Below are 72,089 nucleotides of genomic sequence, written 5' to 3' on the forward strand. Positions count from 1 at the left end.
TGAAGTAAAGGGGAGCAGGGAAATAGGCAGTAGTTGGAAGGAGATACGCATCAAGAGAGGGTTTTTTTAAGATGGAAAAATTATAGTATATTTACATGCCAATGGGAATAATCAAGTAGAGAGGAAAATTTTGAGGTAAGAGAATTATTGACGTGTTGTCTTTTAGTTGGTGAGATGGTATGAGATCTAGTGCACAAGGGGATTGATTGGCCTCACCTAGAAGTGCACATAGTGTGCGAAGGCAGAGGGGTTAGGTGGGAATGTTGGTAAGTAGGTAGATACAGTGATGGGAGATGGTGGGAGTTCTTTTTTGACTGCCTCCATTTTTTTTTAATTCATTTTTATTGAGATATATTCACATACCATGGAGTCATACAAAGCATACATTCAGTTCACAGTACCATTATATAGTTGTACATTCATCACCAAAATTAATTTTTGAACATTTTCATTACCACACAAACAAAAATAATAAGAATAATAATTACAGTGAAAAAGAACAATTAAAGTAAAAAAGAACACTGGGTGCCTTTTTATTTTTTTGCCCCCATTTTTCTACTCATTCATCCATACACTGGACAAAGGGGAGTGTGGTCCATATGGCTTTCCCAGTCACATTGTCACTCCTCATAAGCTACATTTTTATACAATCATCTTCAAGATTCAAGGGTTCTGGGTTGTATTTTGATAGTTTCAGGTATTTACTGCTAGCTATTCCAATTCATTAGAACCTAAAAAGGGTTGTCTATATTGTGCGTAAGAGTGCCCACCAGAGTGACCTCTCGGCTCCTTTTGGAATCTCTCAGCCACTGATGATTACTTCCATTTTCTCAGTGAAATAAGAAGCAACGTCCTCAGTTGAGAATGAGGAGTGGGAAGAGGTGGTGAGGTTTGAGGAGAGGGAGAGTGAGTCATCTAGAGAAAAGTTGTACAATTGTAAGGCCATGCATAGGCCCCTAGGAGATTACTGATCATTAATCGAGACCAGAGTTTCTCACCCTCGGCGTGATTGATATTTTGTACTGGGTAATTCTTTGTTGTGTGGTGCTTTCCTGTACATTGGGGAAGTAAAATTACCCCTTAGTTTAGAACCACTGATTTTGACCGTGAACAGTCAGCATGGCTGTGTGTGTTCTCTTGCCTCGTTCATTAGCACAGGTGTCAGCTTGGAGTGGGCTGAGAGCTGAATTTTATCAAGGTTGTGATTTGCCAAGTAAGTAGGACAAAGTAAGAGTAGGAAAGGGATCTGAGCACTTTTTGAAAGGGAATGATTATAATGATTGACCATGGAATTTAATCTGGGTAAAGAGGGGAGAGAGAACGTCAAGGGGTGAGGGACAGAGAAAGATGAAAGGATCAATGGACTAGAGATCTGCTCGGGCTGAAGGGCTGCTAAAGTCTGAACTCTGCATAGGAAGAGCTTTAAAAATGGGAGATGGTGGTCAGAGGGTGAGATGATTGCAATTGAGAATACTGAGGAGTTCAGTTATTGGTAACGACAAGGTCTAGGGGTTGACCCTGGAAGCCAGTAGGTGAGTTAATGTAGAGGACAAGACAAGAAGTCTTAACAAGGGGTTTTACAGTCACATCTTTGGTTTCATGTTTAACCATGTTTCCTGACAGTGCCCTGGATTTCTCTTTGTCTGGAAGCCGTTTCTTTTAACTTTTTTATGTTGAAGTAATTTCATGCTTACAGGATAGTTGCAAAAATAATACAAAACCAATACAGAGAACTCAATTATAACCCCTACCCAGATACCCATATGTACCAACTTTCAATATTTCGCCACATTTGTTATGTCATTCTATGTCTATCTGTCTGTCTATCTAGCTGTCTATCTATCTACCTACCTACTTTTCTAAACATTTGAGAATAGGTCATGCCTCTTGAACACTGAAGTACTTTGATGTATATTTCCTAAGAACAATGATATTCATCTATGTACCCATCTTAAATGCAGTTATCAAGTTCAAGAAATTTAACATTGATATAAAGTTTTCAGTCTATATTCCAATTTTTTCAGTTGTCTCAATAATATCCTTGTTTTGGTTTGCTAAAGTTGACAAAATGCAATATACCAGAAATGGGTTGGGTTTTATAATGGAGATTTATTAGCTTACAAGTTTACAGTTCTTAGGCTGTGAAAATGTACAACTCAAGATGTCAGCAAGATGATCCGTGGACTCTGAAGACAGGCTGCAAGCATCTGGGTCACCTCTGGCCACTGTCTGCTGATCCTTCTCTCCCAGGTTTCATTGCTTTCCGCTTTTGACCTCAGTGGCTTCCTTTCAGCTTCTCTGGGGATTTTTCTGTGAGCGTCTCTTCATTTCATCTTTTAGCTTCTCTGGGCCTTCTCTGAGCTCTCTGGGCTTTTTCTCTGTGTCCTTTATCCTCTTCTAAAGGACTCCAGTAATGAGATTAAGGTCCACATCGAATGGGGTGGGTCACAACTCAATGGTAAGAACCTATTCAAAGGATCCCACCTGCAGCAGGTCTTCCCCCACAAGAATGATTAAAAGAACATGGCCTTTTCTGGGTATATAACAACTTCAAACTACCACAGTCCTTTTGGGCATTTTCTCTTCTATTATTAGACCCAGTCCAGAATCATCTACTGCATTTAATTGTTATTCTCTCTCCCTCTTTTTTTCTAAATTGTGGTAACATATATACAACTTAAAATTTCCCATCTCAAACACTCCCAAGCATATAATTCAATGGGATTAATCACTCTCCCAATGTGTGCTACCCTTACCACCTCCCATTAACAAAACTTTTCCATAACCCCAAACCAAAACCATACACCCCATATGCATTAACTCCTCATTCCTCCCTGCCCCATCCCCACCCCTGGTAACCTATATTCTATTTTCTGTCTCTATGAATGTGCATATTCCAGTTCTTTCATATAAGTGGAGTCATACATTATCTGTCCTTTTGTGTCTGACTTATTTCACTCAACATGAGGTTTTCAAGTTCATCTATGTAGTAGCATGTATCAGAACTTCATTTTTTTTTTATGGCTGAACAAAATTACATTGTATAATATTACATACTACATATTACATTGTACAATATTGCATACTACAGATTACATTGTAAAAATACATTTACATTACATATGTAAAATTACATATTACATTCAGTTTTTCATTCTTCTGCTGATGGACATTTGGGTTGCTTCCACCTTTTGGCTATTGTGAACAATGCTGCTATGAACAATATACAAATATCTGATAGAATCCTTGCTTTCAGTTCTTTTGGGTATATACCAAGAAGTGGGATTGCTAGATCATATAATAATTCTATTTTCAACTTTCTGAGGAACCACCAAACTATTTTCTACAACAGCTGCACCATTTTACATTCCTACCAGCAATGTACTAGGGTTCCTTTTTCTCTGCCTTCTTGCCAGCACTAACATTACATTTTTTTAATAATAGCCATTCTAGTGGGTGTGAGGTGGTATCTCATTGTGGTTTTGGTTGATCAACATCTCTCCCACCCAGTCTGCTCCTTCTATTGAGTTTCAGAGCTTAGAGAATGGCAGCCCCATCTACCTGGTCATGTAGGTGAGAAACCTTTCTGTTGTCTTGACTCTGTCCTCTCCTCCACCTCTCGCATTTCATCACTCAGAGTCCTGCTCATTCGACCTCTGTGATACCTTCTGAACCCTCACCCCACTCCAATCCTCACTGTAGCTCAGGCCCTCATCCTTTCTTACTGGAATGCACCAGCTTTCTTTCTGGTCTCCTTGTCTTTAGTATTATCCCATCAAATCTACCTCTAGGCTGCCATCAGTGAGATCTTTGCAGAAAGCAATTATGCCTCTGTCACCTCCCTGCAAACACCTTAAACCCTTCGGCGGTTGTCATTACCCTCAGGATCTAAGAAAGCATTTCGTGACCTATAAACTTCTCAGCCTCATTTTTTGCCAGCCCTGCCTGGAATGCTATGCTCCAGTCCTACCCAATTTCTTACCATTCTCTGTATAAATGATCCCATTTCATGCATCTGTACCCTTGCACATGATGTTCTTTCTGCTAGAGTGCCCTCCACCTCTGGGTTATGGTGAGCTCCCACCCATCTTCCCAGAACCCACCCACGGCTGGTTCCAGATTCTGTGCTGTGTTCTGTGGTTCCGATGTTGCCTTATATGTACTGTCATTGTGCTGTTAATCCCAATGTGTGTGTGGTAAGCATCTGCTTACTCACGTGACTTCAGGAGGGGAGAGTCCTTGTCTTGGCTTCCTTTATGTCACAAATGCCTGGCACATAGCAGGTTCTTCTATGAATCATTTTTAATGGAGGCATAATTTTCCTCATTATGAATAGATGAGCCATATTTTATGTAATGTATCCCAAATATGAAATGTGTTGCTTGTTTTACTTTGTTTGAAGAACTAATATCTATTTTTCAAAATGGAAAAAGCGTTTGTCTTTTTTATTATTATTTTAAGAGCATACAGGCTTCTTGTGAAAAAAAAAAAAACGGCAATGCAGGGAGGCAGAAAAATGAAAAGAAAATCATGCATAATCCCACCATTCAAAGATGGCCATTGTTATCATGCTGATACATATCCTTCCAGACTGTTTTTACACATATATATATACCCATGGTTTTCTATACATTTTTAAACCAAAATTGGGGCATACTGTAAATGTGGTTTTATAACCAGCCTTCTTCACTTAACAGTATATTATGAATGTTCCATATCATTAAATATTCATATATCATCATATTTAATAATTGGATAGTATTTCATTGAATGGATGTGAACATTTATTTAACCAGTCCTCTCTCTTTAGAGATTTTGGTTGGTACCAAGATGCCATGAATCTCCTTATAGATACATCTTTGTACACTTATCTGATTACTCATTTAAAATATACTGCTTGAAGTTGAATTGTTGGGTTGGGGATTTGCACATTTTTAAAGCTTTGGCCAAGTTGTTCTCCAGGAGGATTATACCAGTGTCACAACCTGAGATAGTGCCAGTCTCCCCACTTCCTGCCGCTTTTGGGAATTACCATTGTTTCATCCTTGTCAACCAGGGGTGGGTGGAGGAACATCTATGCTTCTGTTCCCTGTGAGATAGTTTTAGGCAGCCTTGAGGCCAGTGTCTCCACAGATAATCACAAAGTAGCTGCTCAATAAGCACTTCATGAATACGTGGAGATAACATGGCAGACAGGATAAGAACTGGGCTGGGTCAGATGAGGTGTTCAGCAGTGTTCAAGTCTTGGTTCCATCACCTAATGTCTGTATGATCGCAGACAAGTCCCTTGGCTTTGTTAAATCTTGGCTTCCTCAGTTGTGAAGTGGAGATCATAATTTGTACTTCATGATTATTGTGAGATTGTGAGGTTAATGAAGATGCGATGTTTAAAAATATTGCTTAGAGCATTTTAAAAGTAATACTTATGTACATTAAATTATTCAAACAGTATCATAGGTTATAATATCAAAAGTCTCCTTCTCAGAAAGTTGGAGGTTAAAAGATGGGAATGTATAAAACAGTTAATCTTGTGGTGGACAATGTCCATGATTAACTGTGCAAATATTAGAAATCTCTCTCATCAACTAGAACAAATGTATGACACTATAACTAGAAGTTAATAAGAGAGGGGCATATAGGAAAAAATATACCTATTGCAAACGATATATTACAGTTAGTAGTATTTTAACATTCTTTCTTCAACAGTAACAAATGTACTGTACCAATATTATGAGTCAGTAATGGAAGGGAGGTGGTGGTTAGGGGTATAGGAAGATTTGAGTTTCCTTCTTTTGTCTCTATTTCTTTTCTGGAGTAATGAAAATGTTCTAAAAATTGAAAAAAAAAAATTAATTCTGGTGAGGGATGCACAGCTGTATGATGGTACCGTGGGCAATTGATTGCACACTTTGGATCTTTGGATAATTGCATGGTATGTGAACAATCTCAAAAAAAAAAAAAAAAAAAAAAAAAAAGCTCCTTCTCACTCCACTCCACTCTGGCTCACATTCCCAGGCCAGAAGTAATACAGGTTACTCATCTCTTTTGTGTCCTTCGAGAGATACCTCTTTCTCCCCCACCCTCCACCTCTGTCTCTTCCCCTGCCCCCCACACACACAGTACAAAAAAATTCTGCACATATTTTGTTCTACATCTGCTTTTCCAAGTAATCTGCTGTTTTAGAGATTGGTCCACATAAACCCCTTCTTTTTAATGCACTGTGATTTATTTAACCTCTACCCTATCAGCAGACATTTAGTGCTTAAGAGAATAAACTCTGGAATCAGACTGAGTTTGTGTACTGGCTCCACAACTTACTTGTGAAGCCTTGAGCAATTGACCTTGGTTCTCCATGACTTGGTTTTCTTATCAATAAAATGGGATGATATAGACCTACCTGGAAAGGTGGTTGTGAGCAATCTCTTTAACAGATTGCTTGATATGCATCACATTTAATGTTTACTCAACAGTAAATGTTTTTCTTTCTCTTAAAAAAAGGGGGGGGGGTTGAAATTCTAACAGTATTTGGCACATAATCACTCAATAAAGTGATTTATTTTTGTTTCCAGTAATTTGTTATTTAAAAAAAATGCTGCAGTGATTATCCTTGCACCCATGTGAAAGTATATCTGGAGAATAAATCCCTAGAAATGTAATACTGGTGTCAAGGGGTGTGTGGTTTTTAAATTTTGAAGTCCAGAGAGGCTGTTCCAGTTTACCCACCTATGGAAAATACGAGAGAATGATTATTTGCATTCACATTCTTAAACCAACCCAACGTGTTGTCCAACTTCTTTTTTTAACTTTGCCAATGCAATAAGAGGAAAACAGTATCTCTTTGTTGTTTAATGTATATTGTTAAAAATTGTAATAAATGTTGAGGAGTTAATTTACCTTTAGCCATGAAAATGGAGATTCTTGGCACCTTGAGGGAGGGTTCACTGACAGGCATAACTGAGTGCATAAGTGAATTTAGGGCTGTAAATGGATTTTTATTTTTCTTAAGATTCTCCAAGAGTTCTAGAACCCTCCACCCAAAAAAAAATAACCAATATACTCATCATATGGTGGACGGTAAACCTCAATATGAATAAATGAATGGAGGCTGGACTTCCACTCAAAGTGTAGAAAGATGAAAATGTGTCTTTTCTACCCTAAATACAGAAAGAAGTAAGATAAACTACAAAATAATTATTTTCCTTGAACTCATCAGAGAGGTAGGGTCACAGTGCCAACTGAGCAGCCTAAAATCCAAGGAAATTCAGGCCCTTCCAAGGAGAGAATGTGAATAATAAGCTGAGGCCATCTTAGTGGGTAAGAAGAACTCATCTTTTATTTTATTTATTTATTTATTGCCTCTGAATGTTTTATTGTATGTTATTACCTATCTTTCTTATTTAAGCTCCTCCCAGTTGATATTCTCTTACTTGCAGCCCTTCAGGTCATATTTTTAACGAAGCACTAAAACCTGAGTGTGGACTGGCAGACAGTGCAGAGTCCCTGGGGCCACACCCCTAGGGGTGTTAGCACTGTTGTCTGTGGAGCCCTCCAGAGACCTCTGCCAGGGACTCAAGAGAAAGACTGGGGGCAGGGGGTGGTCCTGGAGCCCCCCTTGGTGGTGAGGCCTGGAGGAAGGAGTGGCTGCAGCTAAGGAAAAGGCTCAAAACCCCACCCAGACCCTTCTCTCCCAAGAAACAAAAACCTTAGCAGCCTGGGGAGGGGGAGAGGCAGGAAATTCTGCTGCCTCCGGGGCTCAGGTGAAGACCCTATGCAGAAGGGGAAGTAAAATTAAAAAAAAACAACAACAAAAAAAACCCTTTACCTCTGTGGGAGGGGCTGGAAACAGTCCTTGGACCCAGGATCCTACTCAACAGCGGTTTTCAAGGGGGCTGAGGGGGGGTGATTTTGCCCTCCGGGTGACATTGGCAGTGTCTAAAAACATTTTTAGTTGTCACAACTGGGGGAAGGGAGTGTGCTTTGGGCATCTAGTAAAGACCAGAGATGCTGCTAAACATCCTGTAATGTACAGGGTAGCTCAGCTCCCTACAACAAAGAATTATCTGGCTCAAAATGTCAATTATACAATAACAACTAAAAGAATTAAATATCTAGGAATAAATTGAATGCAGGACATAAAGGATTTGTACATGGAAAACTATAAAACATTGCTGAAAGGAATCAAAGATCTTAATAAATGGAAGGACATTCCATGTTCATGGATTGGAAGACTAAATATTGTTAAGATGTCAGTTCTACTCAAAGTGATTTACAGATTCAACTCATTCCCAATCAAAATTCCAACAGCCTTCTTTGCAGAAATGGAAAAGCCAATCATCAAATTTACACAGAAGGTTAAGGGTCCCCAAATTGCCAAAACGATCTTGAAAAGAGAACGAAGTTGAGGATTCCCACACTTCTCAAGTTTAAAACTTATTACAAAACTGCAGTAATTGACAGTGTGGTACTGGCACAAGAACAGATATACAGACCAATAGAATCAAATTGAGAGTGAGGAAATAAACCCTCAAATGTATGGCCAATTGATTTTTGACAAGGGTGCCAAGTCCTCTTAATTGAGAAACAATACTCTCTTCATTAAATGGTGCTGGGAAAACTGGATCTCCATAAGCAAAAGAAAGACAGTGGCTCCCACTTCAAACCATATACAAAAAATGACTCAAAATGTATCATCAACCTAAATTTAAGAGCTAAAACTATAAAACTCCTAGAAGAAAACATAGGGAAGCATCTTCAGGACCTTGTGTTAGGCAGTGGTTTCTTTGACTCTATACCAAAAGCACTAGCAAAAAAAAAAAAAAAAAGAAAAAACTAGACAAATTAAACTTCATGAAAATTAAAAACTTTTGTGCATCAAAAGACTTCATCATGAAAGTAAAAAGACAAACTATACAATGGGAGAAAATATTTGGAAACCACATAGCTGATAAGGGTTTATCATCCAGTATATTTGAGAACTACTACAATTCAACAACAAAAGGACAAACAACAGCAATTTAAAAATGGGCAAGAGGCTTGAATTGAATTGACATTTCTCTAAAGGGGATATACAAATGGCCAGTAAGCATATGAAAAGATGCTCAACATCAGTAAGCCATTAGGGAGGTGCACATCAAAGCCACTATCAGAAACCATTTCACACGCAGTAGAGTGGCTTGGGAATATAACAAGTGTTGGAGAGGATGGGGAGAAATAGGAACATTGTTCACTGTTAGTGGGAATGTAAAATGGTGCAGCTGCTGTGGAAAACAGTTTGACGGTTCCCAAAAAGTTAAACATAGAATTACCATGTGACCTGGAAATCTCACTTCTAGGCATATGACCAAAAGAATTGAAGGCAGGGATTCAAACAGATATTTGCACACTTGTTCAGATACTTACACACTTGTTCATAGTGCTATTATTCACAATTGCCAAAAGATGAAAGCAACCCAAGTGCGTCACCAGATGGAATGGGTAAATAAAATGGGGTCTATACATACAAGGAAATATTATTCAGCCTTGAAAGAGAATGAAGTTCTGATACAAGCTACAACTTGGATGAAATCTTGAAGACATCACGTTGACTGAAATAACAGCAAAGGAAAAACATTGTATGATCTCATGGTTATGAAATAATTAGAAAATGCAAATTCACAGAGTCAGAAACTAGAATGCAGGTTACCAGGGTCTGGAGTTGGGGTAGGAAATGGGGAGTTAATGCTTAATTGGTACAGAGTTACTGTTTGGGGGATGGATGAATTTTGGTAATGGATGGTGGTGATGGTAGCACAACATTGAGAATGTAATTAACACCATTAAATTGTATCTTTGGAAGTGGTTAAAATGGGAGATTTTAGTTTTTATCTCTGTTACCAGCATAAAAATTTTTAAAAACCATAGAACTGTACAATACAAACAGTGATCCCTAACGTAAACTATGGACTGCAGTAAATAGTATAATTTAATAATATTGATTCATCAATTGTAATAATAGTACCAGCCTAATGGAAAATGTCAGTAATAGGGAAAACTGTGTATGTGTGTGTGGGGGGGGAAGAGGTATATGAGAATGCTGTACTTTCTGAATGACTTTTCTATAAACCTACAACTTCTAAAATTAAAAAAATATATATGTATTTATATTTTATGTCAATAGTGCTGATGTTGAGAAACCCTGCAATACAGGTCTCCAGCCGCTGGAGGAGAAGCAGGAATTTCTTCCCCACACCAGAAGGATCATAGATACAAGACCCAGTTGGCTGCCAGGGGAAGGAAGGGCAGAATCACAAAAGGGTCCCACCCCTGAAATCCAGGCACACAGACCCCGCCCAAGACAGGGGCTGGACCAGGACAAAAATACCCTCCTGACCCCTACCCCCACACCCCACCCCCGGGGTAGCAAGCACCAAGTAACAAGCAGCACCAGCTTCCCTTGGGGGAGGGGAGGGATGAGGAGGTGGGGCATGGAGAGATCCCCTCTGTAACACTGGTGTACAAGGAAGGTCAAAAGCTGAGGGTGGTACAGGAACATTGAGAAAACCCTGCATCACGTAGCACCCACGCTAAGCACAAGGTAATCCTGGAGGACTATGAAGCCCGTGGTACACGAAGGTAACCATGGCAACAATAAAACCCAAACCCAACTCAATGGCTGATCAGAATGATTCTACACACACACACCACCAATGGTCTAGCAGAAGAACAGGGGGTCCATTTTCAGGAATAAATAATGTTTATTTCAAGCTCTGCTGTTCTACACAAGATGCCCAACACTTAAAAAAAAATGTGGTGCACAAAAAACAAGGAAAAACAAAACCCACTGTCAAAAAACAAAGTAATCAACAGAATTAGCCTCATAGATGAGTCAGATATTAAAAGCTCTAGTGGAAAACGTAGACAACATACATGAACAATAGGGGATTTCAGCAGAGAGATGAAAGCTATAAAAATCAACTGGAAATGCTAGACATAAAAAACAGTACTAGAAATGGAGAGTGAGTTCAGTGGGCTCATCAATAGACTCAACACATCTGAGAAAAGAATGAATGAATAAAAGAAAACCACTATTTGCTATGAATCTTTGGACAAAGTCTTTTAATCCCTTAGAGCAAAGGTTTCTCCTCAAACTGAAAGGAATAATTCTTGTCTCTGAGTAGAGGTATCTTTAAAGTTCTACAGAGATGGAAATGACAGCCCTTAGAAGCTTCTTCTAATCCCACGGTTGCCCCCTGTTTTGTTGTGGGTTTTTTTTTTTCTCCAAAATGGAAAATAACTTGATTTTTTGAATGATATGTACTTAATTTATTTTTCAGAAAATATAAGGTAAAAATCATTCACAATACCACCCAGAGATAACCACTACTAACATTTTCAAAAGTGGGTTCATTCTATACAAAATGAGTGCAAACCTGCTTTTTTTTTGTTCGTTTAATAATCTATCATGAACAATTCTCCATGTCAAAAGATCTAGCCTCACAGAGTCACTTTAAGGGATGCCTAGTATTTGAATAAATATCTCTACTATAGTTTATTTTTACCAGTCCTCTTTTGACTGACACTAAGGTTGCTACCATCTGTAAAATGTAAAATGAAAAATCTGTAAAATGTAAAGATGCTTTGTGATGAGCATCTTTGTACATATGTCTTTGTGCACTTATCTAGTTATTTTCTTTGGAAAACTTAAACATGAAATTGCTATATAAAAGGGTATGCATGTTTCTTAAGGCTTTTGAAACAAATTGTCAAATATTCCTTCAGAAAGGGTCTCCCAATTCATACCTTGACCAGTTGGTATATGACAAGTTTGAGTTTCTTTACATCTGCACCAGCTCTAGACATCAGGGGCATTCTTTTTATTCTTTGCCAATTTGATATATGCAAAGTAGTATCTCCCATGGTCTTAAACTGCTCATATTTCAAACATTCACAGAAAGAGAGTAGATGTTGCTGTCTGCATTCTCCACAGGTTCTAGTTTTCTGCCAGGAGCCTTCCTTCTTGGCTAGAAATCAGCCAGGGAACCAAGCCTATAATACAAGGACTCTCAATCCCAGCATGCCTTGCAAACACGAGGTAGATGAGGATGGATCAAGGACGCTGGGACTTTCCCCTAGGTGTTGGGGCCTTGGTCACTGAAGCTGGCAGGTCAGAGTGGAGTGGGCAGGTGAAGCTGAGTCATATGGGGCACTGGGCGTGGTTTCCTGGATCAACTCCAGAATTGACACGCAGGTTCCAGTAACGGGTGGCTGAGCTGAGCTAATTGCTGATGGTGCTGCTGCCACGGCCCAGCCCTGCACGTAGCAGGAGGAGGAGGGGTCCAGAACAAGAATGAGAAGGTAACCCTACTAAGGGACGGCTACCATGGTGTCAGCCACCTGGGCTAGCTAACAATGAAAAACTCACTCCCCATCTTTCCCACAGGGTCAAGGAGTCCCTGAAAGCAGCTCTAATTGAATCCACCCCCACCCCAGGCATGTTTGTGTGTCAACAGGGCACTTGGCAAGCTATGCTAAGGGTGGAATTTCAAGTACCTATACAGCAGTGAGATACCTGGCTTGCACAGCACCTCTCAAAGCAGAACTCATTGTAGGGTTGAGGAGAGAGGGCCAGGAAGCCAGGATTCAAATCCAGGTTTCCTAAATTTACCAGCTCTGAAAACCTGAGATGTTACAACCTCTCTAAAGCCCCAGTTTCTCATGTGTAAAATGAAGAGCTCATCCTCCACTATACAGACTTCTTGGGAGGTTTACATAGTGTCTTTAGCATTTCTTAGGTTCCAGCTTAGGCCTTCTACTCTTCCTGCTCTTGGCTACTGGGTCCCCTGCACCCAGTACAGGGTCAGGCACTCGGCAGACACTCAGTGAACACTCACCGAGAGAATGAATGAATGACATATGTAAAGCACTAACTTGACAACAGCACCTGGCTCTTCATGGGTGTTCTCAGTAAGCGGTCAGCTCAGGAGTCAATAGTAAACTCAGGCTCTGCACAGACATGCTGTGTGATCTTGAGCAAGTTACTTTCCTTCTCTGAGCCTCGGTTACCTCATCTATAAAATGGGGCTTGTTCTCCTGGATCTAGTGTTCTGTTCTACACATCATCATTGTTTAATGGTTGTGTAGAGACTGATTTAGGGCACTTGATCTTCCTGAAAAGGAATGGATTAGGGGAAGAAATACATGAAGAGATGTCACTTAAGATGAGTGAGGTTCTGCCAACTCCTCTCTTTCCTTTCTCGGCAGGGAATGAGGTACATGGAGGGAACAAGACTGTGGGCATTTTTGGGAACTCTGGGTAAATCAGCCATGCCCAGTCCAGCAAGGTCATGCAGATATTCACAGTGTGCATCAAGTGCCCATAATATGGCAGGCACTGAACTGGGCTAAAAATGATCTTGGAGGTAGGAACATTCAATATTTCCCAGTAAGTAGCAAGGTGCTCCCAGGGCCCTGCTGGTAGAAGGGCTGGTAAAGTTTTCACACTTGTGAACGTGACTGCTACCCATGCCCTTCATCCATTTTCTTATTGACCCTCATTTTCCAGGTACGTGGGGTGCAAACTGACAGGGGAGAGAGGAGATCAACCAGGATTGAAAACTCAGATGACACTGGGGTTGCACAGGTACTGGTGGTGGCATTGGTGGTGAACTGAGACATTATAGGGGCAGCTGTGATGGCACTCCTGCAGACTGTGGTACAGTGGGAAAGCTGGCTCAATTCTGCCAGACCTTGTGCTCCTTAAAGAGGAATCACAAATCTAGATTTTTCCATGAAAGTTTTCCAAATCTTAAAAAGTTGGCCACCAACTCTTTTTTTTTTTCCTCCCAATTTTGACATCCTAATTACCTACTTCAGGATTAATGTTGAAAGTGTGATCTAGTCATTTTAACTTCCACTGTAGTCAGCAAATAAGATTTTAAGCCACAAAAACGTAAGCTGAGGTCTGGGCAGACCAAAAAGGATTCAGATTTCAAACATCTCTTTCAGAGACCGACCAACTTCATGATGGTAAATATTAACATGAGCACACCAGACTAGCCTCTACAATCCCAAGTTGCCTATATTCTAATCCTGAAATCTTCATGCTAATAAAAGGAAGGACAAACAGCAACCCATTAGACAAAGTTTTTACTGGATGCTTAATAAGACAACGTGTGAACCTGAGCATCAATCTAAATCTACCATAACAGCAATCAATTTTAAAATGCTTCCAGTACACTTAGAATACATTTCAAATAACTAAACATATCAATGTTCTTTTTATCGGTTTATTAATCCTCTGGTGAAAAATCTGCACAATCACTGGTCAAGTCACTGTCCAATCTTTCCTCCTACTTTTTTGCCAGTACTGACATTGCTGTTTGCAGCCCTCTTGATTTTCTTCATTCTGTTCTTGCATTCCTTTCACTGTCTTCTTGAGGTCTTTTTCTTCTCACACAGGCCATGTCTTGCAAGATTGTGTTTGGATTCATTTTTCTTTGTATAATCCAAGAAATCGTAAATCATGCCAAAGTCAGTTGTCTTGCCACCACAAAAAAAGGGGTTCTGAATCCAGATACAAAGATGAGATCTGGTGTAGTTTTGTACCTGTTGGCTGATTTGCCTTGAGTCTCTGTCTTAGGTACTATTTTCTTCCCAGGGGGAAGGGCATCGATGACCATTCCTTTCCCCAAAAGGGGTCGTCGGTTGGCTGTGAACTTCCTGGTCTGAATAGTTACCATGTCATTCACGGTGGTGGCTGATCCTCAGGCAGCTGGGGAGGAAAAGCCACCTATTCATTCTTACTGACTGCGGCAGTCACATCTGCTGTAGAAGGCTTGGTGGGTCGTTCAGCAGGGTCTAAACAGGCCAGCAGGGCACTGGAAGCAGGGCCGGCTTCAAAGGGTGCCATGTGCAGTCAGACAGGGCCCCGTGCTTGGAGGAGCCTGTGCTGAGAAGGGCCACGTACTTGGTTTCATGCTCTGCTCTGCTGTCACACTCTTGAAATTTTTAATGAGTTTTGAACAAGGGCCCCACGTTTTCATTTTGCACTGAGTCCTGTACATTATGTAGCCGGTTCTGACTGAAGGGTAGGACTGAGCCCACCTGGTAGCAGCGAGGGAAGAAGGGAGATTGGAAAATGCTTCAAAGGGAGGCTCAGCTGGACCCCAATGCAGGCGAGGGGCAGTGTAAATAGAGGGCTGAGGCAGTGAGTCGGGGGAATTCAGTCCACAGCAGGGGGTGGGGCCTGCGTGTGAGTAGGTGTGGCTGTGTGTGTGTGTGTGTGTGTGTGTGTGTGTGATTATGTGGTTGTATGTATGAGAGTGTGAGTGTGTCATGTCTGCCAGTGTGGTTGAATGAGTATGTGTGTGTGTGTGGGTGTGTATGCGTGTGAACAAGTGTGGGGAGTGTGCATGGCATATGTGTGTGTATAAATGTGCATGAAAGCCTGTGTGAATGTGTGTTTATGTATGTGTATGAAGGGACTTGGTGGTCAAGGCAGGGAGAGTCACAGGGCAGTTTGACAAATATTTACTGAGCACCTTCTCAGTGCCAGGAGCTGCTGAGATGAGTGTGCCCCAGCCCTAGCCCAGAGGCACAACCAGGTAAAGGAGAGGTGTACCCAGATAGCTGCAATAAAAGAGCAGATTGAAATAGGCACTTTAATACTTTAATCAAACCACAACGCGTTACCTGCTTCACCAAGGGGAGCAGGTGAAGGAGATTCCCCCTGAATTGGGTGGGAGGGGGGAGGGGCCGCCAAGGAGCCCGCGGGACCTGGCCTGGAGAGGAGGCGGCAGACAGGGGGCCCAGGGCCACAAGCCCAGCCCCTGCAGACCCACCCAGGCAAGGGAGTGGCGACTTCTCTAACCAGCACAGCCACACACCCCATCCCGCAGATGCAGATAAGAGGTGACCAGCAGCTCAGGCAGGATCTGAACAGCCCAGCCTCCAGCCCGCCACTCCCCCTGCCCCTGCGGCCCTCAGTCCGGGCCACACCCCAGGGGACACGGGCCCTGCCTGGGCTAGAGACAGCGAAGGCTTTGCATGTCCTCAGGGGGCGGCTGAAGATGTCTTGAGGAGTGAGATTATCATGTGCCCTTGCAGCGAGGAGACCCTCCTTGTACCACTGCCTCAGTATGCGCGCGCACACACACCCACCCACCCAAGGGCTGCTTTCCCAGGCTCCGCCCCAGAGGTCCTTCCAGCAGGGTCCACCCCCGGACATACAACCTCCCAGAGCTGCCCCAGCTCCCGCCTGCCTGGAGACCCTGGAGACCCTGGGTTCTGGTCCCCACTCGCACCAGGTCTGTGACCTTGGTCCAGCCACAAGCTTGGTCAGAGAAATGGGGTCTCCCAGTCTCCTCAGACGGCTGTGGTGAGGATCCAATGACATAATGGGATGAGGAAGGCGCCTCATGAACTGAAAATAGCAGGACAGAGGTCAGAACATAGTGGCGGGCAGGGCATCTGCCTCCCCAGGCCTGGGGCAGAGCATTAAGGGGCCTGACTCCACATTCCCAACCCTCCCCCCAAGCTGTACCTTCTTGTGTGTGTTGCTTGACTACTGCCTCCTTTTTTAGAGTTGAAGAAACTCCAAGGGAGTCGTAGCAAGTGTGCCCTGAATTCCAAGGGCTCATCCCCCACTTCCTGGCTCTGTGCTTCCCAAGGGAGTGAGGGTCCCCAAGATAATGTAGCTGAAGTAGCACAGTGCAAAGCACATGTTAATTTTCAAGAAATGGCGGTTATTAGGCTAAGCTGCTGAAGGTTCCCCAGCCGTTACGTGACCTGGCCAGGCTGGAGCCAGACCTGAGACTAAGCCTATGCCCCTCCCCATTATCCTCTTGAGCTAACTCACTCACACTTCAGAAGGGAAATAAATGTAAGGCTCCAGAAGATTCTAGATTCTTCCACGACCCCACTACTCTCTCCAACCAACTTCCACAGTCTCCTTTCTACCATTCCTTGTCTCTGCAGAGCGACCTCTCTTTACACACACACCCACCCTTGTGTTTTCCAAGATCCTTTCCTTACCCACATCCCTTCAGGGAATAATCTGATATTTCTAAACAAACAAAACAGCATTCCAAACTTACAAAAAGGGGGTTTTAATGCGTTTTATGGATTTGGAAGCCTCAAAGTTAAGGAAATTCCCACCTGGAAGTTATTCTTCATAAATTACCTCACATACGGCTCCCATCAGTAAAATGTCCTTTCTAAATTCTGGACTTATCACTGTGGAAACAGAGTAATAGAGTTCTGGAATCTGCTGAGGATTAAGCCAGAAGAGCCCCCCAAGCCAGAAGACACCCCTAGCGAAGGTGCTGCCTGAGAGTTGGTGGCCAACTCACTGGCCCTGTGAGAACCCCAGTTTCCATGTCTGTGAAATGGGGATAGCACATCTTCCCCCTTCTTAGGGGAGGGTTAGACAGGCAAATGGGGTCTAGCACAGTGCCTGGCATAGAGTAGGCTGTCAACAAATGTCAGTTCCTTCCCCATTCCTTTCTCTTCAAACACTCATCTCCACTTTTCTCTCCACAAGACCCTGACTGATTTCACATCAGACATTGAAAGCTAGGATTCGTATCATAGACGTTCAGCCTACAGCCAGCTTGGCTGGAATGCAAAATCACCTATTCCACAAGGCAGGACGGATGATTCCAGACTCCTCAGAGAGCGCCAGGCCCAGGCTCGCGGTGAGCAAGCACATCTACAGAGGATTGTCTTGGCCAAGGTCACGCAGCCAACATGTCCTCAGTTCCCCAGCTCATGTCCTCGCTTGCGTGAAGTCTTGCAAGCTTTCTCAGCTATGAACGGCCCCACTGGTCTAACTTGGCTCTCCTCCCGGCCCAGCCCGGCCCCCAGCCCACAAGACTGTAAAGCCCACCCTCCTGCTGTAAGAAATCTGTACTTGGCCCTCCTATGTCTGCTTCCCCCTCAGCTGAGAGAACCCCTGCCCTGTCCCCCTTCCCAAATCCTAGGCCCTATCTGATCCAGAGGCCAAAATTTCAGTACACAGGTCACTAACAACACAAAGGTTAGAAAAAGCCCAGAAGGCACTTTATTGGAGGTCTCTGCCTCCACTCATGGCAGAAAGAAGCCAGGAGCCCCCCTGAGGGTCCCAGCAGTGTCACCTTCCCCACCAGCTGATGGCCTGGATCAGCCAGTCTGGCCACGAGCATTCAGCGGGAGAGGAGTGGGGAGGGGAATGTCTTAGAAAAAATAGATCTGTATGTACATCTGACATATTTATAGCACATAAATTAGGGAGTGCTCTGACCCTCGCCCGCGGAGTCCAAGCGCTGAGACGGGAGGTGGGAGCCGGTCCAGAGGAGACTGGAGGGTCATGTCCTGTCCTCTCTCTCACGGTGCTCCCCTGAGGCCTCCCCTGGCCTCCTTGGCACAGTCCAGGCGTCTGGGGAGGAAGGTGCCATCTGCAGCTGGCTCCGGGGATTGGGTTGGAGGAGGCACCGAATAAAAGACGCTGCACTTGCAGCTACAGAGTCAACAGCACAAGTCACTTCAAACACCAGGGTTTGTAATTCCAAGAGAAAGGCAGAGAGAAGAGGCCACATGTCCCAAATCCCAGGACAATGGTTGACGATAAACCAAGATTTCAGTGTCTCTCTGCAGAAGCAATACCCGAGAGCACGTCCAAACTGGGGCAGCCACCTCGCCCGCCTGGCCTCCCAGGAGGGGCTGCAGGCTCTGAGTTCATGAGTTTGGTCCCGGGTCTGTAAGTACAAGACCCTCAGTTCCGACTCCCGACAACCTCTTCTTCCCTCCAGCCACTAGAGTTTTTGCCAAACTTGTAGACAAGCCGCCGGCCATCCACCCGTTCGAGGATCTCCCGTTTGTAGTAGTACCTGGGTGGGGAGAAGAGTGATCAGAGGAGCTCTAGCAGGAAAAGCTAACACCTTCCACCTGCCCCACAGGTATCCTCAGGTGGACCTGTCCCCACTGGTCTCCAGTTGGATTAATCTGACCCCGACTTGCTGTGGTTGAGCCTTACTTCTCTTTTCTTCCCACATGCAAGAAGTTGTCTTTGCTCCATCACACACTCTGGCCTCTAATTGTGTCCAGGGTACCTGGCTGTGCCCTGTTTCTTTGCCTTTCGTGGCTATGTCCTGGGCGTATCAAGAAACCACACAATTTCAGGGCTGGAAGTGTTCCAGTCCCCTTTTGTTGTATGTAGGAGGAAACTGAGGCCCAGAGACAAGCAACTTAATTAACTGCTCCAACAGTGGGAGAGCCTGGACTTGAGGGTGGGCCATAGCTAATGCTCTTTCCACCGCTCTCTAAGTGCCTTTTTAAAGACAAGCCTTAGTAGATAATACAAAGAAATGTTTTTGTTTACAGAGGGCTTTCTATGTGCCAGGCTAATACCTTCTCCATGTTAGCATTTAATTCCACTGCTGTTATCCTCATCCTACAGGACTCAAAACTTGTAGGATGAAGCAGGGTGGGGTGTGCCTCTGTCCCCACAGGGTGATGGTAGTGGGTAGGTTTGGGGAGACGAGAGGGAGAACAACCAGACATTCTGCCCAGGGTCCCTGGGGGTCCCGACCAGCAGCTCACCTCATCGCACGGCTGAGCTTCTCGTAGGTCATGCTGCTGTTTTTCTTCTTTTGGCCCCACAGCTGGGCCACTGCCTCGGAGCGCAGGAACTTGAAGACACCCTCGTGCCGGTTCTCCCACTTCATGAGGCCCTCATTGAGCTCTGGGTGGATGAGGATGTCCCGGATGAACTCCCACAGGTGGGTACCTCTAGGGGCTACAAAGCCAGATCCCATCAGTCTGCGGGGCCGGGATATACAGGCCCTGTGGCTCTGCTCACCCAAGGCCAGCTCGCCCCGCCCATCCCAGCACCGGCTCACAAGGAGGCCAAGCTCTGGGGCTGATGTTGAAATGGCTGCTTTCCTCCTTGCCTCCCCACTCAACAGGGTGCTCCAAGATCATACAAATATTACGTGGGACAGACGTTTTTACTCATTCAAATATCTATCAAATGTCTGACTGGGAATAGACAGTGATGGAGAAACATTACTGCCCGATGGCGAGGGGCAGTCTGGTGGGGACCACAGTTAGAAAGCAAACACACCCGCAGGTAGTAAGAGCTGGGAGCACAGAACTAGCCCCAGCCTGAGGGCCCAGGGAACAGCTTCCAGAAAACAATAACCTACTGAGGACCAGAAGAAAACAGCCAGGCCTAGTGTGCCTGTGAGTGAGAGAACTGCCTGTGTGAGGGCAGTGAGGCAAGAAAGACCACGGAGCTCCGGGGCAATATCCCCGGGACCAGTGCCTGGAGCACAGGTAAGGCTGGCACCCATGGACTTAGGCCACGGTGACGAATGTTTTGGCAGCCGACAGGCCACCCCGCCCCAGCCCTGAGCAGGTGGGGAGTCCGGGACCCAGGCACTCCTGGACTCGCCTCTTTGCCCACTGTGGGTGCTTCTGGCTCTCCCAAGCACCACTAAGGGTGTCCTGGCAGGCAGGACAGGGCAAAGAGGCTGGAATGGATAGGCAGGAAACCTGGACTTTAGCCCCTGCTCCTCCAGAGGCCTCAGCGTCCCCTCCTCTTTGGGACCACCAAGCTGGGCCCTGCACTTATTTGGCATCTGGTTGTTATGCTGCAACCCCCACCCCCACCACACTGCACAGAGCCAGAAGGCAGGGTGAAAGGCCAGAGCAGACAGGAGAAGGTGCACCAGCAGGGCTGCAGTAACCCCCTCCCTCCTGCCCAGCCCCACCCCAGTCTCAGCCCACTGGGGTGACCCCAGGAGCCCAGCTCTCACCGTGCTTGCTCTTTTTGCCCTCCAGACACTCCCGGGACTCCTTGCTCAGCTTTCGGGGCCGACCCCGTTTCCGCTTCCCATGCTTAGGATCCCCCTTCTTATAGTCAGGAAAGCAATCTACGGGGAGAGGAAGTGGTCAGGAGAGGGCGGGATGTGGGGTGTAATCCCTCTACAAGAAAATCCTGAGAATGGGGTGGGGGGGGGGGAGATCCAAGCCCCCTGGGTATTGCAGGGTGGGAACCCCTCTCGGGCATGAGGGGCCTCCCTCCACTCACCACTGGGGAAGAGCTTGCTGTCGGTGGTATCCAGGTCCACATCGCTTCCACCAGAGTCTGAGTGGGGGCTCTGGGAAGCACCAGTCCCTGGGGGAGGCAGAGTCAGAGTGAGCTGCCTCACCAGCCCACAGCTGCGGGCACTGAGGGGAAGGGAGGCTGTGTCCAGGCACGGGCTCTCACCTGCAGTCGAGAGGTCAGAGCTGCCTGGGGAGGGGGTGCCTGCGCCATAGCCACCTGGGTAGTACGGGCTGAGCCGGCTGTCCTCTAGCAGCTCCTGGACAAAGGGGCTTCCCTGGTCTGGGATGAGAGGGGAACACTCAGAGAGGGCTCAAGAGAACCAGGAAGGAACAGGTAAGGCTGCCCACAAGGTCTGATGGGCTGCCCTGTGGGTATTTTTGTAGATGCAGGAGGTAGAAATCTGGGGAGGTGGTAGCAGGGGAGGGGGGTTGGGAGTGGAGTATCCCTAATGTTCTGGGGAGAGACATGGATGGGACAGGGCAGGAGGGGGAGGAGGGAGACAATGGGTGCTCACCAAAGGGGACTGAGTCTCCTAGGGGCTCCTGGAAGGACATGCCGTCCTTCTCCAGGAGCTCAATGATCCAGCTAAGTTCGTCAGAAGAGCTGGAAGCTGGCAAGGGAGGAGGAAGGGGTCAGAGCCCAGGCTGCTCGCACACTGCCCTCACCCCTCAGGGCTCTCTCTGGCTGTGCCCTCTGGCCCAGGGCTCTGGTCCTTCCCATAGCTACGTAAGCTCAGCTCTAGATGTGGTGCCAATCCCAGACCAGCCTCCCCATCCAGTCCTGGGCCCCCTGGGGAGGCAGTTGGTGCCAGTGGCCTGGACTCACTGAGGTCCTGCAGCTGGGCATGGAGTTGGTCCCCCAGAGGCCCGAAGACCAGGCGCAGGTCCTCCAGGGCGCAGCTGCAGAGCGTGGCCCCGTCCATGTCACACTGTGAGAAGTCAATGGAGCTGGCATCGTACTTGTTCTTCTCCACTTGGTAGCTGATCCAGTCCAGAACCTGGGCCTTCGACCAGAACTGGGGCTGCTCTCCCGACCAGCTGGCCTTGTCTACAGGGGACCAGGCACAGCAACAGGGTCAGCGCAGGCCGCCCGGCAGACCCTCAGAGCCACGTTTCTGGCGCCCATTCGGAGCAGGATACAAGACTGGGCTCTGCGTCCACTCCTACCTCACCCCTCTTGAGAACCCTCCCACAAGTAGGGGCCTGGTCTACTGGGATTTTCCCAAAACTGATACTCCCATGACCCCCAGTCCTGGAATCCAATCGGCAGAACTTCCTCCCTGATCAAGTCCCCGTTTATCCAACAGGCTCCACGATAGATCTGTCTCTTCCTCCCAAAGGCATCCCATCCCACCCTGCCCAGACCCACCTGTGCCCTCTGGTGGCATCTGGGTGTTGCTCAGGGTCAGCACCAGGTCATCAGCCCCAAAGGTGGCAGCAGGGGAAACAGAGGACAGAGTGGGGTCTTCCGAGTTATACATAGCACTGAAGTAGTTGCTAAAAACGTTGCTAATCTCACAGGTTGCAGCCATGAGGCTACCTGTGGGAAAAGGGCCAGAGGTGGTAAGGGGCCAGGGCCTCCCTTTACCCTCCAGCAACTTTGCTTTGACCTAGCCTGGGGCAACGGCAGCTGCCGCCTGAGGCACCTGCTCTTTTAAGAAGGGTTCCGAGATCTCAGAGCGAGGTGCCAGCCTAAAACCCTCCCTGCCGGGGCTCCTTCCTCAGCCCACCTGGACCCCTGAGCAGGCCTGGCCAAGTCCTGGGCACCTGTCCCCTGCAGAGTGAACCCCTCCACTGTCCGACCCTCAGGACACACCCCGCTGCCCATCCTCCAGCCCAGAGGGTCGAGACTGTGGAGCTGGAGTGAGCAGGTTCAGAACTGCAAACCTGCTAGACCCCTCCCCAGTTCCACAAGGCCCAGGCAAAGGAGTGTGACAGGTGGGGTCCTACCGGAGTGACGCGGGGTGCGGGTGTGGTGGGCAGGCAGGCTAAGGGGACAGCGGGCAGGCGAGTAATCCAGAAGGCGCAAAGCTCCGCCAGGTAGTGCCGAGTTGTCTGGCCACCTTCCTCCCCCACCCCGCCCTAAATAGAGCCGTGCGTGAACTCCTCCCCGCGCCCTGGTCTTTATAGCGCCTTTCCTGGCGGTAACCTGAGCTGCTGGCTTATTGGATGGAGGGGATTTCCTGGCCTTTAGACTGGGCTCTTGGCCCCAGGTGATTTGCATATTATGCGCCACTTGGCCCGGATCCTAGCAGGCGGTGCTGGGAAATCAGGCCCGGCTGGTTTAATGATTGTCAGAGCCTGTCATCCCGCACCCGCTGGGGTTGGGCACAGGGTACTGGTCTGGGCGGTGATGGGAGAGTCGCGCTGGGGTGGGCACCGGCTCTTTCGGCCACTGTCTGGCTCAGGAAATTCCTCACAGGGGCCAGGCCAGGGATGGGCTGGGGAGGGGAAAAGGTGAGTGGGGAACCTGAACCCTTGGCTGAAATGGGTCAGAAAGCTGCTGGCCCTTAAATGTCCAGATATCTGACAACAAAGGAACCCAATAGGGAGAGAAGTTACTGAGGTTTAGGGATTTTCCCAAGTAACACCCCGGATTCAGGTGGGGAGGTCTCCAGGTCTGCCGCTAGGCAGTGCTCATGGGCTAATGGGTGGGAGTCCAGGCCTGCTGGCCCAGCCCGGCCCCGGACCCCAAGGGCCCCAGTCACGGGGTCCACCTGCTGGCATCAGCTTTGTTGGCAAGGTCTTGGCACACTCCTTTTCCTGCTCAGACCCCATCCAAGCATCAGGGTTGCTGCGGCCACATCTCGAGAGACCTGGTTCTAATTAAATGAGTCCAATGGAGCCTTCCTGGCTTGGGGATGCAGGAGGTGCTGGAATCCACATGGATATGTTTATCTTCTTTTATCCAATCCCCCATCTAATTACCAGTACACTGTGCCCAGTGTACCAGTATCTGTCTGCTGCCCTCTAGTGGTCACAAGTCTGACTTTGTGGGTCATGTCATTCAAAGAAAAAAAGGGAACACTTAGTAACAATTTATTTATTACCATATTCCCCCAATCAATCCTCATAAAAACCCTGTAAGGTATGCACAATTATTCCCACTTTCTAGATGAGGAAACTGCAGCTCAGAGGGGGTTAAATGACTTGCCCAGACCACACAGAGCTAGTTAAGTGGTGGCACTGAGATTTAAATCCAGGTATGCCAGATGCCTCCGAGCTTGAGTCCTGGCAACTCCTGGGTCAGAGCCTCACTCCACGGCTGAGAGAGGCCCCTGTAGGCACGATCCTCTCTATACACTCAGACCAACACACAAGAACTGTGTCCTATAGACTCCCCTCAAGACCCTGAGCTGGGGGTGGCATGGGTAACAAGAAGGCAGGCAAGAGACTTGTATTCTAGTGTCTACAGCTATGTGATCTTGAGCAAGACAGCTCAATTCTGCACTTGTTTCCTTATCTGTAAAATGAGGTTGGGACTTAATCCCTAAGATCTCCCAGATCTAGTCCTTCATGCATCTGTGATGTAGGATCTTTGTGTCTCTCTTCTCCCTACCTTCTCCATTAATACCTGAAATCTTCACAGTTCATGACCACACTCAGCCTTGGTGGATGGAGTGGCTACTCAAACACCACAGACACCCCTGTCTTTAATTCAATAGCCTGAGGACAAACAGAGTCCATCTCAGGGGATCTGCTTCTCAACTTTCTAGTCTCTAAACCTACTGAGTGTCTAGGAAAGAGGGCCCCTTCTACTGGGCCAGGGTTGGTCGGAGAGCCTGGGTTCCAGTAGTAGGATTGCCCCCAGCCCTTCAGGGGACCTCCCCCAAGTTGCCTAGGGCGGGCACACCCTCTACCCCGTCACTCACCCTGGAATGTGGGAGAACGAGCTTCTAGCCCCGGGACTACTCACATGCTCCCTGCTCTAAAGAGCACCTGGCGGGGAATCCTGAAGGTGGGGTGAGGAGGCTGTACAGAGAAAGGATATCAGCTCCCTTGCCTTCAGGGGGCTTAACAGGAGAAATGGCACTAAGATATATGAATTCCTGCAGGCTAACACCTTACCTCCAAGTATTAATGCCTTCAATAGCCAAGTGATGGTTATGGAAGCTGGGAAGACTTGGATTTGGAGTCAGTGCCTTAGAGGGGTGGAGGGCTGGGAGGGGAGATTCCAGGCCAGTGGTCAGAGCTGTGGAGCAGGAGATGGTGGCACAACCTCATCTTGGAGACTCAGGGGAGGGGCTGGGGGGTCATATAAGAGGGCAGGTACATCCAGTAGGGCTATTGGGTAGAAGTGGTGGAGGGTGGGACAGGCAACATTGCTCAGGATGCCCATGCTGGGGCATGTGAGGAGTCCAATAACAGCTTTCAGAGGAAGAGCATCCAGCCTTCTGCTTCCACAGTGACTTTTCATTATGACTGGGCTTTTTGTACAGAACAAAGAAGGATAGCCACTGGACTCAGAGCTGATAAGCTAGATACCAAGTTGGGGGTGGGAGAGGCCTCTGGATAGCCATAAAATAGTCCTCTAAGGACAGCCCTAAAGAGCTATGGAAACAGGTTATCAAAATGCCAGGAACAATAGTAGCTCTGATGATCCTGAGCCCCCAAATCCCTCTCCAAAGATCCAAAGTGCCCACTCTGTTGAAGCCCTGAGTGTGTCGTGGGACAGAGGCACTCACTAGCCTTCTCCTGGTCACCACTATTCTCCTGCTTTTGCCAAGAGTGAGAACAAATCTATTTAAGTGGCTGAGCTGTGTTCTTTTCTCAACCCTGTGCAGGAAAGAGAGGAGGCCAGTATTGATAATCTCAAATTCAAGGACAGAGCCACAAATGAAGACTGGTTCCGGATGCCCTGGTATCAAGAAAGGCAACTTAAATATATTTTTGTAACTTTCCCGTCACCTCACCATCCCCCAAACCCCAGTTGCTGTTTAGATCCCCAACATTGAAGCCAGGAAATGGCACGTTCTGAAGAGACTTTACTTACCACACCATTAAAATGGATACCTGAGAGCAAAGGCAGGTGGGCAGGTGAGGGCCAGTAAAGTCGCCAGGAATAGCAAGAAAGGCTAGGGAGAGTACACTGAAACCCATTTTTTTTTTTTTTTTTTGGAGATGCCAAAGATGAATGAAAATGATGCTGCAGAGAGAACTTAACTGCCTTTATAGAGAACTGGCAGGCTATTCATTTGTACATATTCCCTGCAGATCTCCATGACATACTGCCATATAGATTTTTCGTATGCATGTGTAGGACCCCCCACCTCCTTTAGCCTGGGGGTTCCCTAAGGGTCTCCCCCAGCAACCTCCTCAAAACACATGGACACAGAGAAGACACCTGGTAGAAGAAAGATAAGTCACTCAATCCATAATTCCAACTGAAATACTTTTCACTGAAAAACATTTATTAAAATAAAGGTTAAACCTGGAAAAAGAATTACCAAATGCCAGCCCTTTGCACAGTACTTGAAGAATCAGCAAAAAAATAAAAATAAAAATAAACTAAAAAAAGAAAATCCTCACTGCTCCTCCCTGGAGACTTAAGTGGGAAAGATGGAGAAGACTGTACCCACCAAACCTAGCAGCCTGAATGCTGAGGAGCTATGGGAAGTTCTCTGGTCTTGGGACTCAACATCCCAGAGATGTTCCCACCACAGCAGAGGTCCAAAAGGTCATACACATCTAAGCCCACCTGAGGGAATATGAACTTCAGAGAGTTGACTGAGGAACTGGAATTTGGCAACAATTATTTTGAACATCTGCAGTCTTAAAGGGGCAGAGGCTGCACACAGGAGCCTCTAACTGCCCTTGGGCTCCACAATCTGCCGGACGTAGTTGACGACGTTGCTGTGGAGCTGGGAGGCAGTAGACACAAAGGTCTCCTTGGCGAGGGCCCGGGCTGCCTCACTGCCACTCATCATCGCACGGTACAGCGGGAGGGTATACTTCTGCTTCCCCTGCGGGAGACACACATACACAAAGGACCTGAGCAGCCTGCTCACCGGGCTGCTCAGCCCTCCTGTCCTGCCCCTGGTAGGCACGGTCAGGTGGCAAAAGGGAGGTGGGCATCAGTGTGGGCACGGAGGGTCTCCCGGTCACAAGGCCTCTAGTTCTGGCATCTTCTCGGGAGCCACAGATTCATGGAGCTGGATCTCAATGTTCACTCCAGTCCATGATAACATAGAGGCAGGCATCTACTCTCCACAAAACAAAGAGGGTGGACACAGTGGGACTCCAAACTTTTAGAAAGCTGTAGGTGGTTAGCCAGCAAGTTCATAAGAGATAATCAGACACCAAAGGCTGCAGCACATGAAGTTGAGGGCCACATAAGGTCCAGTTGCAGTAAAGCCAAAGAAAATCCACAGGTCAGATTCACAGAAATGTAAGACAATTATTACATCATAAATTCCTCAAATCCAGAGGCCATCAGAGGACTCAGAATACTGCCAAACAGGTAAACAGATTCCCAGCTCTTGCTCCAAATAGATGGGGAATGAGAGCATTGCTTTGTATCTGGTAGCCCAGCTCCCTCCCTGCTCCAGGGCTCTGGGATCTGATGATGCTCCCTGTAAGAGCCCGCAGGCCCTTCCCCACCAGGGCAATTCCTTCGGGGTGCTCTAGGATCTGACTAGTGTCTGAAATGTCCCTAGGTCACAGGGCTTCCCCAGGGAGTAGAGACCTATAATCATACCCTTCACTAATCTCGCTTGTCCTTTGGCCTCTTTCCCTCTCGCCTTTTCCCCTTGCCCAGATCTGTGCATTGTTTCCAGTTTGGGGTTGGCTCTGAGCACCTTTTCTCCCTCAGGCTCACCAGCTGATCTGCAAAGCCTGTAGGAGTCTTCTTACCCCCAGGGTAACGCCCCCACAAGCCCTGCTTAATATCCAGACTGTTTAGCAGGGTTCTCCAGGAGGTTACTTTACCCTCCCTCTGCTCCTGAGTAGGGCAGGGTCTGTCTCAGGTGATGAGGGTCTGATGAGGCGCTCCACAACTGACTACTTGGACTGCTCTGAGTATGGCTGAGCGTCCTTCTGTGTGCCTGAGGGGGGTGAGTAGGCCAGGGTCACCCACCTGGCTCTGCAGAAAATCCTTCACTTTCCAGAAATCTTCCTGGTGGTCGTTCTTAAGGATGATTTGGCCCCATCGTAGCCGTAGCTCTGCATTCCGGGCATCTGAGATCTTTGGATATGTCTCTCCAAGTTTTTTCACATTCCCTGCAAAATAAAAAGAAAAAAAGAAATGGGCTGGTTAATGACTTTGTTGGAGGCCTACCTCCAGGAGCTGAGAAGCCCCATTCTCAGGGACACCGTGTGTCTGCCCTCAGGCCTTCCAAAGCATTGGGAATAAACTTGAAGGGGGTTCCAGACCACGCACTTCATTCATTCTGTTCATTTTATGCTCAGAAACAGCAATGTCCTGTTTTCCTGTTCGTCTTAATTTCTACGGCTCTTCCACCAAATGTTCCTTAATATTATTACAGGCCTTCTCCTTTCTTATAATCATCTTGTTTTTCCTTCCCCTTGCTTTTTTCTCCTACCACTAACCTGCTAAAAGCCATCTTGGTTTTAAATTTTTTCTGAATAACACCACTTGGTGAATATTATTTCTGACCTGAGCAGCAACATGGCATTAGTAGTTAAGAGTGGGTTCAAATCCCAGCCCCACTGTTTATTGGCTGTGTGACCTATTGTGCCTCAAGTTCATTCTCTGTTACCTGGGGATTATTATCATATCATGGTACCTACTGCACAGAGTTGTGAGGATCAAATGGGTTAACAGATCATGCTCTATGAACTTAGAAGAATTTCCTGCACAGATGGAAGAACTGATGAGTGCTAGCCTTTATTATTTCTGTTCCCACAGCACTTTACATGCATCCCCTACAGCCTTCTGCTGACGCATTCCTGACAAAACTGCTCCTGTCCACCTGCTGGCTTCCCTATTACATCTGGCAGTTGCCTAGGGGCAAGCATCCCAACTTCTTTTTGAGTCTCCCTCTGGCCCCTGATATAAAACTCTGCACATAAGGAGCCTCAATTCTCCACAATGAACAGATCACCCACTTTTTCTTACCAGGAGGGAGAGGTGATTTCTGGAGGATCTTATCTAGGAAGTAGACCAACTGGTAGGTCTTCCAGTTAGAGAGAGCCACAGCTTTGATGGCCTCCATATCTAGCTCCTTCATAACCCACAGCTGGGCTAGCTCTTCAGCAGGCTTCATGAGTAAGTCTCCAGGGGAGAGATCAGGGAGGTAGGGAGGCCAGCCAGGAGTATTCAGCCATCGATCAAACTCAAAACCTGTTTAGCAGAAGGAGAGAGAAGATGTCAGAATTTCTTGGGCAGGCTCACATTAAACTCTGTCCAAGCAAGAAACTTCCTGCTCTTGCCCGCCTCTCTCTATCCCAGAGTCTCTCTCTGAAATTTAACATCACAATCCCACCCAACTGCAACTATTTGTCCCAGCAGGGTTCAAGTTATAATGGTATCTAGAGACTATCACAGTAAGAGTGGACTGTACCTTTTTCTACAGTGACAGTAACATTGTGTTCTTTTTTTTTTTTTTTTTTTTTTGCCTTATTCAAGTCCACAATCCCCTCTGACACCAGAACAACATAGCGGTTAAGCACCTGGGCTCTAGGACCAGGTTGCCTGGGGTCCTACCCCAGCTCTGCCATTTATTAGCTAGGAGGCCATGGGCCTGTTACTTTACCTCTCCATGCCTCAGGTTTATCTGTGAAATGGGAGTGCCAGACCCTATCTTGCTTGGCCATTGCTGAGGATTAAATTAGCAAAAACAGGTAAAGAGCTTAGCATTCTGCCAGTGCATAATTATTAACTATCATCAGCTCCAGTCTCATGACCTGAAAAGCAGGGCTCCAACCACAGAGCAGGTGCTGCTAAGGCCTGACCAATCCCAGCCATCAGGGGAAGCTGACTTTGCCAGAGCATCACAGGGTGACTCAGTGTTCACCACACGAGGTGAAATTAGTTTAATGGACTACTCATTCCCAAACAGGATATTCTCCACTCTCTCTTAGATCATACTCCCCCTACTCCCCTAAAATCTAAATCAGGGCAGCCACTGGGATTTCCCCTCACTCAAAATGTGGCCATACAAGGCAACTCCATGTTCTCAAGTCAGGGGCTGCTGCCACTGGTACTGCCCTGTGGGTTTCAGCTTGGGCAGGAGCAGCAGCTCTCTAGGAAGAGTTAAGGATCTAATTATGGATGTTGAGGTACAAGGAAAATGAGAGAGAGAGTGGGTATGTGCAGAGAGTAAGGAAACAAAATGGGAGAAAATGTGGCAGAGAGGAGTCAAGAAGTTGTTTTCATGCAATAAAGCCTGGAATCCTGGGTTTGCTCCCCAAAACACCACTTACTAGATGGCTTTGGTGAGGTATTTTCCCACCCCATCTTAGTTTCTCCAAATGTCAGTGGGATGTAATTTTCTCCTGTCTCCTAGAAGCCAGTTCCTCTACTTACCTGGAATGGAATCCACTTTCCTTTTCTTAAGCTCAGGGAAATATTCCAAGTAGAATTCCAGGAAGTCATCAGCTAAGATACTTTGGAATTTAAATTCATCAACATAAGCCTGTAAAGAAAGAAGGTGCTTTTCAGTTACTCTCTGGACACACTGGTGAGTAGAGTCCCTTGACTTCTTGGGCCCTCGTCCAACCCCTGAACTTGTCTGCACCCGCCTTTACTCTTATACTGTGACCCAGCTGCTTTAACTGCTGCTCTTCCTTCTCTCCTCAGCTGAGAGTTGACTATACCTTGAGAAAATTGTCAAACTGATCCTGATCACCCACCAAGTGGGCCAGGTATGAGACAAAGCAGAAACCTTTCTCATAGGGGGTCTCATTGTAGGTATCATCTGGGTCAACGCCTGGAGGAGAAAGCAGACAAGATTTGAGCCATTTGTAACCTCTCATCCTCATTGACCCTCTATAGCTCCAGATTCAAAGACTAACTATGGAATAGATCAGAGTTCACCTTCCCCAGGGACAAGAAGTTTCCAGACATATCACGGCCTCTCTCTAGGCACTTCAAAGGAGATCTTAAGTGGCCAATAAGTATGAATCTAATAAGGGGACAAAGAATCCAGCTTCCAGAGGAAGCTCCTGAAATATCCTCTGCTCGGGTGGGTTCCATAGACTTACAGGATTAAGCACTGGGCACAATGTCTTCTTCTCCAGGCCTACTGGTCACCACCTCCACACTCAACTCCCCAGAACATGTTGTTTCTACAACTGCTTGAGACCAAAATTAACTAATTACCAGTGTACAAGAAATTTACTTTCATAGGTAAGGCATTGAGGAACATGAATTTCAACTGCACAGAAAGGTTTTAGTCATACATGGAATTAAAAAAAGTGTTAGAAATGAAAAACCTCTGAACTGGGAGACAGAGGAGGTGGACTGGAGTTCCAGCTACGCACAGATTGGGCGCATGACCTTGGACAAGTCACTAAAGTTGTTTGGCATTCAGTCCTATCCTCTGTAAGATAAGGTGACACTTGCTCAACACAACTCTCAGGTCTGACTTGATGATAAAAAAGGAATCAGAGGATGAATGGATAAAGAAAATGTATATATACACAGTTAAATATTATTCAGCTGTTAAAAGGAATAACAGATGCTACATCGATGAACCTTGAAGACACGCTGAGTGAAGTAAGCCAGACACAAAAGAACAAATATTGTATGCTCTCACTTCTATGAAATACCTAGAATAAGCAAATTCATAAAGACAGAAAGCAGATTACAAGTTACCATGGGTGGGGGTGGGAATGGGGAGTTAATAGGTACAGAGTTTCTGTTTGGAATGATGCAAAAGTTTTGGTAATGGCTGGCAGTGATGGTAGCACAACATTGTGAATGTAATTAACACCACTGAACTGTATTTGAAAGTAGTTAAAATTGGAGATGTTATGTTGTATACATGTTACCACAATAAAAACAACAAAAACAACAAAAAAGCAGGTGAAAGGAACAAACAAGAAAAGGAATGGCAACATGCCTTGTAAATGATTTGGACCTGTAGAGATGTACATAGTAGTAAAAAGTCATTAAGACCTTCACAGAACTGGAGAGAACACCTATCTGGCTGAAGGAGCTTAGGTTCAGTCTGCCTAGAGGCCAGTTGATGGCTAAAAAGAGCTCTAGAAAGCCTCTGCCTCCCCAAGAAAACATTCTAAATGTGCACGGATCAACCTGAAGCTCAAAGTAACTTGGGGCTCCAGGCTCAGTTTAGGGGAGGGGGTGCCAGCCAGAGGAACCTCCAGGACCTGGTTCAATCTTCACTCGGAGCTTGTTGAGTGGGTGATCCTCTCCAGTGATGTCCATGTGCTGCCGCAGCAGAGCCCGCCCTGTTGCAGCTTCCAAGCAGGTGTAAGCAGACCCTGGAGAAAAACAAACCATAAGCCCCAAGGAAGAGTATGTCAGCGCATCCAAGTACATTCTCCTGACAGAAGAGGCTGTGCTGCCCCCTTGTGACCACAAAGAGAAGGATGGCATGTTTCAAATGGTTACCCTCCCGGGGACCTGAGGGCAAAAAGAGCCACCCACGGAGACCTGACTCAGCTCCTAGTCCTGCTGCTCTGGGCTGCAGAGGACTTGGTGAGCTCCAGCTGCCGGCCTCTCCCATAAATGAGGGCTGGGAGAATCACACTTGTTCTCTCCTCTAATGGTTACATTTCCCTGTCAATTTATTTTTATTTTTAGATACGGTAATCTGATCTTCTATGAAAGATCTGACTTTTTCTGTCAAACAAGAGAAACTGACATCCAAAATCTTTCTAAGGGTCTCTAAGTCTCCTGGCTCTAAAAAAAGAATAATGACTGAGGAAATGGTGGAGGGGAAGGAGACTGGGGATTTCAACCGGCCAGTTCTGCCACTTACTAGATGTTCTGACTCTGGGCAAGTTACTGAACCTCTTCAGTTTCTTCTTCTGTGCAATAAGATAATATAGGCTCTGCAAGCTTCTGAGAGCCTGATTAAGACATTCGTAAACAGGTTCTCGCTCTATATACTCTGGATGAAAATACAAATTCATACAAACTTTCTGGGAGACAATGTCTAAAAAGCCTCAAATATGTTGAGACCCAGAAATTATGTTTCTAGGAATTTATCCTTATTGAAATATTGAGATATCCATTATAATTTATATGTTAGGATGCTTGTCAAAATATTTCAATGGGAGATTTGGAAACAGATTTAGCAACGGATATAGATATTCAGTGAATACAATATGAAACATCCATATTATGCAGTTTTAGAAGAAAATATAATGACTTTGGAAAATGTTTAACTTTATTAAGTTTATAAAAAGAAAGCTGGTTGTAAAACCATATATGGTCTAATAATTCATGCACTCACACAGAAAAATGTTTGAAAGGATATATACCAATTATCTCTGGACAGTGAGATTATGGACAGATTTTCTTCTCTTTTTTGTGCTTTTCTATATATATAGATCACGATCAGAGAAAATAATAAAAATATGTATTATTTGTATGCTAAATTATGTACCCAGAAAAAGACATGTTCTTAATCATAATCCATTCCTGTGGGTGTGAACCCACAGTACATAGGACATTCTGAAGATGTGATTTTTAGTTAAGATGTGGCCCAAATAAATGAGGTTGAGCATTAATTCTATCACCAGTGACTTCTGAAGACAAAACCACGTGGAGGAGCAGAAGCTAGAAGTCAACGGAACTAGAAGAGAAAAGAAAGGACACTGCCGTATGACAGAAAAGCCAAGAACCCGAGGATCATCGCGGGCAGCCAGCCCCAGAACGCCACACTCTCCAAGGACAAAGCATCGCCTTACTGATGACTTATTTTGGACTTTTCCTAGCCTCAAAACCGTGAGTCAATAAATTCCCGTTGTTTAAACCAACCCATTGTATGCTATTTGTTTTAGTAGCTGGGCAACTAAAACAAATAATAAATGTTATATATTTTTAAAGCACCTGATACACGACGGGTTCTCAATAAACAGGATAGTTCAGATAAATGGTTTTTTTTAAAGCACAGGCTATGGAGTCTAGCACTTGGGCTCAATTCAAGGCTCTGTGCCAGCACCAGCTAAGTGGCTTGAGCACATTTCTTATACTCTCTGAATTGTAGTTTCCTCACATTTAAAATGAAGATAGTATCTATTTCATAGAGCTACTGTGAATTGTTAAATGATGTATATTTATAAGGTGCCTAGGACAAAGCTGGTACACAGGTGTTCGGTAGGAACTAATGATTATAATAATGCTATGATACATTCATAAAATGAACCTGCCATCTGGGTGAATGACCCCAGGAGTTATGCCTGGTTTTAGGGAGAACATTGTATCAAGTATGGCTTCAACTTGGGGGAAGAGGGTGGTCTGACTGTTATTTTACCTATTAGTTCATTCATTCAATTTTCCCACTGCTTCAACTGATTCTAGTGACATGCAGTGAAGTGGAAATTATTTACTTAAAAACAATAGCTTTAATTCTACCTTAGTCCCCCATGCCTTTCACCTGAGCTTTCTGTACTACAACCTCCTCCCTTGACACCCTACCTGTATCCTGAACTCCCAAAAGGAGAACACACTGGCCTCACAGGCTAAAGAAGGACAGGGGCCTGAGGGCTGGCTTACCGAAGAGGAGAGTGGAGATCCTCCTCTGGGCATACATGGTGAAGCCTTCATTGAGCCAGAATTCCCCCCAGTTGGCATTGGTGACCAGGTTCCCAAACCAGCTGTGGGAGATCTCATGGATGATGACATCAGCCAAGGAGCGGTCCCCTGCCAGCAGGCAGGGGGTGACAAAAGTCAGGCAAGGGTTCTCCATTCCTCCAAATGGAAAGGACGGTGGCATGAAAAGCAGGTCGTACCTGCCAAGAAAGTGAGAGGTCATGGAGAGGCCCCAGCTCTCTGGAACAGACCTCGCCTCACTTCCCTGAGCAATGATTTTTTCCAGCCTCCTTCCCAGCCCGAAGAGATGCGGCCACTGAACAAGCAGTGTAGACTCACGGGTCCAGGGCTGAAAATGAAACCTAGCTCCTCAGGCCTTCTCCCCAGTGGCTCCCCTGACTGTCTGGGACTTTTCTGGGTGGAGTTTGCTTTCTCTTCTGCTTCCCTCTCTACTTCCAAGCAGGGTGTGAGCATATTATCAGCTCTATCACATTTAGCTTACTGGAAGCCAATTTTGGGGTCAGAAAGACCAAAGTGGACCATTTTATCTAAGAAGACTGAAGATGTAAAAGGAAAACAATGGAGTGTGGGGCTACTTCCAGCAACAAGGAAAGGCAAGTCAACAAAGGCCCCCTGACCTTGTTTCCCTATCACCAAACTGAGCAACTATGAGGCACATTTTTATCACCTCAGGAACCCTCTCTCCCAGGGTCCCCTCCTCAGCAACAATGGATGAGGCCTGGTTCATCTCTTCCTCCTCTCCTTCACTTCTGGGGCTGGGGAAACTTTGCTCTAGGAGACAGAAGGAAGAGAGGCAGCACCAGAAGAGAGAGAGTGGGAAATCAGAGAATCGGTTTTAAAAAAGACACTAGAGCCAAAGTGACACCACACCTTCCCCAGACGTAGGGTCCGAAAAGTTTTTCTCCTGTTGCCAAAAATTCTTCTATCACCCCGTTGTACTCCTCCTTTGCGGCCTCTATCAGACAGGGCTCCGCCCACACACGGCTCCTAAAGACAAGAGCAGAGATTGCAGAGGGGTATTCAGAGACCATCTGGTGACCTGATCCTGAAAGGACCTGCAGAAAACTGGCCTTAGTTTCCTATTTGAGCCAAATGAATGTGACAGTTTGCTCAGCCAGACACAAGAGATGCAAGATCAGGTCACCTGCACAGATAAAGCAATCTGCTCACCACAGCTGCGAGGTAAGAACCCGTCAGCCTCATGGAGGTAGCAACTGCCTCCTCCAGGCAGCAGGAGCCTAGGGCTCTAACGCTGAATGTGAGCTTGCAGAAGTTAGTTAGCCTCCCCGAGCTTCAGTTTCCTCAGGCGTAAAACTAGTGAAGATTAAATAAGATAGCATATAAAAGCCCTTCATACAATAAATCATTAGTCAATAATCATCAATAAAATAAATCTGAGGGCTGTTATGTTATGGCCCTTGGACAATAAATATTAGTTCCCTTCTCCCTGCTTTTAAGAGAGGTCTAGAAAGGATTCTCTGTAAAAGAATCTTTGGAATTGAAAAGAGCCATAAGAGAGAGATGAACCTATAAATGTTAATAGAGAATTAACTGCTTATTTTCTTAGGTGCAATAATGGTATTGTGGTTATAAGGGAGCAGCATGTCTTTATTCTCAGGAGGGGCAAGCTTGCTTTTAAAGGATTTAGCAAAAATAAAAACAAACCCACACTTAAATAAAACTGATATGGGAAGACAGGTGGGTATACGGATGTTCAATGCATTATTCTCTCCTGGACGCTCCGCAGAACTGCTCTCCTGCAGAACACACTGAATGGAGACAGATGGCAAAGTTTGAGGCCAGCATGAAGAAGGGCTTTCTCTCTGCCTTTGCAGAACCTCAGAACTATTCTAGCAAGAGGAAAAGGAACAGGTAAACCAGATCAGGTGTTCCCCAAGTGGGCCTTGAGGATTTGGGGACTGAAGGTCCCTTCCCAAGTCCAGCTCTCTGACGTGGGAAAGGCATTTGGGGTCTAAATTGTAAACACTCTGTCAAGCAGGTTGATTCAGGCTGACAACCATTTATATGGCAAATGCAATGAGAGGCAGCACCGGATGCTGTGGGAGTTCAAGAAAGGACACACGATCCAAGCTGGGACTCCACTTTTGGCATTCAAATGCCATGTGAGCTGAATCGTGAAGATCAATGACACTTAGCTAGGCAAGGAAAGATGGGTATGGTAGTTATGTATAAAGGATTATCAAAAGCAAAGGCCTAGCAGTGGAAAGCTTCACTGTCCATGTGAGAAACCACCACGAGTCTGGTATTACTAAAGAGTGCAGTATCAGAGTGGGGGCAGGAGATGGAGCATGAGAGTCACAAAGGGCCTTATCTGTCACATCACAGAACTTGACCTTCAGAGCCATAGGAGTGTTTTAAGCAAATAAGTGATATTGTCTGATTTAGTTTTGAGAGACATCACTCTGGCTGCAGTACACAGAAAACATACTGAACTACAAAAGCAGATGACCTTCCCCAAGGAAAGCATGTAGGAGAGAAAAACAGGTCAGTGACAGAACTCTGGGAAACAGTGACACATAAGGAGCTCGACAGAGAAGAGGCCACAAGGGAGACTAGAAATGAATAACCAGGAGGTCTTAAATCTCAACTTTTCACTAGGAAACCAAAAATAGATCATCTGCTTGGAGTGAGTACATGGGGTTTAAACAGGGAATTTGAAGAGAACAGTAAAGTCTTAGAACAGCCTAAGGGGAATGAGACAGAAAAACAATTAAAAGGACTGTTGAGCAATATTAAAAGCACCCCTATAGTTGAAGACCATACATTTATTTTATTTTTCTTGAAAACCACATAAATGTCCATCTCAACTTTTCTTTAATTCCAACTTTTCAGTAGGAAACCAGAAATATATAGCAGTCACATTATTTTCCCCATCTTCCAAACCTCCAGGTGTAGAAGTGGAGAAAGGGAATTGCGGGATCTGGGGCTGAGACACTGTAGAAGCAGTTCAGTGAGCAACTGGGTCAGAAAGACAAGCCTGGCCAGGAGAGGCTGACTGTCCAGAAGAAATGTGCGGTGTGAGGCAAGGGAGCCTCTAGGAGCTCAAGGAGCAGGTACAGTGGGATATAAAAGAGAGAGACTATCAGAAAACTGGAAGGTTAGTGGGATGGGGTCAGACAATGAATAAAGCTAAGGTATTTAAAATTTCCAATATGGTATTATTCAGGTTAATGACTAAGTCTAGGCATTGCACCGTGAGTGTGGGTGGCTGAGTGGATGGAGAAGTGGGGTTGAGGAGTTCAAGAAACCCTGAAGCCAGGTATAGTTGAATGGGTCATCTACCTGGAGGGTCAAATGACCAGAATGATGTGACAGAACACAAGGCTGAAAAAAAGACCAGGGTACAGAAGTCAAAATATTTAAGGAATTACTTTATGAACTGATCCATCACCAGCTTGGATATCGTTAAGTCCTTTGGCCCACAATACTTCAGCTTGGTACAACCACCTGAAAGTTTAAGATATGCTAGACAGGGGTCATTCAAGATACTTCCATCAGGGCACACATTTCTTTCAAAAGAAGTTAGGATGCTCTCAGTCAAGCTAGAATCTTGTTACAAGTAGTACAATGAAAAGAACACTGGATTCGAAGTAGAGATACCTTGAGTTTGAATTCTAGTTCTGCCAACAATTTGACCTGGCACAACCCATTGCATCAGAGTCTATTTTCTCATCTGCAAAATGGAGACAATCCCTCAATGGGTTGATATAAGGATTAAAAGAGAAGCTACATATAAGGGTCTACTAGAATATATCCATTACTCTATTCTACCCAGGATTTTCCTCCTGTGGTAACAGGAACTAGAACTGGTCACATACTTTGCCAGAAGACCCTCCCATTTAACACACCCCACACGGTACCTATAAAACCCTAAGACTTGATCCATGAGGTAAGGGCTGTCCGCCTAATAGAGAAAGGAATAAATCATCATCACCACTTAAATCAATTCTGCCACCTGAACTGATGTCATTTTATCACAGAGAGTTCAGAAAAATCATTATCCATATGTTTTGAATATATTGTTTCCTTATTTCCCATTAATAGTTCATTCCAAAGAACTTTAGTAAAAATAAATTCTCTGAGATAGATGGGTAGGTGGATGGATGAAGGGATGGATGGATGGATGGAAAGAAAGTACAATATAGCAAATGTGGCAAAATATTAAAAGTTGATGGATCTGGGTATCTGGGTGAGAGGTTTGTTGGAGATCTCTGTATGGGTTTTGTATTATTTTTGCAACTGTCCTGTAAGTTAGAAATAATTTCAAAATAAAAAGTAAAAAAAAAAAAAAAAGTAAATTCTTTGAAATGACATTCCTTTATTTATCTATTATCCTGTCTATTATATAAAGACAGCTCTTCACGAGAGGAGGACACACTGTCTTCAAGAGCGTGTGTGCTGGAAGCAAATACCAAGAGCATCCCATCAATTTTCCATCTGAAACCCAGGAACTAAGATTTATGATAAAAGCAGTGCTACTGAGCCTAGCTATGATGTCTGAGACCTGTAAATAATCCTGTCTAGGACAACACCACTTCCAGGTACAGAACCAGGAAATGTGTCACAGCTTGACCATCCAATCTTTTATCCTCTCGCAAGTGGCAGATAATATGATAGCCAGGAAAAACCTATCCTCCATGTCAAATTTCTTTTCTCAGGAAAGATTACAAAATCCTTTTTTATTTCCACAAATCCATTTAACATCATGGAGGTACCTGGGTTTAGGTTTGTGTAAGTCAGAAAGGAGATTCTACTTCCCTCTGTAGAGGGAATGAAATAAAAATTGGATATTTGAAATTCAGTGCTAGAGAAAATGGAGAACTTTGGTAGACACACACACACACAAACAGCAAATACAGTTGCTAGAAAGGAATTTAGAGCTTAAAAATACTAATGAGATCACACTTCTAAAACTGCTACTTAAGCTCCAACACCCCTCTGCAATCCAACCCAGCACACAGCTACTACTAGCCAGTCTGATCATCTCATTCCAGACAGGAAGAACAGAACTGAAGGGAGTGAGAAGAGGGGAGAAAAGGAGCACTTCCTCTGCTCTACACATGCTGCATGACTTTCTGCTGCAGAAAGGCTGCACAGAGAGGACCTGAGAATGCCCCAAGAAACACCCAGCACATCCTCTGGCCATTGTCCTCCTTGCCGCTTAGGTCAATCTAACCTTGCCTGTGGGGTCTTTGTTTCCTACCTGGGTCCAACTTCAGCCGAAACCAGATCTCCGATGGCCAAAGCTATCAGATAGGAGGGAATGGGCTGAGACATCTGGAAGAAGAACTTATTTGGACCTCTCTTCTCCCAGGTGTTAGCACTCATCACAGCTGTGAAGCCATCTGGGACCTGACAACAGAGAAAGCTTATGAGATTTTACCTGGAGAGAGTCTCTTTTTGATTAGCTTGCAGAACAGCATGACCAGCAACCTGCATGGGTGATGATAATGACCCAGAATCCATCCTGGGGAACACAAAGGTTCCAAGAAATCAAACTGTGCTAAACTGATAGGATTTAGAGGAAGGCTATATAAAATTTCTACTGGTGGATGAGTTTGGGAGTAAGGAATTGTTCACAGGTCCCAATGGATGGATATTATGATTTACCAACTAAAATGTGACTTAGATATGAAATTATTTCTTCAATCCCAAGGGCAGGTGCATCTAACTTTAGTACCCTTACCTCAATAAGGGCTGAGTATTTATACTTCACTGCTGGAGTGTCGAAGCAAGGGAAGAAGGCCCGGTTTAGGACAGCCTGACCTTGGGTGTAGACAAAGGGCTTCTTCTTTTCTGCTGTCTGCTCAGGAGCCAACCAGCAAACCTAAGAGAAGAGAAGAACATTTCAGAACTGACAATCTCTGCATATGCTTGGTCCGGCCAGAGAAAAGGAGCTGGTTGGCATGGGGGAATTTTAGGTAATCCTTAAAATCATTCTGCCAACCAGTTTGGCTCTGACTGGGAGGTTCTCTCCTATCGTGCGTTTAATCTACCCTGGAATCCATGCCAAGGTATTACCTCCACTTCAAAGGACAGAGCCAAAAAGGGTCCATTCCTTGCTGTATTGCAAGTCACCTCAAGAATCTCACACCTGGCCTTGGACCCTGTCACTGTCCCCACATCTGTGTCCTCCTCACTATAGTAGCTTCTCACCAAAAAACAAATCCTATTTGGACCTGCCATAATAGACACAGAAAAGCAGAAGCTACTGGGAGTCAGTGATTAATATATGCTCTCCATTCCTCAAATGGACTCTTTCAGAATATATATATTTTACATTATAGGCACTGGCTATACGATTCTTAATTTGTTTCTGCTAGCCCTTAAACCAAGGGCAAATCTGAATGACTGTAACAAACCCAATTTTTGCCTACAGCAAAAAGGGGATCACTTACAACAGAAACAACCAGGGGTGTAGAGGGTACTGTCAGCACCAAAAGCAATTCAGAATTTAAAAAAGAACTGGATTATTCCAGGAAGGTTTCATAGGGATACCAAAACTTTCTGGTTAGGACTTCAAAAGTGAGCAGGGAAGCAGGCTCTGGAATGGGTGGGAGGCACAACTGGGCAGGTATAATGAATGGCCTTGAATATGGGGGTATCTGAGACCTATTAAAAGAGGCATAGGAAGCATCTTGGGTTTTTCTTTGCTTGAGTTTTTGTTTTGTTTGCATGTGAAAACTTCAATGGGTCTGCTTCTGAAGAATAAAGTATGGAAAAGGGGTGAAAAAAAAATAGCAAATTTACGGTGGAGAAACTGGCCAAACACTACTTAAGGCAGGTGATTGAGGTTAAAAAAACACATCATAAATCAGGTTGTTTCTATGTGCTCTTGATACGTGTGATGAAAATGGTTCTACCTCTGTGATTCTCCTCTCAGATACCTACAACCCCAGTCCATTCATAAGAAAAACAGACAAATTCCAATAAAGGGGCCTCCTACAACGTATCTGATCAGTCCTCCTCAAAACTGTCAAGGTCATCAAACAAGGAAAGTCTAAGAAACCATCAGAGCCAAGGGGAGCCTTAGGAGACAGGACAGAGAAATATGATCTGGTATCCTAAGTGGGTCCTGGAATAGAAAAGACATTAAGTGTAAACTAAAGAAATATGAATAGACGATGGGCTTAAGTTAATGATAATGTATCGACAGTTTCATTAATTATCAATTTAATATCGTAAAAATATAAAATATTAATAATAGGGGAAAACTGTACGATGGAGGGATGATATGGGAACACTACTATCTGTTCAAATATTTCTGTTCATCTAAAACTGTTGTAAAAAAGTCATTAAGAATTAATTAATATATATAGGGTCCTTGATATGTATATAGGCAACTAGTTTAACTTATGACAAGCACTTAAACTAGGGCCTGACACATGTTAACAAATATTATCATTCCCTCCACCACAATTCCTTACTCATCATCTTTGCTTGAGTTTTTTAAAGCAATGACAAGAAAAGGAAATGAAGGAAGAAGCCTGGCAGTATGTACCCTGAAGAGTCTGAAGTAGGGAGAGGCTGCACCAGTGATGCGGTGAGAACGCTCACTGGGATGGTGGCAATGAGAAGAGGGGAAGGAATAATACAAGCACCATTACTTAAGACCTTCATGGTGTAAAGGGCAGTTTGCTGTAAAGCATGGGTCTCTGCCAATTTAATTTTGATGTTTTATTTTAGGTGCCACTTCCAGCAGGTAAATTCAGGGAGGACTTAATTTCTCTAGTCACCCGGTTTAATTTCTAGTTTCTGCTCCAAAGCAGGAACCATAACATAATAGAGCAACCAAACACATTTACAGACATTACGGTATCCCCAGAGGGCACTGGGTTTTTCCTTTGCCTTACAGTCTTGCACTGTGCTTTGGACTTTCATTTTTTAAACAAGTTTTATCATAAGGTTCACTTATTCCCTCGACGGTGAAAAAGGAATCAGAACTGCCCTTTGAGCCAGTTCTAAGAGCAAAGGGGAAATGCCAGCTAGATAAGAAACTTTCAATCCTAGGAAGGCAGTCTAAAGTGAAACCCACCCTATCAGAGAAAACCCCGGCAGCCACCACCTGAGGACTCTCCATGAAGGACTTTTTGACTGACTCTTAAAGGTTGTGAGCCACATAACCTTCCATTCCCTCATTTCCAGTATCTGTCCACCCAAAGTTAAGAGTCAACTAATAGCGAGAAGGCCAAAATATGCCTACTACATCCTAATTCCAGTTCTCACTTTTATTCAAATTCTTTTGTTAAACGAATCCAGGACTTCTCAGGAGGAAATGAAAATAATCATCTACACTTCACAGTTGTTGTAGCCTGTGGAACTACAAAACTGCACAAAACAAAGGGACGAGTCAGCATCCCGCTAATTAACCAGCATTGCCCAGGGCCGCAAAAAGCAGAAATTAAGTAGCTGATTCGTCAGGGTTCTAGGCCCCAAAGCCCCATGACAGCGTTAAGTTCGATTTAAATTCGTAATACAGGAAGCCACGCGGGATCGAGTTACAAAGGGAATGCCTCCTCCGGCAGAAATGGAAACTAGACATGGGGGTGTGTGATAAAACAGAATGTGGGATAAGCTGGGCAAGCCACTAGAATCAGCAGCAAGTAGAGTCAAGAAGGATGGGAAGGACGAATGGTGTACAGCACGATGGCTAGATCGCTAAGAAGCCGAAAGCAAGGCAGCCCGTAAGGAAGAGGGAGCTGAAGGTGTGAAAACCAGGGGCGGTGACCAAGGAGAGGTCGGGGCCCCCATCCAGCGCAGGGCTGTAAATTCTCCTCCTCTAGGAGTGAGGATAAGTGCCTGTCCAGAGGCCGGAAGCACGAAGGGGAAGAAGCTGGGGGAGGCCGGCGGCATGGGCCGGGCGGGCGGGGCCCGAGGGGCGCACTCACCCCGGGTCCCTCCCCGACGCGATAGGTGAGCTGCACTTGGAAGCACTCGCCCGCGCGGCAGGGCTGCGGGAGGGCCACGCACAGGGCCTGGCCGTAGCGCGAGAACGGCCGCGTGTGGAAGGGCACGGGCTCCGCGGACGGCTCCTCGGAGCCGGGCCGCTCCCGCCGCAGCGCCGCCGCCGTCACCTCGAGGCATGGGTGCGAGTCGAGCCTCAGCTCGGTGGCGTTCTCGGGCGCCAGGCAGCGCAGCTCCAAGACCGCCATGCCGCTCAGCGCCCGGCTTCCGGGGCCCGACCCCGGCGGTCCGAACTCAGCCCGGAGGTCCAGGTGCAAGTGCAGCATTTCGAAGGCCCGGAAGCTGGAAGCCGAGGCTACATCTGCGGCCTGCGCAGAATGCAGCCGCCGCCCGACCGCGCTGCCGCCAGTCGAACGCCCACCGCTCGCCATGGTCCCGCAGCCTCGTTCCGCACCCGCGGAAGAAGTCCGCGAGCTTCGTGGGCGGTCGCGGAAAGCCACGCCTCCGCGCTCAGGCCACGCCCCCCGCGGGAGAGGTCTTGGTTGGGTCCGCGCCTCTCCCGAACTCTGGGATCAGATCACGCCACTCTCTCTTGCTCTGTAGCCCAACTCTTCTAGCTCTACACAGGTACCTGGGACTTTGGAAGAGGGTGGTGGGGAAACCTGTCCACATTTGTCCAGTTACCTACTGACATGTTACGGTAGACCTGGTGGGACATTCCTTCTCAGCTGACGTTTCCTGTTTCCTGATCTTGCAGGTAGGCTGCCAACTTAATAATAACAGTTATTAGATCTGTGGGTCATCGTGGGTAGGTCGCTGAATCTTTCCAAGCCTCTTCATGCACTTGTAAAATAGGAGTTATAAAACTCTATCTCACGAGATAATTGTGTGAATTCTGTCAGATCATGTGTCTGAACACACGTGGTAAACAGCAAAACCCCATATAACTGCACAGCATTCCACCTCAGGTCATGGCCCATCCCCCAGAGCCTCTGGGTACACCTGTCTTTCCATTCTAACGCAGAGGGCCGGGGAATGAGCAGCACACAGTTTAACACTTGGCTGGCTGTCTATCATGTATCACTTTTTTCTCCCTTACCGTACTGTAAAGCTTATTGAGCTAGAGAAATATTTACGGTTAGTCTTCTGTACCAATGGGTTACAAAAGGCCTTTTGTGAGTAGGAGCTGAGATAAATAAGAACAACGTAGGGAGTTGTTTATAAAAGCAAATGGTATCCCATTATATGCTTCCTAGTTTAATGGTGTTGAAATATATTTTAATTTATGAAATGATGCTTATGGTAGATGATTTTTTAAAATTCCATATAAATTCAATGCCAGTTTTCTTTTTCAATTTGCTGGTTAGTGAAATCCAAAAATCTCGGAAAACCACTTTCCTATGGTATCGTGTACAGTCTTGGTACCTATGACATTCAAAACATCTACCTTGAGATTATTTATTTGCTGATGTAATACATTTTTGTTGAGCATCTACTGTACACTAGCCATTAGGCTGGGTGTGGGGGAACAATTCACATAAGCCTGGTGCTCACAATCTAGCTCACAGTTTAGCATAGAGACAAGAAAACAGGGCATAACAATTACGCGTACTGTAATGGAAGCACAAGGAAGAGACATCCAGCCTGATCTTTCCAGTTAAATCTTCCAGAGGAGAGGGATCTATTATCCTTAGCTGTATGGTAAAACATTTTTGAAATTATGATATTTCTTCTTTTAGCCTTAACTTCTTCCTGGGAATATGAGGAGCCTCATTCCCATCGTTCTCATTTCGGCTTCCCTGTGTGGCTCCCACAGAGTCTGGTTTGCCTCCAAAGTTGCCTGTGGATGATACTGTAACAACTCGCAGAGGAGAGATTCTCACATGACCTTCCCTCCACCCCTTCCTCTTCCTCTGTGGAGGGAGACTGTGTGGCTGTAACCCACCTCTTCCCCCGACATCGCTCTCATTATTTATTTACTTTTGAATGCTTAGAATGCAACATATCTTGGACACCTCAAAATAATGGCTGAAAATTTGCCAGAATTGATGAAAAGTATGATTATATGGAATTAAAAGTCACAATAAATTCCAAGCAAAAAATAAAATAAAAACAAATATAAATATAAACATCTCATAGTTAATTTGAAGAAGACCAAGACACAAAGAAGATCAAGAGCAACCAAAGAAAATATGACAGATTCTCTACAAAAGAATGACAATTGGAAACTGGACCAAGAGCAGGCCTGTCATTAGCAAAAATAGAAGTCAGAAGGCCTCTTCAAAATACTGAGGAAAAAACAGCTGTCAACTTAGAATGGTATGCCCAACTAAGCTATTATTCAAGAATGAGGGAAAAACAAACTTTTAGATAACAAAAATTGAGTGTTTACCATCAACAGACTCACACTACATAAATTCTGAAGGAATTAATTCAGGAAGGTGTGAAAGGAAATAAAACAAAACCAAGTAACAGGCTTAGAGACTTAAAATGGACTTAGAAGGCAATATACCAAAGGTAAATGCAGATAAGAGCGGGGCATAGTGGAGGGGTGTGAGACTCTTGACATTGGTGGTGTTGTCTGACTCTGTATTCTACTTTGATCTAAGGTTATCTTTCCTTTTGCTGCTTCCTAGCTGCCATGTTGTTGTGTTTTGTTTTTTTTTCTCTTTCATTTTTCTTTTTCTTCTGCCTCTCAACCTTCTTTGACTTTTCCTCCTGCTTTGTGGAAGAAATGTAGGTATCCTTACGTAGATAGTGTTGAGGGTGGTGAACATATAAATACGTGACTATACAGGGAACCATCGATTACTTGCTTACGATGGAATGTACGGCATGTGAACAAAACCATCTTAAAAAAAAAATAGGTTGATGACTGTGCCGGCATGAATGTATTATGTCCCCCCAAACACCATTATCTTTGATGTAATCTTGTGTGGGCAGACGTATCAGTGTTGATTAGATTGTAATTCTTTGAGTGTTTCCATGGAGCTGCGCCCCACCCAGCTGTGGGTGATGACTCTGATTGGATAATTTCCATGGAGGTGCTACCGTACCCATTCCGGATGGGTCTAAATTAAATCACTGGAGCCATATAAATGAGCTGACAAACAGAAGGAACTTAGTGCAGCTAAGAGTGACATTTTGAAGAGGAGCTACAGCCCAAGAGGGACACTTTGAAGATTGCAGAGAAGCTGAGAGAGTAGCTGCAGATGAGAGACAGTTTGAAGATGGCCGTAGAAAGCAGACTCTTGTTCCAAAGAAGCTAAGAGAGGACAAACATCCCAAGAGCAACTAAGAGTGACATTTTTGAGGAGCTGAAGCCTACAGAGGAAAGTCCTGGGAGAAAGCATTTTGAAACCAGAACTTGGAGCAGATGCCAGCCACATGCCTTCCCAGCTAACAGAGGTTTTCCGGACGCCGTTGGCCATCCTCCAGTGAAGGTACCCAATTGCTGATGTGTTACCTTAGACACTTTATGGCCTTCAGACTGTAACTATGTAACCAGATAAACCTCCTTTTATAAAAGCCAATCCATTTCTGGTGTTTTGCATTCTGGCAACATTAGCAAACTAGAACAACGACAAAACCTTGAGAGCAGTATACTGAGTCAAATAAGCCAGACACATAAGGACAAATATTGCAGGGTCTCACGGATAGGATCTAATTATAATATGTAAACTCATAGACATGAAATATAAATTACCAAGATATAGAACGAGGCTAAAGAATGGGGAGCGGTAGCTTAGTATGAGCAGAATGTTCAACTAGGTTGAACTTAAATGTTTGGAAATGAACAAAGGTGTCAGTAGGACGTTGTGAGAATAACTAACAGTGCTGAACGGTGCATGAAAGTAGTGGAAAGGGGAAGCTCAGAGTCATGTATGTCACCAGAAGGAAAGTTGGAGGTTAAAAGATGGGAATGTATGAAATAGTGAATTTTGTGGTGGGCAGTGTCTGAGATTAACTGTACAAATATTAGAAATCTCTTCCATGAACCAGAACAAATGTATGACACTACAACTAGAAATTAATAATAGAGGGGCATATAGGAAAAAATATATACCTATTGCAAACTATATACTACAGTTTGTAGTATGTCAACATTCTTTCATAAACAGTAACAAATATACTATACCAATACTACGAGTCAACAATGGAGGGGGCATGGTTAGGGATATGGGAGGATTTGAGTTTCCTTTTTTCTTTTTTTTGTCTTGGTTTCTTTTCTGGAGTAATGAAAATGTTCTAAAAATTGAACAAAAATTAATTGTGGTGATGGATGCACAGCTGTATGATGGTGCTGGGGGCAATAGAATGTACACTTTGGATCCTTGCATTATTGTATGTTGTATGGTATGTGAACAATCACAATAAAAAAAAAAATGGAGTCAGAGAACTGTCATCCAGAAAGGCCCTTACATCACCCCTGAAACCCTGAAAGCAAAACCCATGCAGCTAACAAAGCCACCCTTTTCTGAAAAAAAAATGAAACCTATTTCTAAGACCCTTGCCCTAACCAACTTCTCCTTTTTTTAATTCCTCTTTTTCCTTTCAAAAACCCTTGGCTGATGGGCCCCAACTTGGGACACCATTTAGGTTGTTACCTTAATCTGTGCACCCTGAATTACAATTCTAAGACCCAAATAAAAGCGTTTATTGCTTTACAGCTCAGTTTGTTGTTTCTCAGTTGACATGACATGGTATCAGAAGGGATCTGAAGTGACTGCCACCAACTCCAGAGGCACCGTTGGATTTGAGCACAGCACCTGCTAGAGCCCCTTGTGCTCTGTCATCTCCCCGATGGCCCCAGGTTTCTGTTGGTGAGTTCCCTCTGTTCTGAAGCTCCCTTCCTTTAGTTGAGGTTCTGGCCTTTGTTTGGGTGTCTTTTATTAAAGGCATTTTGAACTTTGTTCTTCTGGTTTTATTTTGAATTTTGTTCTTTTGGTTTGGACTGATGGCAGCATCCTTTTGGTTGTCCTTTTGGTTTACCAGAATTTTTCCTATTTGGTGTATACTCAGATATTTGGAATCTCTTATTTCTCTCTCTGATATTATATGGAGGGATGCCTCCCTAACATTTTAATTGACCTTTGTCCTGAGACAATTACATAATCATGTAAGTGGTCACAGATGGGCAAAATGGACAATCAGTTGCCTGCCACCCACAAAACAATTTCTATGCATTTAGGGACATCTGGTCACAGGTCACACAACTAGAATCATGGGCTGTCTGCCAGGTTAAAGAAGTATCCCATGTAAAGCACACTTAAAACATCTCATTAACCCAACTCTAAAACAAATAATGTCAGGTTTTTAGGCTTTAAGATTGCTCTCAATCAGAAACAATGGGTTCTAATTATTAAAAAAAATTCTAATGGTGCACCATCATCTAGCACACCAGCTAATTTCGTGTACAAAAACTATGCTCCTGCCTCGTATAAATCCTACTGTCACTGAATCTGGAATACTAGAGACAATCTTTTTGTAATTGGTACTTAAAAACTCCAAAATTGCCTCTCTCCAAGAAACAAATACCAAATTAACAAAACAAAAACTTGTCTAAACACGTAACTAAATTTGAAAAACTGAAACCTACGAATTTTCTGAGTTTGCCTCAGCTCCTTCTCTGCCTTCCCTGACCTCTTATTTATCCTAGCCTCCTGGAGTTGCTCTTTTATAATAAGGGCCTTGAAGCTCTTTCAGACCCACCCCCTTAGCCCTTTTTAAAGTCAAATGTAATAAAAGAGACTCAAAAACTGCTTCTATCACTTAACATTCCTTAAACTTAAAGCTAAAATGAGAGCCATAACCGAGGAAATTTCAAATCCTACTGAGGATCCCCCAGAAACAAGGGAATGCATTCTTTAATTAACATGCCAAATCAGCCAAAAGAATTCCAAAATTGCTTATTTAAAAAACTCCTTACAGAGAGCTTACCTTCTCTTAAAAACCTAGTCTTTATAACCCTCCAACTGAAAAGACTGGATTGAACACTGCTGCTCTTTCCGTTTCTCCTAATCCCACTGCTCCCTTTTATATTCCTTCCTTGTACCCTTCTTTGCCTGACTACTAAAATTTGACAAATGCCCTCTAAGACCAGACCTTCTAAGCTGCCTGAACAGCACCCTCAGTAAGTTTTAGCCCCTGGAGAAGAGCAGAGTTCAGGGCTATTAAGAAATTTCCCAATCCTAAAACGGATCCAAAAAAAAAAAAAAAAAAATTATAAGAAACTTAAATTTTTAATTGGAATTTATAATCCAGGATTGCCTGACCTTTAAAAATTTATACATAAGGCTTTAGGTCCAGGTAAAACAAATAAACAAAAATACATAGATACGTAACTGAGAAGTTAGGATTTGAGGACTGATGATTACTGAATCATTATAAAGATATTCCTTTTTACTTTCTGGTATAGACAGAGGGAAATACCTGAAACCTGAATTGTAATCCAGCTGCCTTGATCTCTGGTAATGATTCTGTAGCCTTTATCTTGTGCCCTTGTGATTGTAAAAACCTTGTGACTAACCTTCACTTGTACCCATTTATCCAGTTTTTCAACTCCGAAGTCTTATGATCACTAAAGGCAGCCCCTAATTTTTATTAGTGAAGGGTCTTGGGTCAGCCCAGAACTAACCCACCAGAAGTCCAAAGTTATCTTGATAACCGAAGCTGGATCTAACCAAAATGGGCCCACCTGACATGTGCAGTAGCTTAGACTTTTACCTACAAGTCACCTGTACCTCATTATAATACTACAAATCACCACCATCATCATATTAAGACTGCCATTTTCTTACATACATTCTGTGACTAAGCATGTACTCAATCTGCACATGTTCAATAATTAGATCACCTCTATTACATTATCTGGGGCCATTATACTCATTATCCTAAAACCTGCGCATCTTTTGATGCTATAAAACTATCAGAATTACTGCAGTTAGGGGAGACAGATTTTGGAGCATTAGGCCATCTGTTCTCCTGCTTCACGCCTAGCAATAAAACTCTTTCTTTGAAACCCCAGTGTCTGAGGAATTGGTCATTTGAGTGCATCAGGCTAAGAATCCACCACCTTGGTCCAGTAACAGATACGTCAAGGCAGCTAAATAGGAAAAGCTGAAAAATGACGTAAAGGAAGTCTACAAATGTTATAGGTAGGGATGTTCCCCAAAAGACATGTCAGGTTGCTAAGAATTTATTCAATGCCATACCAAAGGGTTTTGTTTAAAAAAAATAATCAGTCTCTGAACACCATAGCTGCATGGAGCTTTGAATGGGAAGTGGGATTTGGTGAGTGTGTACAGTCTGGGGTGAAATCCTGATACATCCCTGAGTGATATGGGCAGAGAATAAAATTGTATTTGCGGGGCTCCCGGAGGAACTGGGGAGAAATGTGGAAATGTTGGACTTCCCCACCTGGGTTATTGCTGATTTTCTCAAAACGTTGAGGATTGTCAATTTGGTGGGCCAAGAGCCTACTTGTAATTGTGCTTAAGAGTCTCCCCCAGAGAGCCTCTTTTTTGCTCAGATGTGTAGGGGAGGGGCACCCCCACACTCTAAGCCCACTTGTCGGGTGAACTCACTACTCTCCCGGCTATGTGGGACATGACTCCCAGGAGTGTAACTCCCCCTGGCAATGTGGCAAATGACTCCTGGAGATGAGCCTGGACCCAGCACTGTGGGATTGAGAACATCTTCTTGACCAAAAGGGGGAAGAGAGATAAAACAAAATAAGGTTCCAGTGGCTGAGAGATTTCAAATGGAGTCAAGAGGTCACTCTGGAGGGTCTTCTTATGTGCTATATAGATATCACTTTTTAGTTTTTGGTGTGTTGGAATGGCTAGAGGAAAACACCTAAAACTGTCGAACTGCAACCCAGTGACCTTGATTCTTGAAGACGATTGTATAACTATGTAGCATGCACAGTGTTACTGTGTGACTGTGAAAACCTTGTGGCTCACACTCCCGTTATCCAGTGTATGGACAGACGAGTGGAAAAATGGGAACAAAAATTAGATGAAGAATAGGGTGGGATGGAGGGGATGGAAAGATTTAGGTGTTTTTTTTTGCTTTTATTTGTATTTTGGAGTAAGGAAAAGCTTCAAAAATTGATTCTGGTGATGAACACACAACTGTACAATGGTGCTGTGAATAATTGTACACTGTGGATGACTGTAGGGTGTATGAATATATCTCAATAAAACTGTATTAAAAAAGTAAATGAACAATGTGGGGGAGGAGGGGAATGATGTTTTGGATGTTCCTTTTTATTTTAATTAAAAAAAATTTTTTGGAGTAATGCAAATGTTCAAAGATTGTGGTGATGAAAGCACAACTATATGACAATACAGTGAACAACTGATTGTACACTTTGGAAGATTGTATGTTATGTGATTATATCTCAGTAAAATTGCATTAAAAATGATCAGTCAATAATCTGAACTTATAAACAAACAAACAAATAAATCCATCTGGGATTTAAAAACAACAACAATAGCAATTGTCTCAGACCTTTGGTGCTCCTTCAGGTCTTTCCTCTTTGGTGACACATTTGAAGGGACACTGTCCTCATTCTTTGTCAATAGACTGCAACTTAATCTAAAAGTTAATTTTAAAAAACAACAACAACACATAAACTTAAGTAGGAAGCCACTCCTTTAAATAAAATTTTTGAACTGCCTGAACATTTTAAAAGAACTCTGGATCAGGATAAAAATTTTAAAAAGACAAAATCATAGCTTTACAATTATAGCAACTCCAAAAGGGTGGAATAAAAAATTTTTGAAAGCACTCCCAATTGCCACTTTTAATAACAAACAATACAAAAATATAGGTACCTCCAAGGGAAAATATATAAAGGACAATAGCTGTCTATATCACAAGCAACAGGGATATTAAAGATGAGATTTTTCATTTTAAAGGAAAAAAAAGATGCATGCATTTTTAGAAATGTTCTTCCTTAACATATACAAGTTTAATAATCAAATAAGCTAGTATTATATCTACTAAATATTTAAAATAAAAAATATAGAAAGCCCTTTTATATAAAAAAGTAAGTTTTATATCTCCATATTTTGTCTTTCTATATTTCTGAGTCTGTTTTTTGTTGTTGTTGTGTTTTTTACTCATGGCTAAAAATTTTATGTTGTAAGTCCTTTATTTATGTACTAATTTAATATTGTTAAATTAAAAGAAAACAGCATCTGATTTTCCAAAGGGTCCCTGGAGAGTTACCAAAAAAATCTGCTCTTACCTTGTGAAAAAAAGGGAGGGAAATAGATTTATTTGATATGTTATAAATTGCATAAGAAATATTATACATCAAAAGGGATTATGATTGGTTAAATTTATGTAAATAAAATGTTATTAATATATTCCAGAAATTATATAAATTTCCTAAAGATCTGTCAGTCCTCACTGTCCATAAGATGTCTCAATATTACTCTGCCTCATATTAGACAACAGTATAATGTATCAAACATAACTTCAGTTACTCTTAAAATGTCACGTGCCACACAAACAACCAAATTTCCTTCTTACATTATTTTGTAATGAACTCTCATTAAATCTTTTACTTTTAAAATACACTAATAAGTTAACCATAACCATTCTTGGTCTTTATGTGTCTTAAGTCTTTTGTAATCCACAAATAGGTTTTTGTTTTATTCTGATATTTTCCTGAAAACACAATCAGCTACAAGCCTGAATGCTTCATCTTTCAACAAAAGAGTACTGTCCTGGAGACCTGTGGAAAGGACTGTGTCAACTTTGGAATACCAGGTTCTAATAACATTGCTTTAAAAACTTTAAAGCCAACTCAGGGTTTCCAGAAATCCTGTGGGAAACTAACAGATTCATAAAATTGCTAACACAAGATCCATGGAACAAAAATTAACTACTTGGGACTGAATGAATTTATGAAAAAAGATTACGGATTTTGTTTAAAATATTGTCGATGTTTTACAGTTTTATTTTTTAAGTACAAAAAATCCCTTTTAACTTTTCCCTTAAGCTACCTATGATCCATAAAACTTACCAATGCTTAAAAACCTTCCTATCTGCCAGCTCACTTGTTTCCTAATGTGGCCTCTCTCTAGGACAAACTCTGCAAACAAAGCCACTACCTGCCTCCCCACAAGAGACATAACTCTAGGGATGAGCCTCCTAGATCCCAGGGCTCAATACCAAATGTTGACAGGTGATGCTTTCAGAGGAAGATCTTGATCAAAAGGGGGAAAAGTGAAAGGAAATAAAACAAATTGAAGTAACTTAGACTAAGAGTGTTAAAATGGAGCCAGAGAGCCGTGCATCCGGAAGGGCCATTACACCACCCTTGAAAACCGGAAACTGGCTGTTATAAGTGAAACTGTGCGGCTAAGAAAACCATCCCTTTCTGAAAAAATGAAACCTATTTCCAAGATCCTTGCCCTAACCAATTTCTCCTTTTTTTCCTTCCTCTTTTTCCTTTTAAAAACCCTTGTCTGACAGCCCCAACTTGGGACACAATTTAAGTTATTACCTGAATCTCTGCACCGCAAATTGCAATTCTAAGACCCAAATAAATGTGTTTCTTGCTCTATAGCTTAGTTTGTTGTTTCTCATTGGACAAAGGAAAATGATCACAGACAGTAGGAATGAGGTACAAAAAGGAATCACCAGCAAAAAAGTGGGTAAATCTAAACTAATACTGATTGTATAAAACAGTAATGATATATTAACGTTCACCTGAGTCAGATAAATTAAAATAGCAAATTAAAAGTACATAAGATTTTGTTTGATTAAAAAAAAAAGGTTTGTAACATGAAAGAGGGGTCATTGAAGTTAAAGCATTCTAAGCCCCTTGTATTATTAGGAGGAGAGTAGATTTAGGGATAAATGTGAGATTTTCTTAAATATGTGTATTAAGATTCTAAAGGAAACCACTTAAAGGATATAAATTGAATGCATGACTCACAAACCAATAAATGGGGAAAATATGGATTTTTTAAAAATCTAGAGAGAAAAAAGAGCAGGACAGGATAGTGGCTACCTCAGGTGGGAGGAGGGGTCTGTGATGGGGAAAGAGCTCATAAACATCTGGGTGTAAATGACTCTCAGTGTTCTAGCTCTCTTGTTGGGGAAGGTACCTAATAATATAGCCTCAAAAGAAATAAAACAAAAATTAACAGAATTACAAGGGAAAATGGACAAACCCACCAACATAGTGCGATTTACACACCCGTCAGTAATAAACAGATCAAACAAAGAGTTATTACAGATATAAAAGATCTGTAACATAAAATCACAATCTTGACCTAATTGACATATACCAAACTCCACACTAATAACTAGAGAAAACCCACAGTTTCAAGCATATATAAGATAATTAGGAAAAGTATCCATAGACAGGCCATGAAGCAAGTCTCAGCAAATAAAGATCAGTGACATTACAGGACATTCATTCCTCTAACTGCAATGCAATTAAATTAGTACCCAAGGTTGAGAGACAATTCTCCATGGATCACTGGCATTTCTGCACATCTTGAGAAGTGAGGCAATGACTGACTGCCCTTTGTTCTAGACCATTTTCCAAGGATGTTTGTATAGCGATAGTGATGTTTGATAGAGATAGTGATTCCTTCTGGAGCAAACAATAGGTTTGCTTACCACAGTGGTTCTCAATTGGGAGTGATTTTGCCCATCACTGGATGTTTGGAAACGTCTGGAGACATCTTTGGTGGTCACAACTAGGAGAGGGAGTGCTATTGGTATCCAGGGAGTAGAAGCCCAACAGGCTTCTAACATCTTACAGCAAAGAATAGTCTAGTCCCAAATGTCAGTAGTGCCAAGGATGATAAATGCTGGCTTAAAACTTTGGAAGATATACTGTTAGTGTCCCCTTCCAAAACAAAGGGCAGGCATACTTACTGTCCGGGATAGGAAAAATAAATTCTGTCTCTAGTGCAAAGAGCAGAGATGCTTACTCCCCAGTATAAAAGTTCTGGGTTTCCTAAGCTCAGGGTTCCTCTCCTGTAATTTAAACCACCACATGTATAGGCATCCATCTGGACCCATTCATGTAGCCCCCACAACACTTGGGAGCAAAGAGAACTGGCACAAATGCCGATCCTCTGGCATTGGTAGATCAAAAATAGATCAAAGACCTAAATATAAGAGCTAGAACTAAAAAACTGCTAGAGAAAACATAAGGAGGCATCTTTAGGACCTTGTGTTAAACAATGGTTTCTTAGACTTTACACCTAAAGCACAAGCAACAAAAGAAAAAAACAGATAAATGGAAACTCAGCAAAATTTAAAACTTTTGTACATCAAAAGACTTTATTGTGAAAGTAAAAAGACAACCTACACTATGGGAGAAAATATTTGGAAACCATCTATGTGATAAGGGTTTAGCACCCAGAAAATATAAAGAAATCCTTCAACTCAACAACAAAAAGACCAACAACCCAATCAAAAAAAATTTTTAATGGGCAAAAGACTTGAATAGAAATCTCTCCAAAGAAGATATACAAATGGTCAAAAAGTACATGAAAACTTTGCTCAACACCATTAGCCATTACGGAAATGCAAATGAAAACCACAAAAAGATACCATGTCACAACTACTAGAATGGCTACTATTAAAAAAACAGAATATTACAAGTGTTGGAGAGGATGTGGAGAAATAGGAACACTCATTCATTGTTGGTGGGGATATAAAATGGTGCAGCAGCTGTGGAAGATAGTTTGGCCGCTTCTCAGAATGTTCAATTTGGAATTGCCATATGACCCATCAATCCCACTTCTAGGAAAAAAGAATTGCAAGCAGAGGCTAGAACAGATATTTGAATACCCATGTTCATAGTGGCAATATTCACAATTGCTAAAAGATGGAAGCAACCCAAGTGTCCATCAACCGATGAATGGATAACAAAATGTGGTATATACATAGACAATGGAATATTACTCAGTCCTAAAAAGGAACAAATTTCTGATACATGCTACAATATGGATGAACCTTGAAGATGTGTTGAGTGGAATAAGCAAGACACAAAATGACAAATATTGTATGATCGCACTGATATGAAATAATTAGAATAAGCAAACTCACAGAATCAGAATCTAGACTATTGGTTACAAGGGGCCAGGGTGGGGGCAGGGAATAGGGATTTAATGCTTAAATTGTACAGAGTTCCTATTTGAGGGGTGGTGGAAAAGTTTTGGTAATAGATTATGGTGATGGTAACACAACATTGTGAACGTAATTAGCAGCACTTAAATAGATATTTGAATGTGGTTAAAAGGGGAAATTTTAGGTTTTGTATATGTTACTAGAATTAAAAAAAATTCATAATACTGTACAACACAGTGAACCCTAGAGTAAACTATGGACTATGGTTAATAGTACAATTATAAAAATATTCTTTCATCAATTGCAGCAAAGTAACACACTAATGCAAGATGTTAATAATAGGGTAGTATATAGGAACTCTGTATTTTATGCATGATTTTTCTGTAAACCTATAAGTTCTCTGTGCCAGTTTGGATGTATTATGTCCCCCAAAATGCCATTATCTTTGATGCAGTTTTATGGAGGCAGACGTATTAGTGTTGATTAGGTTGGAATCTTTGATTGAGTGTTTCCATGGAGATGTGACTCAATCAACTGGGTCAGACCTTTGATTGGATAATTTCCATGAAGGTGTTACCCCACCCATTCAGAGTGGGTCTTTATTAAATCACTGAAGTCCTATAAAAAGAATTCACAGACAGAAGGAGCAGAGAGCAACTGAGAGTGACAGTTTGAAGAAGAGCTGCAGCTAAGAGAGGACAAATGCCCCAAGAGCAACATGTTGGAGAATGCCATTTTGAAACACAACCTAGGAGCAAGCAGACACCAGCCACATGCCCTCCGAGCTAACAGAAGTTTTCCGAATGCCAATGGCCATCCTTCAGTGAAGTTACCCTGTTGATGCCTTACCTTGGACATTTTGTGGCCTTAAGACTGTAACTTTGTAACCATATATACCCCCTTTATAAAAGCCAATCCATTCTGGTGTTTTGCAAAACGGCAGCATTAGCAAACTGGAACATTCTCTAATGAAAAAATAAAAGTACAAAGGATAGAAGAAAGAATTGGGAATGTACTGTTGTAAGGTCTTTATACTATATGTGAAGTGGTATATTATTTGAGGGTGGACTCTGATTAATTACAAATGTATTGTGAACACTATGACAACTACAAAAACAAGTTTTAAAAGAAGTATAGATCAACACGGTGACGTAAACAGCTACTGAAAACTTCTATCCAGAGAATCAATGAAAAGAAGGACAATTCTGAATTGTTTGAAACTCTGAAGGAGGATATAGACTGGAGTAAGACCCTGCAAATGCCAAATTGAAGAAAGAGAAGAAATATTAGGTAGGAATTTTCCACCCCAGACAAGCCGGTTGTCTCTCCTCCCCCTTACTCCATCTCCTTGTGGGAAAGGCACAGAAACAACAGATGGGACCCCTCTCACCAGAGACACAGATTTTAAAATCTCACAGCAGTGAAAAATACCCTCACTGTTTGAAGACCCAGTGGATAGCAGAGGACATTTCAAGGCCTAGATTAGTGAGGGACAAAGAAACTGAGAACATGGACAGAGACACATTTCCAGCCCTGGGTCTGAAAGCCCTTCCCCACCCTTGAGGGAAGCAGCGGCTGGAGCAGTGGCCATGCTCCAAGGCAGAGCAACCTCTGAGGATGATTAAGTTACCAAACAGCGCCACCTGCTGGACAGTCCAGAAAGAGCAAGGGCCTTTTCTTAGGAACACAGGAGCTTGTCTATATGCCCTGTATGGAAACCTGGCCCTGTTTTGGCTGAGAAATAGGGAAGAACCAACTGTTAAAGCAGAGCCCCAAAACAAATGCAGGTCTTGCTAGCCAGTGGAAAACAGAGCACCACTGGAAGCCAGCAGATTTGTATTACCACACATAGTGAACTTGTTGGGGTGCCCAGTGCCTACTCCCATCCCTCTAGCAGGCCATAGTGGGTGCCTGATTTTGGGGAGAAGACTGGGAGGCAGAGCCAATCTGACAACTGACCGGGGAGAGAAACAAGGAAAAGATAGAGATCAAAGTCAACCAACAAGAAAACCTTATGCAAAAGAGAGAAAACAACCTCCAGAATAAATCAACCAAGAAAATCACATGCCAAGACAGCAGAAAATCAAAAGCCACATCAGGAAACAGGAAGATATGGCCCAGTCAAAGGAAGAAACTAACATTTCAATTGAGATTCAGGAGTTGAGACAACTAATTATAGATGTTCAAACAAATCTTTTAAATCAAATCAACAGGGGTGAGAAACAATGTGATAAAAGAGAAAAAGGATATAAAGAAGACATTGGGTGACCATAAGGAAGAATTCATAAGCTTGAAAAAACAAATGGCAGAACTTATGGGAATAAAAGGCACAATAGAAGAGATAAAAAACACAATGGTGACATACAACAGCAGACTTGGAGAGGCAGAAGAAAGAATCAGTGAGATGGAGGACAGGACATCTGAAATGCTGCACACAAAGGAACAGATAGGGAAAAGAATGGAAAAATATGAGTACAGTCTCAGGGAACTAAAGGACAACATGAAGCACACAAATATATGTGTTATAGGTGTCCTAGAAGGAGAGGAGAAGGGAAAAGCAGCAGGAGGAATAATAGAGGAAATAATCAATGAAAATTTCCCAGCTCTTATCAAAGACATAAAATTACACGTCCAAAAAATACAGAGTACCCCAAACAGAACTGGTCCAAATAGACCTACTCCAAGACACTTAATAATCAGATTTTCAAATGTCAAAGACAGAGAGTATTCTGAAAGCAGCAAGAGAAAGGCAATCCATCATATACAAGGGAAGCTCGATAAGACTAAGTGAGTATCTCTCAGCAGAAACTATGGAGGCAAGAAAGCAGTGGTATGACATATTCAAGATACTGAGAGAAAAACTGCCAACCAAGAATCCTATATCCGGCAAAACTGTCCTTCAAAAATGAGGGAGAGTTTAAGATATTTACAGATACACAGACACTGAGAGGGTTCATGAACAGGAGACCTCCTCTACAGGAAATACTAAAGGGAGTGCTACAGATAGATAGAAAAATACAGGAGAGAGAAGTTTGGAGAAGATTGTAGAAATGAAGATTTCAGGAGATAGAAAGAGGGTAGAGAGTGGACATTTGATGTTGAAGGAGTATAGAATGTTCTGGAGGATTGATTGTGTAGATCTAGAAATGGATAGCACAATACTGTGTGATGGTAGCACAATATTGTAAGTACACTGAAAAATAATGATTGTGAATATGGTTGAAAGAGGAATATTAGGGGTCTGTATGACACCAGAAGGAAAGATAGAAGATAAAGACTGGGACTGTATAACTTAGTGAAACTTAGAGTGTTCAATGTGTGTGATTAAATGTACAAATATAAGAATGTTTTTGCATGAGGGAGAAGCAAGAAAGAATGAAGTTATGAGGTATGCAATGAAGTGAATGGACTGTGAGGACAGTAGGTTGAGTGAAATAAACCAGAAATGAAAATACAAACATTATAATGCCTCACTAATATAGACTACTAACAATGTATAAACTCTGCAAATTGAATCTGGGAGCATGGGCTATAAGGGGAAGGCTTATGTAAAAGCTCCTAGATTATAAACTCATAGAAGTCACATTTATTCGTGAGTTGTAACAGTAATTTCTAAATGCTGAGATTCTGAGCTGTTTGTGTGCGACGTGGTCAGTCCCTGGAGCTTCGGGTGTCCTTGTGGCACTTGGGACTCAGAGTCAGAGTTCGGCAGCTGTGAGTACTGACATCGTCCCCTGAATCAGCTGCTGACGAGGCTGAAAAGGAGATCAGAATTCGATTGGAGATACAAACAAAATGGACTTGGTTGAGATTGGGGCAGATCTGACTAAAGGGTACGGGATGATACTAACCACGTTTTAAAACTTTGACTTCTGTGTGGGACTGGAGGAAGAGATGGTTATATGGTGCAAAATCTATATTTTCTGTAGCACGCTATATAATTTAACTTGTATGGTCAGTATACTCAAATGACATAATTTCATGGAACCTTGACTAGAAAGTGAGAACTCTGTTGTTCATACAGGTTATTATGAAGCCCCGATATAACCCAAAGTAATTTGGGCAGAGAATAAAAAGTATTTACACAGCTCCTTTGAGAGACTGTGGAAAAATGTGGAAATATTAAACTTCCCTAGCTGGGAAATTCCAGATATTCTCGAAAGCATTGGGGACCACTGGCTTAGGACACCAAGCCCTTGATCTTGGGGCTTGCCCTTACAAAGCTTGATACTACAAAGGGGAGGCTAATCCTACTCATAACTCTGCCTAAGAGTCACCCCCAGAGGGCCTCTTTGGTTGCTCAGATGTGGCCTCTCTCTAAGCCAACCTGGCAGGTAAACTCACCGCCCTCCCCCCTAAGTGGGATATGACTCCCAGGGGTATAAATTTCCCTGGCAATGCGGAATGTGACTCCCAGGAATGAGCCTGGAGCTTGCATCATGTGATTGAGAAAGACTTTTGAACCAAAATGGGGAGGAGAATTGAAACAAAATAAAGTTTCAAGGCTGAGACATTTCAAATGGAGTCAAGAGGTCATTCTGGAGGTAACTCTTATGTGTTATATAGATATCCCTTTTTAGTTTTTAGTTTATTAGAATAGTTAGAAGGAAATATCTGAAATTGTTGAATTACAATCCAGTATCCTTGATTCTTCATAACTTATATGGTGTGACCATGTGATTATGAAAACCTTATGGCTCAGACTCCCTTTACCCAGTGTATGGACAAAAGAGTAAAAAAAATGGGGACAAAAAGTAAATAAGTAATAGGGAGGAGGGGGATATGGGCCATTTTGAGTGTTCTTTTTACTTTTATTTTTATTCTTATTTTTATTTTTTGGAGTAATGAAAATGTTCAAAAATTGAGTGTGGTGATGAATTCACAACTATATGATGATACTGTGAATAATTGTTTTACACTGTGGATGATTGTATGGTATGTGAATATATTTCAGTTAAAAAAAAGTAAATGGAAGGGAGGAGGGATATGGGATGCTTTGAGTATTCTCTTTTACTTTTATTTTTATTCTTATTTTCATTTTTATTTTTTGGAGTGATGAAAATGTTCAAAAATTGATTGTGGTGTTGAATGCACAACTATATGATGAAACTGAACAACTATTGTACACTTTGGATGATTGTATGGTATGTGACTATATTTCAACAAATTTACATAAAAAAGAAGTCTAAATAATAAGCCAGGAGGAGATAAAATAGCAGCATTAAAAAGTGTTCAGTTAACACAGAGTAGGCAGAAAAAGAGGAAACAAAGAAACAGAATAAATGAAACAAACAGAAAGTAGCTTGTAAACTGTAGATTATAATCCAGCCATATAAATAATCACCTTAATGTGAATCATCTAAACACACCAGTTAAAAGACAGAGATTGTTAGACTGACCAGAAAAGTAAGATCCCAAGTCTGTGCTATCTAGAAGAAACCCACTTTAAATATAAAGACACACATAAAAGTATAAGGATGGAAAAAGACATAATATGCAAACTCTAAACAAAAGAAAGTTGGAGTAACTATATTAGTATCAAATAAGATATAAGAACAAGGAATATTATCGGATAAAGAGGGATATTGCATAATGATAAAGGGGGCAATTCTCCAAGATATACAAATATAAATGTATATTGCCCTTACAACAGAGCTTCAAAATACATTAGGCAAAGACAACAGAACTGAAAGAATTAGACAAATCCACAACTGTAGTTGGAGATTTCAACACTTGCCTCTCAGGAATTGATAGAACAAGTAGCAGAGTCAGCGAGGATATGTAAGACCTGAACAACTATGAACCAACTAGACCTAATTGGCATCGATAGAACAACATCAGAATACACATTCTTTCCAAATACATGTGGAACATTTACCAAATAGACCATTGTTCTAGTTTGCTGATGCTGCCTGTTATGCAAAACACCAGAAATGGATCAGCTTTATAAAGGGTGTTTATTTGGTTGCAAAGTTACAGTCTTAAGGCCATAAAGTGTCCAAGGTAAGTCATCAACAATCGGGTACCTTCACTGGAGGATGGCCAATGGCATCCAGAAAACCTCTGTTAGCTGGGAAAGCACATGGCTGGTGTCTGCTCCAAAGTTCTGGTTTCAAAATGGCTTTCTCCCAGGACGTTCCTCTCTAGGCTGCAGTTTCTCAAAAATGTTACTCTTAGTCGCTCTTGGGGTGTTTGTCCTCTCTTAGCTTCTTCGGAGCAAGAGTCGGCTTTCAACAGCCATCTTCAAACTGTCTCTCATCTGCAGCTACTCTCTCTGCTTCTGTGCATTCTTCAAAGTGTCCCTCTTGGCTGTAGCAAGCTCACTCCTTCTGTCTGAGCTTATATAGTGCTCCAGTGAACTAATCAAGGCTCATGCTGAATGGGCGGGGCCACACCTCCATGGAAATTATCTAATTGTAGTTATCATCTACAGTTGGGTGGGTCACATCTCCATGGAAACACTCAAAGAATTACAATCTAATCAACACTAATAGGTCTGCCCACACAAGATTGCATCAAAGATAATGGCGTTTAGGGGGACATAATACATTCAACTGGCACAACCACATTCTAGGCCATGGGGGAAAAAACACCTTAACATACTGAAGAATAGATATATTCTATTGCTTCCAGATGTGCTTCCAGATGCTAACAGAATTAAACTAGAAATCAATAACAGGAAGATATCTGAAAAAATCCCCATATATTTGTAAATTTAAAAATACACTTTTATGGGCAAAAGACATAAATAGACATTTTTCCAAAGAGGAAATACAGATGGCTAAAAAGCACAGGAAAGGATTCTCAGCTTCACTAGCTATTATGGACATACAAGTCAAAACCACAATGATATATCATCTCACACCTATTAGAATGGCCACTATTAAACAAACGGAAACTGCAAGTATTAGAGAGGATGTGGAGGAACTGGAACACATCACTGCTTCATAGGAACTGTGGAGGACGGTTTGGTGGTTCCTCAGGAAGCAAGTATAGAGTTGCCTTACAACCTGGCAATCTTGCTACTCGAGATTATACCTGGAAGATCTGAAAGCAGGGATTGAACAGACATGTGCACACATTATTCAGAATTGCCAAAAGATGGAAGCAACCCAGGTGTCCATCAACAGATGAATGGATAAACAAAATGCGGTAAATATATACCATGGAATACTGTTCAGCAGTAAGAGAGAATGAATTCCTGAAGCATGTGACAACATTGTTGAACCTTGAGGACATTAAGTGAAATAAGTCAGAACCAAAGGACAAATATTGCATGATCTCACTGATATGAACTAATTATAATATCTAAACTCACAGACATAAAATATAGAACACAGGTTACCAGGATATAGAATGAGGCTAAAGAATGGGGAGCAGTTGCTTAATCTGTGCAAAATGTTTAATTAAGTTGAATTTAAACGTTTGGAAATGGACAGAGGTGATGGTAGCATGCTATTGTGAGAATAATTAACAGTGCTGAATGGCATGTGAATGTGGTAGAAAGGGGAAGGTTAGAGTCATGTATGTTACCAGAGGGAAAGTTGGAGGTTAAAACACGGGACTGTAAAACATAGTAAATCTTGTGGTAGACAATGCCCGTGATTAACTGTACAAATACAAAAAACTTCTTTTATGAACTAGAACAAATATATGACATTATTAGAAGGAGTTAGTAATAGAAGGGTTTATGGTAAAAAAAAAATACCTATTGCAAATTATGGTCTGTAGTTAACAGTAATATTTTAATACTCTTTCATCAACAGTAACAAATGTATTACCAATACTTTGGGTCAATAATAGTTGGGAGGGGGGTAAGGGGTATGGGAGGATTTGGGTTTTCTTTTTCTTTTTATTTCTTTTTTGGAGTAATGAAAGTATTCTAAAATTGATCATGGGGTTGTATGCACAACTATGTGATGATACTGTGAGCAAGTGATTGTATATTTAGGATGGTTTATGTGGTGTGTGAACATGTATCAATAAAACTGCATAAAAAATACATTTTTAAGTAATCCATGAGTCAAAGAGAAAGTCTCAGTGAAAATTTAAAAAATTTTGAACTAAATGAAAATAAAAATAAAACATATCCACATCTATGGCCAATTCATTTTTTTATTCAATTTTATTGATATATATTCATACGCCATACAATCATCCAAAGTGTACAATCAATTGTTCACAGTACTATCATATAGTTGTGCATTCATCACTCCAATCTATGTTTTGAACATTTTCCTTGTACCAGAAAAAGTGAAAATAAGAATAAAAAATAAAAGTTTATACCCAAAACACCTCCCACCCTATTTTTCACTTAGTTTTTGCCCCCAGTTTTCCACTCATCCATCCATACACTGGACAAAGGGAGTGATCCATAAGGCTTTCACAGTCACACTGTCACCTCTTGTACACTACATTGCTATACAATCATCTTCAAGAGTCAAGGCTAATGGGTTGCAGTTTGATAGTTTCAGGTATTTACTTCTAACTATTCCGATGCATTAAAATCTAAAACGGGTTATCTATATAGTGCATAAGAATGCCCACCAGAGTGGCCTCTTGACTCCATTTAGAGTCTCTCAGCCACTGAAATTTTATTTTGCTTCATTTTGCATCCCCCTTTTGGTCAAGAAGATGTTCTCAATCCCACGAAGTCAGGTCCAGATTCATCCCCTGGGAGTCATATCCCACATTGCCAGGGAGACTTACACCCCTGGGAGTCAGATCCCATGTAGGGGGGAGGGCATATAGCCAATTCATTTTTGACAAGGAAGCCAAGTCAATGGGGAAAGAATAGTCTCTTCAACAAACAGAGCAGGGAAAACTGGATATTCACATGCAGAAGAATGAAAGAGGACCCCAACTTCATACCACATACAAAATTTAACTCAAAATGGATCAACCTAAATATGAGAGCGAAACTATAAAACTCTTAAAAGAAAACATAGGGGAAAATCTTCAAGACCTTTTGTTAGGCAATGGATTCTTAGACTTTACACCAAAATCAAAAGAACAAAAGAAAAAATAGATAAATGGGAGCTCATCAAAATTGAAAACTTTTGTATATCAAAGGACAGTATCAAGAAAGTAAAAATAGAACCAACAGATGGGGGAAAATATTTGGAAACCATATATCTGATAAGGGTTAAATATCCAGAATATAATAAAGAATTCCTACAATTTAACAATAAAACCATTTCCCAAAGAAGATATACAAATGGCCAATAAGCACATGAAAAGATGCTCAACATCTTTAGTTGCTAGGAAAAAGCAATTAAAATCACAATGAGATACTACCTCGTACCCATAGAATGGCTATTACTAAAAAAACAGAAACTAACAAGTGCTGGTGAGCATGTGGAGAAGTAGGAACCTTTGTACATTGTTAGTAGAAATATAAAATGGTGCAAACCACTACAGAAACAGTTTGGCAGTTCCTAAAAAAGTGAAATGTAGAATTACCATATAACTTGGCAATCCTGCTTCTAGGTATATACCCAAAGGATTGAAAGCAGTGATTTGGATAGACATTCGTACACCAATGTTCACAGCAGCATTATTCACAATAGCCAAAAGGCGGAAGCAACCCAAATGTCCATCAGCAGATGAACGGATAAACAAGATGTGTTTATATTTCATACATACAATGAAATATTAGTCTTAAAAAGGAATTAAGTTCTGACACACGGAACATGTATGAACCTTGAAGACATCATTTTTAGATAAATAAATCAGACACAAAAGGACAGACATTACATGATTCCACTTAAATGAAATAGCTAGAATAAACAAATTCATAGAGACAAGAAAAATAGAATATAGGTTACCAGAGGAGGGGAGAGGAGGAGGAATGGGGAGTTAATGCATAATGGGTGCGAGGTTTCTATTTGGGGTAATGGCAAATTCTGGTTATGGATGTGGTGAGGATAGTGGAATATTGTGTGTGTGATTAATCCCACTGAATGGTATATTTGAGAATGGTTGAAATAGGAAAATTTAAGTTGTATATATGTTTCCACAATTTAAAAGAGAGAGTGGCCAAAGAGACAATGGCAATTAAATACCATACGTGATCCTGTATGAAAAGACAATGTCCAAAAGGACATTTTTGGGACACATGAAGAAATTGGAATATAGACTACAAGCTTTATATCAATGTTACATTTGTTGAACTTAGTCATTGTACTTAAGATGGATACATAAGTGAATATCCTTGTTCTTAGAAAAAGTACAAGGAAGTATTAAGTGTTCAAGGGGCACAATGTATACAACCTCCTCACAAAGGTTTAGAAAATAGATAACTAGATGGATAGATAGAATAATACGGCCCAACGTGGCAAAATGTTAAAAAAGTTGGTGAATCTTTATGGGGGTATGTTCTCTGTGTGGGTTTTGTATTATATTTGCAAGTGTCTTGTAAGTTTGAAATTACTTCAAAGTTCAAAATTTTAAAAATATATCAAAATTTGTGGAATGCAGCTAGTGAAGTACTTAGAGGGAAATTTATAGCATTAAATGCTTCTATTAGAAAAGAAGGGTCTCAAATCAATTATCTAAACTTCCAACTAAGAAAATAGAAAAGAAGAGCAAACTAAAGTCAAAGAAAACAGAAGGGAAGAAATAATAAAGAACAGAAATCAATGAAAGTGAAACAGAAAAGCAATAGAAACCAAAAGGTGGTTTTTTGAGAAGATCAACAAAACTGATTAACATCTAGCCAGACTGACCAAGAAAGAAAGAGAGAAGATACAAATGACCAATATCAGGAACAAAAGAGGGGATATCAGTACAGATCCATTAAATATTAAAAAGATAATAAAAGGGAATACTACAGACAATTCTAGGCCCATAAATTCTACATCTTAGATGAAATGGACCAAGTCCTCAAAATACAAACTACCAAAACTCACTCAAGAAATCAATAGTCCAAAATGTCGTATATATCTATTAAAGGAATTTAATTGAGTTAGAAAGCCTTCCAAAAATGAAAATTCCAGGCCCAGATGGTTTCTTTTTCTTAAAAATTCAATTTTATTGAGATATATTCACATACCATACAATTATCCATGGTGTACAATTGTTCACAGTACCATTATATAGTTGTGCATTCATCACCACAATTTTTTAATATTTTCATTACCACAAACAAAAAAGAATAAGAATAAAAGTTAAAGTAAAAAAGAACACCCCAAACATCCTATACCCCCATCTCTCCCTATTATTTATTTACTTTTTGTCCTCATTTTTCTATTCATCTGTCCATACACTGTATAAAGGGAGTGTGAGCCACAAGGTTTTCACAATCACATGGTCACACAGTGTAAGCAATTTAGTTATACCATCGTCTTCAAGAATAAAGGCTACTGGGTTGCAGTTCAACAGTTTCAGGTATTTCCTTCTAGCTATTCCAATACACTAAAAACTAAAAAGGGATATCTATATAAAGCATAAGAATAACCTCCAGAATGAACTCTCAACTGTATTTGAGATCTCTCAGCCACTGAAATTTTATTTTGTTTCCTTTCTCTTCCCTCTTTTGGTCCAAGAAGGCTTTCTCAATTCTATGATCAGGCACAGATGGTTTCACTGATGAATTCTATCAAATATTTAAGGAACAAATAATACCAATTCTACACACTGTCTTCCAGAAAATGGAAAAGGAGGAAACACTTCTAAACTCACTTTATCAGGTCAGCATTTCCCTAATGCCAAAACCAGACAAGAAGATTATAAGAAAACTACAAAGTGATTTTCTCAAGTACACAGGTACAAAAATCATCTCCAAAATATTAGCAAGTTGAATTCAGAAATATATAAAAAGGATAAAACATTATGACAAGTGGGGTTTATCCTCAGCATGCAAAGCTGGTTTAACATTTGAAAATCAGTGTAATTCACCATATTAACAGACTATGGAAGAAGAACCATGTGATCATCTCAATAGATGCAGAAAAAATATTCGACGAAATCCATTTATGACTACAAAACAAACAAACAAACAAACAAACAAAAACCCCAGCAAACTTGGAATTGAAGGAAACTTCCTTAACCTGATAGAGAATCTACCAAAATTCTACAGGTAACATTATACTTAATGATGAAGACTAAATACTTTCCCTTTAAGATAGGGAATAAGACAAGAATGCCTTCTCTTACCACTCCTATTCAAGATTGTACTGGAAGTCCAGTGGAATAAGGTAAGAAAAAGAAATAAAAGACAAATGGTTTGTAAAGAAAGAAGTGGGATATTTCTATTGGTGGTTCTATACCAGACAACAGGATTGTCTACAAAGAAAATCCCAAAGAATCTACAAAAAACTCCTAGCATTAGAAACAGAGTTCAAGAAAGTCGCAGGATACAAAGTCAACATATAAAAATCAATTTTATGTGTATATACTAGCAATGAAAAATTGGAATTTAAATTTTAAACCACAATATCATTTACAATAGCACCCTCAAAAATTAAATAATTAAATATAACTTAGCAAAATACATGCTAAAAATTACAAAACACAGGTGAAACTCAATCCAACAAAATTTCAGTAGGCTTTTTTTTGTTGTTGATATCAAAAAGCTTATTGTAAACATTTATATAGAAAGGCCAAAATTTTTTTGAAAAATATGAACAAAGTTGGAAGACTTAAATTAACCAATTTCAAAATGTACTACAAAGATAGTGTTATATTGGTGAAAGGTAGATATATGGATTAATGGAGAGCCCCAAAATAGACCCACATAACTGATTTTTCTCAAAGGTGCAAAGGTAATTCAATGAAGTGACAATATTCTTTTCAACAAATGGTGCTAGAACAATTGATCATCTGTACGTTAAAAAAGGAAAAGAAAAAAAGATGAACATCAGTCTATACCTCACACCTAACAGAAAAATTAACTCAAAATGGATCATAGACCTAATTGTAAAATATAAAATTATAAAACTTCTAGAAGAAAACAGAGGAGGAAATCTGCATGATCTTGGGTTAAAGAGAGTTTTTAGATAAAACGCCAAAAGCATGACCCATAAAAGAAATAACTGATAAACGGTATTTTATAGTACATAAAATTAAAAAAAAAAAAAACTTGTTTTAAAACTGTTGAGAATGAAAAGACAAGCCACAGACTGGGAAAAATTTTTTGCAAATCACATGTCTGACAAAAGACTTGTCTCCACAATATATAAGGAATGCTCAAAACCAAACAATCAGGGAAGAAATAACAAAGATTAGAGCAGAAATAAATGCAATTGAGAACAGGAAAACAATAGAGAGAATCAACAAAACCAGAAGTTGGTTCTTTGAGAAAATCAATAAAATCGATGGACCACTGGCTAGGCTAACAAAAAAAAAAAGACAGAGCAGATGCAAATAAATGCAATCAGAAATGGGAAAGGAAATATAACTACCGACCCTGCAGAAATTAAGGAGATAATGAGAAGATACTATGAGCAACTATATGCTAATAAACTAGACAACTTAGATGAAATGGACAACTTCCTAGAAAAGCATAAACAACCAACATTAACTCAAGAAGAAATAGATGACCTCAACAAACCAATCACAAGTAAAGAGATTGAGCCAGTCATCAAAAAGCTCCCAAAAACGAAAAGCCCAGGACCAGATGGTTTCACATGTGAATTCTACCAAGCATTCAAGAACGAATTAGTACCAATCCTGCTCAATCTCTTCAAAAAAATTGAAGAAGAGGGAAAGCTACCTAACTCTTTCTATGAAGCCATCATCACCCTAATACCAAAACCAGGCAAAGATACTACAAAAAAAGAAAATTATAGACCAATTTCTTTAATGAATATAGACACAAAAATCCTCAACAAAATACTCGCAAATCGAATCCAGCAGCACATTAAAAGAATTATACACCACGACCAGGTGGGATTTATTCCAGGTATGCAAGGCTGGTTCAACACAAGAAAATCAATTAATGTAATACACCACATCAATAAATCAAAGCAGAAGAACCACATGATCATCTCGATTGATGCAGAAAAGGCATTTGACAAAATTCAACATCCTTTCCTGATGAAAACACTTCAAAGGATAGGAATAGAAGGGAACTTTTTCAATATGATAAAGGCAATATATGAAAAACCCACAGCTAACATCACACTCAATGGGGAGAGACTGAAAGCTTTTCCTCTAAGATCAGGAACAAGACAGGGATGCCCACTATCACCATTGTTATTCAACATTGTGCTGAAAGTTCTAGCTAGAGCAATTAGGCAAGAAAAAGAAATAAAAGGCATCCAAATTGGAGAGGAAGAAGTAAAACTTTCACTATTTGCAGATGACACGATTCTATTTGTAGGAAATCCAGAAAAATCTACAGCAAAGCTACTAGAACTAGTCAGTGAATACAGCAAAGTAGCAGGCTACAAGATCAACACGCAAAAATCTGTAGTGTTCCTATACACAAGTAATGTGCAACAAGAGGAGGAAATCAAGAAAAAAATCCCATTTACAATAGCAACCAAAAGAATCAAGTATTTAGGAATAAACTTAACCAAGGACACAAAAGACCTTTACATAGAAAACTATAAGAAACTGCTAAAAGAAATTGAACAAGACCTGAAAAAAGGGAAGAACATACCATGTTCATGGATTGGAAGACTAAATATAGTTAAGATGGCAATTTTACCTAAACTGATTTACAGATTCAATGCAATACCAATTCAAATCCCAACAACTTACTTTACAGAAATAGAAAAACCAATAACTAAATTTATTTGGAAGGGTAAGGTGCCCCGAACAGCCAAAAATGTCTTGAGAAAGAGGAATGAAGTGGGAGGTCTCACACTACCTGACTTTGAAGCATATTACAAAGCTACAGTGCTCAAAACAGCATGGTACTGGCATAAGGACAGATATACTGATCAATGGAATCGAATTGAGTGTTCAGAAGTAGACCCTTACATCTATGGACAACTGATCTTTGATAAGGCAGTGAAGCCAAAACAACTGGGAAAGAGCAGCCTGTTCAATAAATGGTGTTTGGAGAACTGGATATCCATTTCCAAAAGAATGAAAGAGGATGTCCATCTCACACCTTATACCAAAATTAACTCAAAGTGGATCAAAGACCTAAACATTAGCACCAAGACCATAAAACTCTTAGAAGAAAATGTAGGGCAATATCTTAAAGATCTTGTGAAAGGAGGTGGTTTCTTAGACCTCACACCCAAGGCACGAGCAACCAAAGAACAAATAGACAAATGGGATCTCCTCAAAATTAAACACTTTTGTACATCAAAGGACTTTGTCAGAAAAG

At 42.4% G+C, this 72,089-nt stretch overlaps 2 protein-coding genes across 4 annotated transcripts; both read right to left on the reverse strand.

The window, feature by feature from the left end:
- Positions 1–18,014: 18,014 nt before the first annotated feature.
- On the reverse strand, positions 18,015–24,036 carry ELF3 (E74 like ETS transcription factor 3). 3 transcript variants are annotated; one of them, XM_037825043.1, is made up of 9 exons: positions 23,014–23,662; positions 22,433–22,603; positions 21,890–22,111; positions 21,579–21,674; positions 21,227–21,343; positions 21,047–21,133; positions 20,772–20,888; positions 19,555–19,750; positions 18,015–18,842 (listed from the first exon to the last, which is right to left on the reverse strand). In XM_037825043.1, exons 1-9 carry the CDS (start codon positions 23,285–23,287, stop codon positions 18,728–18,730), a joined length of 1,395 nt encoding a protein of 464 aa, XP_037680971.1. In that variant the 5' UTR covers positions 23,288–23,662; the 3' UTR covers positions 18,015–18,727. The 3 variants fall into 3 exon arrangements, with proteins under 3 accessions (XP_037680971.1, XP_037680970.1, XP_037680972.1); XM_037825042.1 differs by having other exon boundaries at positions 21,047–21,343; positions 23,014–23,667; XM_037825044.1 differs by lacking the exon at positions 22,433–22,603 and having other exon boundaries at positions 21,047–21,343; positions 23,014–24,036.
- A 2,405-nt stretch (positions 24,037–26,441) lies between these two features.
- LOC119526146 (arginyl aminopeptidase) lies at positions 26,442–44,171 on the reverse strand. Its single transcript, XM_037825045.1, has 11 exons — positions 43,678–44,171; positions 40,476–40,616; positions 39,993–40,141; positions 35,639–35,755; positions 34,712–34,947; positions 32,356–32,469; positions 30,841–30,953; positions 30,551–30,659; positions 29,141–29,365; positions 28,139–28,281; positions 26,442–27,026 (listed from the first exon to the last, which is right to left on the reverse strand). The coding sequence occupies exons 1-11, from the start codon at positions 44,122–44,124 to the stop codon at positions 26,868–26,870; spliced, it is 1,953 nt and encodes a 650-aa protein (XP_037680973.1). The 5' UTR covers positions 44,125–44,171; the 3' UTR covers positions 26,442–26,867.
- Between the last annotated feature and the right edge of the window lie 27,918 nt (positions 44,172–72,089).

Source organism: Choloepus didactylus, chromosome 2 (assembly GCF_015220235.1).
Source record: "Choloepus didactylus isolate mChoDid1 chromosome 2, mChoDid1.pri, whole genome shotgun sequence".
In the NCBI taxonomy this organism is placed as follows: domain Eukaryota; kingdom Metazoa; phylum Chordata; class Mammalia; order Pilosa; family Megalonychidae; genus Choloepus; species Choloepus didactylus.

Coding starts and splice junctions, on each gene's coding strand:
- LOC119526146 (XM_037825045.1), bottom strand. CDS start 44,124: ATGGCGAGCGGTGGGCGTTCGACTGGCGGCAGCGCGGTCGGGCGGCGG. Junction 40,142..40,475: donor AATACTCAGCCCTTATTGAG/GTAAGGGTACTA, acceptor CTCTGTTGTCAG/GTCCCAGATGGCTTCACAGC. Junction 35,756..39,992: donor TCGGCTGAAGTTGGACCCAG/GTAGGAAACAAA, acceptor TCTTGTCTTTAG/GAGCCGTGTGTGGGCGGAGC.
- ELF3 (XM_037825042.1), bottom strand. CDS start 23,287: ATGCAAATCACCTGGGGCCAAGAGCCCAGTCTAAAGGCCAGGAAATCC. Junction 22,112..22,432: donor GATGCCACCAGAGGGCACAG/GTGGGTCTGGGC, acceptor GGTCCCCTGTAG/ACAAGGCCAGCTGGTCGGGA. Junction 21,675..21,889: donor TGCCCAGCTGCAGGACCTCA/GTGAGTCCAGGC, acceptor CTCCCTTGCCAG/CTTCCAGCTCTTCTGACGAA.